Consider the following 72,089-nt stretch of genomic DNA (forward strand, 5'->3'; position numbering starts at 1 on the left):
GTACTAGCCTGCAAAGCTTTGCTGCTGAGGCAGCTGATGAGAAACCACCTGAATTTGAAAAAGACAAAATGAAAGAGGCACATGACAATGATGTGTGTAATGTCTGTGTGTGAGATAGAGGGGGCGGGAAATGGCTTCAAGAAAACACATTAGCTTTGCCCCCTTTGAGCTGGGCCCAATCACTTATGTGGGCATCAAAGATACGTCTGGCTCTTGAGCCTCAGCAGGGAGCCAGCACTTGACTCTTGTTAGTGGCTATTCTGGAAAACTACACTTACTCCCAAGTCAACCCTGTTTCCTTAATTATTCCTGTCTCCTGGCAGCTCTGTGCATGTGCATACTGGGAACAGGCTCACGCTGTTCTTCTGCCCCGCTGATGCCAGACTCTGGAGACTCCAGAGGCAGCAAAGAACTGCCAGATGGCCTTGGCTCCCTCTCTGCCTCCGACTCTGAGCCATTGTCCGAGCCTTCCCCAGATTCCAGGACTGGCCCACGTTCCTCCCCAACCTCCTCACTGTCCGAATCTGCTGCCAGCTGGCAGGTCACAACACCATCCAGATTTCTCAGTCATGGCACACACACCCCTTTACTTTATATGGGAAGAACACAATGGTTAAATGTATCTCATTCTGTATTGGAGTACGTGATATTTATGCAGGATCTAGAATATCATTAAAGCAAAAATCCAGATGGAGCTTTGAGGTAGATTTTTTAAGAGAAGGAGGATAGATTTGAATGCTAATATTCAATGAAAGCCATGTTAAAATCAAGAACTGGTTTATTTAGAGCATTAGTGCTGTCTTTTTTCTTTCTTTTTTTCCCCCTTTTGCTTCTTAAATGTATTTGGGGCATTTCTTTTACAATTAGAAGTGAAAACAAAGAAATATGTCTTATCAGGACTTTGAACCAATATCTTGCTGCCGCATGGAGGAGATACTTTGATGATACAGTTTTCATTACTAAAAATGCTATAGAATAATAAATTAATTCAGTGTTGTGCACTTATCTATTAGACGCATTACTACAGAAATATAAAAATGTTAATTATTCATTATCATCCCTGTGATTATTTGTTGTGGCTGATAATTACATTGAATGTATTTTATATCAGTAATAACCTTCTGTCTACATTTACGACATATCATATCTGGGGGGCTTGTCAAGCTTTTTCCCCAAAGCCTTTTCTTTATTAAGACACAGACCTCAGGAGTACATAACCTTTATGTTGAAGCCAAAGTTTTTTTTCTTTCTCCTCCTTCATATAAAGAACAAATATTATAGATTAATTAATCCAATGTGATTATAATTTAATCACCCTTTCTTGGTGCGCACAAGGGATTCGTCTGTTATTTGGTGACTTATTCATATTGTCGTGAAGTAGAAATGCAGTCATAAAATATTTGTGCCCTGCTCATTCATGGAAGAGCAAACTGAAGTTCATGGCCCCAGCCAGCTGTAGTCAGAGCCAGCAAGGTAGAAGGTGTGACTCAGAGGAGGGAATACAGATGCATCTTTCAATGCACGTTGGTCCATCACATTCAAAGCAGCCATCGCTCAGCTGCACGAATATAATTTGCAGCCAAATTATACCAAGAAGGGATAAATGTGTCTAAACCTGCCTAGGAACATGTCATGTAATAGATAGGCAAAACATTCTTTTCAAAACCACTAGAGTTCACTGAAAGCCTCAAATGATGAATTTGAAATGATCACTAGCTTGCCAGAGTATATGCTCTGGTTGGGTTCATGTAGCTCACTGAGGCATCGTGTGGTTTGTTTGGGGTTTTGATTTAGTGCGTGGATTGTTTTGATCCATTTTTGAAGTCTTGATTTCACTCTTGTAAGCTTTTAAAAATATTTTTTAAAAATATTGTATTAGTGCCTTCTACAATTTGATTGTTGTTGTTATTATCATAGTTTGCTTTGATAAGCATCGGTTGCCTTGATTATCTGCTAAAGATCAAAACAGTGTGGTGGTAGAAGAAAGAAAGAAAGAAAGAAAGAAAGAAAGAAAGAAAGAAAGAAAGAAAGAAAGGGGAGAGAGGGAGGGAGGGAGGGAGGGAGGTTGAAATAAATGCAAATATTTGCTGGAGACACCAACCATTATCATTTGCTCTGTTGGAACTGCAAATAATATTGTACTATATGGATCATATCATACTCAAGTAACTTATATTTTAATCACATATGATGAAGTGGCTATGTAAGCACATTCATTTTCCTTTCTCATATAAACTTGAGGTCTAAAGTCTGGTATTAAATTCAGGGTGAAATCATATCGGCTGTTTTCTTCTGATACTGTATTGTTAATCCTGCCTTTCATTCAGGAGCCCCAGGTGGCATAGATAGAGCTCATTCTTCTTATTTTTCCTCATCACAACCACCCTGTAAAGTAGGTTGGCTGAGAGGGACCCAGTGAGTTCCTATGGCTGAAGGTAAAGTAAAATGTGAATCCCTTGTCTCCTAGTCCAATACTTGATCCATTACACCACAGGTATAAAACTCGCCGTGTCACATTGCCATCACATGAATATATCATGATGTTTTTCCCCTTCACGGAGCTGGGGTGGGCATGACCTGCATGTGAACGCATCCAGTTTGACAACCCTGCATTACAGCATGTTGGTTCTCATCAGGGGTGGGTTCTAAAATTTTTTACTACCGGTTCTGTGGGCATGGCTTATTTTGTGGGCATGGCTTGATGGTCATGTGACAATTATTTAGGATTTAGCAGAGGTACTGGTCTACCAGGCTTTAACTGCTTGCAGAGCTGTACCGATCTACCCATTTATTTTTGCAGGCACTGGTCTACTCATGTATTTTTTCAGGCACTGGTCTACCCATTTATTTTTGCAGGCACCGGTCTACCCATTTATTTTTGCAGGCATCGGTCTACTCATTTGTTTTCTTTTAACACTGATCAGCTGTAGGGTGGCCCTTTGAAGCCCCTGGGCAAGAGTTTAAACAGTTTTTTTTCCCTTTAGCCATCAGCTGGGACTCAGGAGGCAGCAATAGATTGGGGGTGGGGCCAAATAAAAGGTAAGAATAAAGCGGGGGGTGGGGGGCAGGGGGGCAGAACCGGTTCGGTGATGTCATATTGTCACCACTACCGGCTCGGCGGAACCGGGAGGAACCAGTGGTGGGTTCCTACCGGTTTGGCCCAGTTCCCGCGAGCCGGTAGCGGTGATGATATGACGTCACCGAACTGCTTCTCCCCCCTCGCCCGCACCCCCCCGTGTTATTCTTACCTTTTATTTGGCCCCACTCCCAATCTATTGCTGCCTCCTGAGTCCCAGCTGATGGCTAGAGGGGAAAAAACTGTTTAAACTCTTGCCGGGGGGTTTCAAAGGGCCGCCCTACAGCTGATCAGTGTTAAAAGAAAACAAATGAGTAGACCGGTGTCTGCAAAAATAAATGGGTAGACTCAGTGGTGAACCGGTTGTTAAGTAGTTAAGTAGTTAAACCAGTGGTTCCCAAAATGGGCGGTACCATGCCTTAGGGGGGCGGTAAGAGGCAAGGGGGGCGGCAGGAGGGAACTAGAGGCAAAAGGGGGCGACAGGGGGGCGCTAAGTGGCAAGGAGGGTAGCCCCCACCCTTTGGCCTGTGCCTCATAGCAGTTACCTCCTTGCAAGCAAACAGCAAGAAAAAACAACTCCTTTCAGCTTCAGCATAGGCTAATTAACCCATTGATTAGATCGGCCTCCCAACTCTCAGCTGATTTGCTCTCAGCTGTTTTGCGCAGGGCTCAGCTGCTTGCTGCAAAGAGCTAAATTGCTGGAACAGATTTTTTTTTCTCCTTATGCAAATAAAGCTGAAAACAAAATTGAAAGTAAAGCAGGGTGTTGGCTGTTAACGTTGGAAAATTAGGCAGAGGCAGATTTCTTTTCTTTTTCCTCACCAAAAAAGGTAGGTGCAAACAATGGGAAATTTAGGGCAAAAGAGGAGAGTTCAAGATTTTAAAACACAAAAGAAAAAAAGCTCTATTTAACTAGGGAATTGTAATAATTGAGATACTATTAATTGTATATTGTGTTGAAAGCAGAAATGGTTAAGTTGTGGTTTGGAGGAATATATGGGGGAAATTATTTGGTTTATTATTATTGGTAAATATAATTAATTGATTTGTAAGAAATTGGATTGCATGGAAATAATTGGAATATTCATGTTCATATTGATTAATATACAAAACAGATAGTTATATAACTAATTGATTTATATTAAAATGTTGAATTTGTATTAAACAACTGTAATATTACATAATTAACCAATATGAGGATGGATATAAAAATATATGACAATGGGAAGGGGTATAATATAGAATAGAAGGGAAAAATTGAATTTGATTAAGATTAGAGATGAGGATGAAGGGTAATATTGGTTTTTTAAAAAAAATAGATGAGGAATAAATATGGCAAAAAGGAAATATAGAAATTGTAAATTTAATAGAAATGACTAAACACTGTTTAAATGTGAGAACCGGCCAAATACTCTGTTCAAAGAAAATACATTGTATGTTTGTATGTGTGTTTCTAATTATTGCTATTTATTCATATTTGTTCTCTTTTATTCTTTAAAGTTTAACCATTCATTCTTTATCTTAATATCTTTATATTTGTTTGGGGTTGCCTTTCTTCCCTTTCATCTTTTTTATTGTACAGCAATCTTTCTCCTCAAACCTACCACCGCTCTCTTTTCTTTCCTTCTTACTTTTTCTTCCCCCTTCTTCTTCTCCTCCCTACTTCCTCTTCCTTTTTCCTTCTCCTCCTCTCTTCCTCCCTCTCTTACCTTCACTCCTACTCTAATTTCCCTTCCTTTCTTCCTTCCTTCTCTTCCTTCCCTCTCTCTCCTTCCTTCTTCCCTCTCTCTTCTCCTTCCTTCATCCCTCTCTATTGCTGTATCTTTTGTGCATATGGATTACTCAGAGGGCTAAAAAAGTTATTTTTGACTGGTCCTCACACTTTTGACCAGTCCTCAAACTTACGACTGTCCTCACATTTTACGTTTTTTGCCCTATCTTATCACCATGGTGAAGAGAAGCAGTTGTGAAATGAGTGCCATGGTTGTTAAGAATGCTGCACGGGCATAAATGTGAGGATGGTCATAAGTGTGAGGATCAGTCAAAAGTACGAGGACCTGTCAGAAAGGACTTTTTTCAGCCCTCTGAGTAGTCCCTATACACATAGCCATGTCCACCCGGTCACATGACCAGCTAGCCACACCCACCCAGTCACATGACCTCCAAGACACGCCCACAAAATAAGCCACGCCCACAGAACCGGTAGTAAAAAAATTTAGAACCCACCCCTGGGAGGAACCCACCATTGGTTCTCATAATCTTCTTATCTGTCTTGTGTCTTGCCATGGAACTGAGTTGAGGAAAAATTGCCTAAAGCAATACAGCAGGCAATTATGTCTAATATCATTCTTTCCTTTTCCCTTTCTTACTGATATATGAACAAAACAGAGGCACGCACGGCTACTCTACCTCATTGGGTTTGACATTGGCAATATCAAGGTGAACATACATACAAACGAACAAACCAAACCCTGCTGGGTTTTTATAAGAGATATCCCAAAATCTTCTCATCTTGTTCAAAAATTGCACATCCAAACTTATAATAAGGTTGTAATTACTAGTCACGGAAGCAGACTTTTTCTCTCCAGCACTACAGGTAGTCCTCAACTTAGGACCACAATTGAGCCCAAAATTTACATTGGTGAGAAATTTGTTAAGTGAGTTTTGCCCCATTTTACAACTTTTCTTGCCACCTTTGTTAAACGAATCACTGCAGTTGTAAAATTAGTAACATGGTTATTAAGTGAATCTGATTTCCCCTTTGACTTTGCTTGTCAGAAGTTCACAAAAGGGAACTGCATGACCTCGGGGATGTAAATCACGTGACCATGGGGATGTAAGTGTGAAAAAGGGTCATAAGTCACTTTTTTCAGCACCATTGTAACTTCGAACAGTCACTAAATGAACTGATGTAAGTCGAGGACTATCTGCACTCAGCATTAATGATCATCCCTTCCTGGAGTGTTTCAGAGATGGGAGAAAGTTAGGTCAGGATCTACTGAGAGGATGGAAATTCTCATACTCTTTCTCCACTCTTCTTCCTCTCGCTCTTTGTCAACAATCAATTCTAGTAATGAAAATGAATTGATGAGTTGAGCAAAGGCTCAAAAATACCTTTCCCCCCCATTGTTTCTAGAGCCGTGTTTCTCAGCCCTGATGACTTTAAGATGGGTGAACCTCAATCACATCTTAATCTTCAGAATTCTAGGAGCTGAAGTCTACCCATCTTAAAGCCATCAAAATTGAGAAACGTCTTTTAAAATATGCCTCCATCCTGAGCCAATGTGAAAATGCTAATCAATTTTTGGGTTCCAGTAAAAGAACAAAGTGTCATAATACTCACGTCTTTCTATCTCTGAACCATTTAAATTTTTAAGCAGCCAAATGTCTGTCAAAGTGTGTTATAGACTGCTTTCCATTCCTTTTGTTTTATGTGAGAGAGATAAATTTCTGAACCAGAGACCTTTGGATAAAGTGCAACCTATGAGTGCAAATGAAATTACTATTTGATCTAAAAAAAAAAGAGAGAGAAACATTTGGAAGGCTAACTCTTATGACAACAGTATTTAATTAAATGAAGTTTAATGTTATACAGACTATTTTGTTTGAGGAAGCTAAGCTAATGTTTCATTAATACTTTAGGAAGAAGTCAAAGTTAAATGAGGTTTTAAAATGCAAAGTCTTCCCTCTTCCGTCTCCTGAACCACTGGGACATATCACTCAAGCTCTAAAAAGAAAATGCACTTTAAAAATGTCCCACATAGAAATTGTACAATGTCTCAGTGGAGCCCACTACTGGGATTCCCAATGGAACATGTATGCAGTTTCTACAATAGAAAGAAAGAGTTGGATACAAATTAGAATCTGCATCCCTTAAAATCAATAGGGCAAGTTGGCTATTAGTTAGGTGATGTCCCACCGATTTCAACAGAATGTACGTTCAAATTCTCCAAACTTTTATTTTCCTTGTCAAAATTGCATTGGTGATCAGAAAAGAGTGCTATTATCAATAGGATGGGTGTTTTGCTTACACAAACCTGTGCTGTGTATATTTTATTTCTAAATTTATTACACCTGTAATGGATTAAACAGAATGAACAATTGAAACCTCAGCAAAGGACTAACACTCAAGCAAATATATTAAATCATTTAAAACACAAGATATTTGCACTGCCTTCCTAAGCATATTGATGGCGCTAGTTAATTAGATCTTTCAAACAAAGTTGCTATCTAACAAAACATGATTCTAATCATGCCACCTGTTGCTTATTTGGCTTCTCACCTAAAATGGATTCCTATCTTTCATTGAGAAAGAAAGAGAGCAAAAAAACCCAGCAACCACAAATCACAAATATCTAGCCTTCATTGAGCCAGAGATATGAATCAAAGTATGCCAACAAACCTCTGGATTTATATGTTTTTAATCAATGGGGGAACCTATACCTATGATACAGTTTTAGTACTTTGTCAGCAGTACAGAGACGGTGTGTGGGATTTTAGGAGAGATTTAATCCAGATCCCATCCTGAAATATTCTGTTGAGCATATAAGGAGAATGGGAACAGTTTCTGTATTTCTTTCCACACTAAAAATGATAGCAGATCTCCTCAACCCTCATATCTTTGCACAACAGAAATGCTACCTATATCACTATTGCTTGACACACTCATAGTAACTCCTTAGCAGAGGGATCCTTTTGTAACTTTCATGCTAGTTGTCACTTGAAAGTTCCCTGTACATTTACTGTCCATTATTTAAATATATCCGTTGCAGATGAGTTCTCCAGCAGTTTATGGGTACAAAAATAATACAGTTGAAATATAGCTTGCAGCTACATCACCCTCAAGCTGTGATCCTGTCAACATTGTGTAAATTGAATGGCCTTACATTAATTAATCCAACATCTGGATGGGAATCCACAGGAAACAGAGTGAGAAATATTAACAATGAAGAAAATTATGAAACTGAACTCCTGTGAAATAGAGATCTCTACAAGGTCTTCAATTTTCTTTAAATAAAAAAGTAAAGCAGAAATGATGTCAGCCATGATAGTCTCTCTATCAGAACTACCTACCGGTACTTCTCTACCTGGTCCCTGGCTTAATATCCTTCAGTATGACAACATACATAAGTAATATAGACTCTGTTCATTCTGTCCAGACAAGAATCCCATTGTTAGAGGTTAAGCCCAAGGTATTTTATTGCCCAAGACAGAACAGAAAATAACCACCCTATTCATGCAAGTGCAATTAATTTAATGTTAGCATCTGACATTAGTATATCTCATCACTACACACTTATTTTCCTTCATTTATGGTAATACTGTGACGTGTCTATACTTACAAAATTAGAATCATGGAAGTCATAGTATTCTCTGTGACATTTTATGGAAATAGGGAAAATGGGGGTCCAAATTTGCAAGATGGAAGACAAAAAGTCATGATTTGCACCTATCCCACACAAACATATCAAAGGGGGATGTCAATCACCATGCTACATCCATCATTTTAGACATTTTAATATATACCTCTCCCTCTCCATGAATATTCATGCTTCCTCAAATGAAGTTGTGGATTTCCAATAGGTCCAATTACCCCTCTACTTTTACAGCCAATCTGAAAATGCCATAAGGGTTGTCTATTTCTTATCACTCTTAATATGTTGACATCTCAACTTTCCCCAACAATAAATTTTGTTGTAAGGGATCATGACTTAATGAATGCAGTTGGATTTGCTTTGGGGAAACACGGACATGATTGCATTGGACAAGATGATAAGCGTGAGAGCATGACTAGGGCTTGAACTACCAGACAGAAAATATGGAAGCCGGGGGCAGTCAAAACATTTCCCTTGGCTGCTCAGTTCAGATCGTTTGAAACACGTTTGTAAGCTTTCATAAAAGCCAATTTTTTTTTTTTACTCTGATCATTTCATATCAAAAACTTGTTGGTTCAGAAGACATTTGATATATTCAAAGGGAAGAAGACAGAGGGCACAGATGGCATTCACTACAGAGAATAGAGCAAGCTTTTAAAATAAAATATGCAACAGTAGAAAATAAACTTCTTTACCAGACATAAAGAAGCAAGCATTATCATCATTATAGCTAAAAGAGCAGATTTAGGACATAGACACGTTAGCCTGGTCTGGACTCTTAGAAAATTACTGAGAGGCATGATTAAAGTGGGAATATGTAAAGATTAATTTATATTCTAATTTCCCCACAAGACATTGCAAGCAAATTATCCTCATATTTTGAAAACATGTCTGTTATTTTCTGTTGATGCTGGCCTGCCCAAGCACATGCAATGCATTAAATATGGTCTATGAATGCAGATGTCCATGAATGTACCGTAGATATCCAGGAATGTAGATGTTCATGCATGTACATCAGGGGTGGGTTCTAAATTTTTTTACTACCAGTTCTGTGGGCGTGGCTTATTTTGTGGGTGTGGCTTGATGGTCATGTGACAATTATTTAGGATTTAGCAGAGGTACTGGTCTACCAGGCTGTACCGATCTACCCATTTATTTTTGCAGGCACTGGCCTACTCATGTATTTTTGCAGGCACTGATCTACTCATGTATTTTTGCAGGCACTGATCTACTCATGTATTTTTGCAGGCACTGGTCTACCCATTTATTTTTGCAGGCACCGGTCTACTCATTTGTTTTCTTTTAACACTGATCAGCTGTAGGGCGGCCCTTTGAAGCCCCTGGGCAAGAGTTTAAACAGTTTTTTTCCCTCTAGCCATCAGGTGGGACTCAGGAGGCAGCAATAGATTGGGGGTGGGGCCAAATAAAAGGTAAGAATAACATGGGGGGGCAGGGTGGGGGGCAGGGGGGACAGAACCGGTTCAGTGATATCATATCATCACCACTACCAGCTCTGCAGAACCGGGCGGAACTGGGAGGAACCCACCACTGATGTACATGTTAATGCCTCACTCTATAGTTAATGTAGTCTCTATGGTTCTATTGAAGAGCAACATCGCAAGGAAATGACAAAGGATGCAAATCATTAGCTTAATACTACTTTAGATGTAAATAAACAGCTGCCTACCTGGGTTGCTATTGTTTTTCAGTTCCTATCCCTACTTCTTTGAACTGTTCACTTGAAGGGAAGCACATTTTAATCCCATTCATATGCCAGAAGCCCATGAACAATGTTAAGCACTCTTGAACAATCCATGGTTAAGGTACATTCATACTGTACCATATCGCAAACCATAAAATCACAACAGAGAAACCTTTCATAGAATTAAATGAGTAATGGGCTTCAGACGAAGCTTTCTAAGGAATTTGAACACAATTAACTCATACCTTCTTGACTTGGATACAAGGCAGCAGCTAAAAGACTGAGGGTTGAGCAAAGTGAGCAAAATAACTCACTAGCTTTCTATCTTAAACGAGGACAAGTACAGCCCCATTCTTTTGCAGGCATCTGTACTAACCTGAAGACACTGGGGCGGTGGCTGTTTTAAGAAGCGAATTCACTGAAGCTAATGTGTCCTTTCAAATCAGCAGCACCTTTTCTGCAGGCTTGAATGCAGCCTAAAAAAAAATGGGAGTTGCTTTAATGCATACAGGTCATCTTCAAATTCACTTAGTTACAAGGAAACTTACAACCTGCATCTGAGATTCCAAACATTGTCCGCTAACGGTCACATAACTTTGGGCATTTGGCAACATGGCCATGTTTATGGTCATTTGCAGCAACCCACAATCATATACTGGTAACTCACTTACAAGTGCACCCATAGGAAACTGTTAGTTTATTAAATGAGCACCACATTTACTTAATGACCGCGGCAAAAAAAGGTGTAATATGACCGACCATTTTATGACTCTAATCACTTTTGACTGTAATTACTGTCTTAACTTGAGGATTCCTTGTAGCGGAGAGGTGCTGTCTGACGTAGTTCATTCCTGAAGTAAGAATAGAATAGAATAGAATAGAATAGAATAGAATAGAATAGAATAGAATAGAATAGAATAGAATAGAATAGAATAGGAGTTCTTTATTGGCCAAGTGTGATTGGACACACAAGGAATTTGTCTGGGTGCATACGCTCTCAGTGTACATAAAAGAAAAGATACATTCGTCAAGAATCGTAAGGTACAACACTTAATGATAGTCATAGGGAAACAACTTCCTGAGAGGATGTGGGATGATATAGAATAAAGAATAAAAGAGAAAATTAAAAAAAAGTTGGGTGTGCATGAGCCTGACATGAACCTTGAACCTATATCATTAAAACTGCACTGTCAGGTTTATGAACACAATTCATGAAATATGCTGGCATCAGTGGGCTTATTTCTACACCAGACAGAGCACTCTCTTACAGCAAGAATGTTAAATTGAAAATTACATGAGTGGAACAGTTGAGCCTGATATACAAAAGGAAAACAAATAAAAAGAGGATGAAGTTCTCCCTTGCTGGTGGTCTTCAATTAGAACCCAGATGTCCACATGTTGGAGATCATCTAATTTTGTATTGTCTCCACTAAAAAGAAACTTGGACTGGTTTTATGCAATTCTCATTCCATTGTGGTCTTTTACCCCCCTAAATATTTGTTTTAAGAACTTGTATCTGCATCATGTATTTGAGTTTAAGGTAGGATTTGTCAGGATTACTCATTACTACTCAGGATTTTCACAGGTCTACAACCCAGATATTTACATCTTAATTAGTATTTTCAGTAACTTTAAGCAGCATAATTAAAAACTCTTTGGTAATGCACTATTTATAAAACTTATTTTAAACCGAAGCATGCAAGTGCCAGCTTTGTTTTAAAAACTAATCATTACTTGGCAAATGTCATACCTGTCCGAATGACAACAGTCAAAAGTTTCTTCATTTAAAAGAGGGAAAAGACAATATGTTAATTAATGATGGAAAATAAGTGTTCTGCTGGTTAAGGATGCTGCTAATTTTTTTTAAAAAAATGTGTGTGGCATGTTTCATTTTATCCCTTTATTCAGCTCCCCATATTGCTTAATGTCAACACTTCACACTAAAGGTCTGAAGTTAATTGAATTTCTTAGTCAGAAGTTGTGGCTTGAAGTGAATTCAATAGGGGAGACATTTTTGCATTTCCCACAAATTGGAAATACATCTTCCCCAAAAAGAGGGCAGAAGAGATTGTGGGTTTACATACACTATGTGTATGCTAATTTAAGTATCTGGGTACCCCGTTTAGAAATGATTATTATCATTACAATTGAAATGCAATGCAAGTCATCAAGAGTTGCTAAGGTTTTAACCAAGGAAGCTGTGTGTGCGTGCGTATGGTCAGTCTAAAGCCAAAAGTTGCTAATTCATTAGCAACTTCAAAGCTCCCCCTCTCACAGTTTTCTTTCTCTTTCAATTGCACTCGGACTGTACAAAATTCCAGACAGAAGATGCCTTGAGAGGGAGCATTATTCCTTATCACTTCGAAATTGGATGTATGGCTACTTTAGCTTTCTCCTTTGAGGATGCTCATGCATGTTATCTTTGTTGTAAGAATGGTTGCAGGAATTGAGCATGCCTAGTTTAATGAAAAGAAGGACTAGGGAGTGACATGATAGCAGTGTTCTAAAATCTAAGGGGCCACCACAAAGAAGAGGGAATCTATCTATTCTCCAAGGCACCAGAAGGCAAGACAAGAAGCAATGGATGGAAATTAATCAAGGAAAGAATGAACCTACAAAAATAAGGCAAAATTTCCTGACAGAACAATTAATCAGTTGGAACAGCTTCCCTTCAGGAGTTGTGGATGCTCCAACACTGACTTTTTTAAAAAGAAGAGACTGAACAACCATTTTCTGAAATGATATAGGCAGGGCCGGATTTAGATGAAAAGAGGCCCTAGGCTATTCCACTTATGAGGCCCTTTCACCTATAGTGAAAGTGTAATTTTAATTTTGCTAACAATTTGAATGTAGGCCCCTCTTGATCTTGAGGCCCTAGGCTGAAGCCTAGTTAGCCTATAGGAAAATCCGGCCCTGGATATAGGGTTTCTCCAAGCTCCCTTCCAGTTCTGTTATTTTGTTATTTTAAACAAACCTCTGCAGTTTTTACATCAGCTCTGGGTGTGAAAGAATGCAAAAAAAGACTATTTGTCTTCAGGCAGATTCTGTTGTGATGGTAGTTATAAGGAAATCATATTTAACCTTATCCTTAAAAAACCCTACAAATATAAAACAGTTACTTATGCATTAGTTACAGCTAGACACAAAATCCCCTTAACAACTGGATTCGTATTGGGAAGTGAGTTTAACATATTTGCTATGTAAACCAAAATGCAGTTGCTCTTTTGATATTTATAACTGTTTAGAAGTTTTAAAATATTAATGGAAACCCTCCACAAAATGAGCATATTGATGAAAATACTCTAACCATACTCTACTATGTTTTATAAACTGCATAATTATTTGTAAACCTTTATATCTTAAGAAGTGGGTTATAAGTTAATATATTAAAAGAAATAGGCATCAAGAAGTCTGATGTCTTATGCAGAGTTTTTTCCCCCTAGAAATTGTGCATCTGGTGCTGAAATAAAATAGAATGACCTTAAGATTAAAGAGAGAAAATAAGAGTGAAATCAAACTTGATCGATGCAGCCAAGGAACTATATTAACTCTGTCTAAATTACAGTCCTCACCATGTGGACATTTTTCTTCCTTTTTAAAATGTTTTTTTAAAGAAATAAATAAACCCACATTTTTTAAAAACTCTGAAAAATAATTAGCTCTGTGGGGAAGGACTATATGACCTCGTTGGTTGGTAGATTGCCCAATTGAAATGGTCTCCCAAGGATTGACTCAGAGACCTTTCCTGAAGAAAATGCCTCTTTCTATCAGCACATGCAAAACAGTCTTCTTACCTTCAATATTTTTGAATTTTTTTAAAAAAAATCCATGATTGTTTTGATGAGATTTGGGCAACACCATTGCTTATGCCTCTCAAATTTGGATGACTGACTTGCAATGCCTTTTCGTACAGTAGTAATATTTGCAAGATGCCGGAAATAACATTCATTTCTGGATGAGCTTTCATAAAACTGACAGCACCAGTGTTTGTTTCATCTCAGGCCAAGTGCTTTAGTTGCCACCTCTAGGTCATAAACTTTACCTCTGAAGATGAACCTCACATCCAGTTTTGGTCAGCACACTATAAAAAAAGATGTTGAGACTCTAGAAAGAGTCCAGAGAAGAGCAACCAAGATGATTAGGGACTTCAGGCTAAAACATATGATGAATGGTTGCAGGAACTGGGCATGGCTAGTGAAGAGAAGGACCAGGAAAGACATGATAGCAGCCTTCTAATATTTGAGGGGCTGCCACAGAGAGGAGGGGGTCAAGCTATTTTCCAAGGTAACTGAAGGCCAGACAAGGAATAATGAATGGAAACTGAACAAGGAGGGATTCAACCTGGAAATAAGGAGAAATTTTCTGACGGTGAGAACAATCAATCAATGGAACAGCTTGCCTTCAGAAGTTGTGGGAGTTTCATCACTGAAAGCTTTCAAGAAGAGACTGGACTGCCATTTGTCAGAAATTGTGTAGGGTCTCCTGCTTAGGTGGGGGTTGGACTAGATGACCCTTCCAACTCTGTTAATTTGTAAACCAAGCTTTTCTCCATCTCCAATCTATTTGCAAATGGGAGAACAAGGAGATGTAAAAAAATAGATATAAAGAGATGGTTTGACCGAAAGTGAAACTCTCTCTGGCAATCCAAGATGGCTCTAAAACCTTCCTTCCCAACCAGGTGCATGAATTGGGCTACAGACAAATTGCTTGGGAAATGGGACTGAAATAAGAAAGACATCATGGCAAACAGGCAGATTAATAGAGTTAGAAGGGACTTTGTAGGTCATCTAGTCCAACACAATCATAAATCCACTGCTCACTTGGTATGCAGGTGCGCTTCAAGGTGTTGGTTATCACCTTTAAAGCGCTCCATGGCATAGGACCTAGATATTTTCGAGACCGCCTGCTGCTACCAACGGCCTCCCATCGACTCGTGCGCTCCCACAGAGAGGGCCTCCTCGGGGTGCCATCAGCCAAACAATGTAGGCTGGTGACCCCCAGGGGGAAGGCCTTCTCTGTGGGGGGACCTACCGTCTGGAATCAGCTGCCCCCAGAGATAAGGAGAATCAAAGACCTCAGTGCCTTCCGCCATGCCCTTAAAATCTTCTTTTTTCAGCAAGCCGGGCTGGCTTAACACTTTTAAATGTTTTTAATTGGTTTGTCATTGTTTTTTAATTACGGGGCCAAATTTATATATATCTTTTTAATAGTATTTTAATGTTTGTAGTTTATGTTTTTATTTGGCTGTACACCGCCCTGAGTCCTCAGGGAGAAGGGTGGTATATAAATTTGATATAAAATAAAAAAATAAAATAAATATGAATAGTTCTGTTTTTCATCCTGAAAAGGAAACAAAAATAAGCTTAAGGTGAATCTTCTTACTCTCTGCTGGGATGGACTGTAATAATGAAATATTAACTCATCGGAATGTATGTTATTTAATTGGGTTCACTGTCAACTGCATTAAGACATAGTGGAAAGAATTACTTGGGGAGGAAACATTAGACATGGAAATTAGGATGCTTTCATTTAGGAAGTCTAACATAATATGAATCCCTTCCAATGCTTTCCAAAATAATTTTCTTACCTCAGTACAGGGAAAATATTTTGTTTTCATTACAGTTTATCAATGGCATATATACATATATATGTGTGTGAGTGTGTACGTGTGAGACACACACACCCACACACATTCCTGTTTGCCCTGAATATATTAAAATAATGTAATGTTTTGTAACATCTCGAGATTAAAAAAAGGAAAAGAAGGAAACCAGGAGCACCTTATTAGCTTTCCGTTTCATGTCTCTTATGAAGTTTTGTTTGACAGAGCGTAAGATAGTGGTGAAATCCTACAGTAAAGGTTAAACTCCATTTTATTATGTTTACAGGATTTAAAGGGTAAATCAGGAAGTGCTTATTTAACGTCCAAGTGAAAGTGGTGGATTAGTAACCAGACCGAGACTTAAAAGCGGCCTTAATCCTTAAAAATCTTTGAAGGTGAAAGGTCATTCTTAACACCACAATGAGGGGAGAATAAAGCAGACAGAAGCTTCTGTTTCATCATTGCCCTTCTAATCCACTGAGGAAATGAGGAGATTCTCTCTCAGTTCGGCCCACTGCTGCCAATCGCCAGGCTAAGGAAGCCTTTGCAGAATCAAAAGGAAGCAATTAAAGGAGGTTTATTCTGCAATGTTGAAAAAGACAAGGCGCTTGAGAAAAGGGGAAACTAGGCCCAATGAATATAAAATTAAATGTATTCATTTATTTCTATTCATTCAGTCTAGGCACATGCCGAAGTTGAAAGACAATTCACGTGTCAATTGATTGATTGATTGAGAGGGTAATAATCTTTATTGGGGGATGTTGTTTTTCTCCATTGAAAAACCTAGGGGTAAAAACAGCCCTACAAAATCCATTTTAAGACCAAGATTTCCAAACTAAGTGCGAATTTCTTTATTTGTTTATTTCAATTAAATCCCACAGCATTTATAGATTCATCACCCTTCTTTTTATCTCATAACAACAATCTTATGATGTAGGTTAGGCCAAGAGAAAACAAACAGCCCAATGCCACCCTATAAACTGCACAAAAGAATATAAATGTCAAATGAACTTCAGTTCCAAGCTACCTTCTAGTCTAGCTCTCAAAGGCACTGAGATTTCCTGGAAAACAAAGAAATAAAGCAAAGAGAAGATCCTGACTGGACAATTTTGAATGATTGGGATTTTGTGCCTTCTAAAATCAAATTCTACCTTCAAACTTAGCTGAGCAATCTAAGGAGCCAGAGAGATAGCAATAGCACCTAGATTTATATACTGCTTCATAATGCTTTACAGCTCTCTCTAAACAGTTTATAGAGTCAGCATATTGACCCCAACAATCTGGGTCCTCATTTTACTGAGCTCAGAAGGATGGAAGCAGTGGTGAAATCCACTTATCTTTGCTACCAGTTCGGGAATGGGGGTGTGCGTGCCTCTTTTGTACATGCACAGAGGCTAAAAAACCAGACATAATGACATCCGGGTGGGTGGGCGGAGCCTCCTGCCACCGGCACTACTGGTTCGCGCGAACTGGATAGATGCGGCTGGATTTCACTGCTGGATGGAAGGCTGAGTCAACCTTGAGCCAGTAAGTGCAGTCAGCACAATTAGCCCTTAGTACTGCATTCAAATCACTGCACCAGTGGTGGGTTGCTACCGGTTCTCCCCGGTTCTTGTGAACCGGTAGTGGAAATTTTGAGTAGTTTAGAGAACTGGCCTCAATCTATTCGCTGCCTCCCGAGTCCCAGCTGATCGGCTAGAAGGAAAAAAACTGTTTAAACTTTTGCCATGGTGCTTCAAAGGGCCGCCCTACAACTGATCAGCAGTAAAAGGCAGTGTGGTGGTAGACCAGTGCGCTCCAAAAACAAATAGATAGACCAGAACGCTCCAAAAACAAATGGGTAGACCGGTAAGGCTCTGCACGCAGTTAAAAGCCTGGTAGACCAGTACCTCTGCTAAATCCTAAAGAATTGTCACATGACCATCAAACCACACCCACAAAATAAGCCATGCCCACAGAATCGGTAGTAAAAATTTTTAGAATCCACCCCTGCACTGTACCACCATGACTCTTTGCTGGAGAAGTTTTCACTTAATAAACTTTATCCTGCCATCTGAGCTATTCTTTCTTCTACTTCTTTTGACTCTGATAGGAGAGAATCTATTGTACAAGCTCTTGAGAATCTATTGTATAAGCTCTTGAGTTTGTGCAATTTTTTTAGCTTTGAGGAGTAGGAAGGAACGAATGTGAAAAATCTCATGGATTTTTCACCAGCAATAAACTCCCAATCTGTGAGCAAAAAACAGGAACAACTTGATTAGGAAAATCACAGGAACAGGCTTGGGAACACAAGCCAAAACTTTGTGTATAATGGCACAATCATTAGTATACTCTGTTGCCAAATACCACACACCTATATGGTTAGGAAGTTGTCATATCAAGAGTGATGCTCCCCTTAATGACAAAGTGAGAATAATATCTGGAACCCTTAAATCCACTCTTTTCTCATGGCTTCATGTCCTTTCTAACATTGCCCCTCCTGATCTCAGATGACAACAACAGACAATCCAAGAGTGGAATAAGATAAACATGTCATCAACTCCTAAAGATCTTTCAATACATAAAGTATTAGACTCTCTACCTCTCACTAGGCTGAAGTCTAGGAAACCAATTCGGAATAACATTACCACAGTCTTACCATCTAGATGAAGAATGGCAGTTAAGATGGCCGACTTTCAATAATCAAACACAACCAAACACAGACCACACAAATCCAACAAAACAACTTCCAGGAATGCAGTTGCCTTGGAAAATAATGGAGCCACCTGGATAGAATCAGGACAGGACATGCCAAAAAGGCAAAGCTCTTTAAGTGGAGAATGGCCGAGAGCCCGCAATACCACTGCAGTGCACTGGAACGAACTACAACACGTATAGTAGTTCAAGAATGTCCCCTCAGGAAATTTCAAGGCACCTGGGATGATCTCACCACAGCCATACCAGAAGCATGGTATAGATGGTTTGCTTCCTTAGCTACCAAATCATAATATCTATGCCATTACAAATCTATGGCTCTATGTTATAGTGATAAAATCTGTTAAAGCATATTCTGATGCTTTATTTAAGCTACATTTGTATATCAGTGATTGCAAGACCTCTGTAGATGCCATACCAGTGGTGGGTTTCAAAATTTTTTACTACCGGTTCTGTGGGTGTGGCTTGGTGGGCGTGGCATGGCTCGGTGGGCATGGCAGGGGAAGGATACTGTAAAATCTCCATTCCCTCCCTAATCCAAGGGAAGGTTACTGCAAAATCCCCATTTCCTCCCAATCAGCTGGAACTTGGAAGGCAGAGAATAGATGGGGGTGGGGCCAGTCAGAATTTTTACTACCGGTTCTCCGAACTACTCAAAATGTCCACTACCGGTTCTCCAGAACTGGTCAGAACCTGCTGAAACCCACCTCTGTGCCATACGATATCTGTGGGCATATCTCTCATCTGCCTGCAGAGCATTCAGTGGCTCCTGAGATGCCTCCTAATAGATCACACGACTGCAATCACAGTGTAATATATGAAACATTTTAGAGCCTACTATTTTCTAAATATTCCTACATATTGTGTAGACAAATCTTAACTTTTCTTGAACAATCAATATACCAAGGGAAGCTCTCCCATATTTTAGCTACTGAGGGTTTTTTCTTTCAATATGAACAGCCCTTTCAATATTTATACCAAGCTCACCATTATTAAATCACTGATAAAAAAAAAAAAAGAATACGAAGGGTCTGCTGTAGTTTAATCATATAAACTAGCACAGGCATTTGTCATATAAAATTGCCTCACACAAACGGATGAACTTTGCTTCTTTTAGTCATACAAGGATCAGGTGGGTTTTTTTTTTTTTCCTTGCCTAAGGTGCTTTTGAGTTAGTCAGTTGCTAACTTCTCCAGCTTATTTTTTCTCCCAGAATTTATGGTTAAGTGTTATGTTTAATGTGTAGGGCCACATTATATTATCTACTCTTTTTTAAAAAAAGAGCCTGCAGTGTGCTTTATGCAAACTATGAAATGTGACACACACTTTTGTGGATATGTTTTCAGTGACATTTTTCTTTTCTTTTCAATGAGTCATTTTTTGCATTGATGTCTCAGAGAGTTTAATCCTTTTATTCCTTTGTTTAAATTTCTGCCCTGACATTTCTTCTCCCTCCCATTTTATACAAAATTATAAAACACAAACATTGTAAAATACCCTGAGTCAATCTAATAAAAACAGCAGTATTGCACAGAAAGAAAGAGCAGGAAGAAAATGAAGCAGCTATTTAAAATATAAACAAGATAAAAAGGTAAGCTTGTTTTATGCAATATGAATGTACCACAGCACTCAGGTCAACAGAGTCAAATTTGGCAGAGTCTCACTGAACTTTCCCTCACTCTCATACAGCAAATGGATAATCAAGATATATTTCAATTATATCTGTCCATCAAGAAAATGGAAATTCTTAGAATGAATAGCTCTTTCCTCCAAATTTTCTCTCCATGATTTGAGAAGGAGCTTTGTTAGCATATTTGTGTGGTACTTTGAAAGTGCAGATACCCACCTGTATGGCACTGGATAGAAATTAGAACAGGGGTGAAATGCTCCCGGATCAGACCGGATTGCCCGGTCTGGTAGCGATCTTGGCCATTGGTTCGGCGATCCGGTAGCGATGGCTCAGCGAAGCCATCCAGGTGTCATTTTAACCAGGAAGTAATGTGTTTAACCAGGAAGGTCTGCGCGTGCACATGACATGCGCGTACGCATGAGCAAAGAGAGCGCGTACAGCGCGTGCACTTCCGAAACAGTAAGGAAGATAAGTAGATTTCACCCCTGGATTAGAATACATGAAATGCCCTTCTAACTCTAAAGAGACCTTATCATCCTTCTTCAGTAGGGAAGGAGTGGGAGACAACAATTATCTATGGATAATTTGTGGTTGGAAAGTCAAGTGAATTTTGAAGCTTTTGAAGCTTTTGCTGTTCTGAATGTCTAATTTGTTTGGGACTACTTTCAATTTCAGGTTAAGTGTTTTGGGGAGATCTCCCACCAAGAAGAGCAAAGTGACTGCCTATGCCATGATTTTTTAAAGATTAAATCTACAGTCTCTCTCTCTCTCTCTCTCTGGTGGGATCACCAGCTAGCTTGAAGGGAGGACCAAGAGGGGCCTGAGTTTAGAGTTATTGCATTGTAATAAGAGCACAGTCTAGGTCTCCCCCAGGCTCCTTGAAGCCTTATTTTGCTGATCACAAGGGAATGCAGTCAGCCTCCTCCTCCTCCTCCTCCTCCTCCTCCTCCTCCTCTTCTTCTTCTTCTTCTTCTTCTTCTTCTTCTTCTTCTTCTTCTTCTTCTTCTTCTTCTTCTTCTTCTCCTCCTCCTCCTCCTCCTCCTCCTCCTCCTCCTCCTCCTCCTCCTCCTCCTTAGCTTTGAGTCTGACTATTTCAGGTTCCAAAGATGAGAAACTTAAAGACCTCAGAAATTGACATACCTGAAATTGTTCCTAATCTATTTCCAAATAGGAACACCTGGTGTTCCTACACTGGAATGATAACTTGCAGTCGTGCTCTTATGGAGGAGAAAGCTCAAAAGGAACTATGAGGATGAATTAAAATTATGAAAAATAAGAAACTGTTATTAATCACAGAGCTGGGAACAAAAATAAATCTTACAGTTTTTCTTAAAAGAAAAAAAATACCCATGAGTTTTTAATTGAGTCCATCTTTAAAAAATATTTTCATTAAAGTTATACCATTTGTGCACAACATTATATTCAAAAAGCGTTTTACATCCTGAAAAATGATATATTTTACTCTATTTTCAACCTAGGGTGATTTGCTCTTAAAGATTGATAGCTGTTCTTCACTGATTGCATAAGAATTGAAATAAAATTATCTTCTCACCTGAGGAATTAGAAACTGTGGCAGGAATTACTTGTGCTTGGAAAATATATAACCTGGTTGAACCCTTTTTTCAATGAAATTAATAACTCCCCACAAATTAATTTAAATTCAGCTAAGATAAAAAAACAACAACTTTATTTTGAATCACAAACGTGTACCCTATGGAAACTTAAAAATAGACAATCAACTTGTTATTGCCTCTTTCTGGTGCCCCTATATACCTTGATTACTGAATCCAGCACTCTTATGCTCTTCTAAATGCCCTTTGTTTCAGTGGAACAATTTATTCTCACTATGGTCAATGGTGCACAAAAATATAGATTTTTATATTTCTGATTTAGAGAAATAATAGAGAGCTTCTTCTTCTTTCTATATCAAAGGAACTTCTCCAAGTCAGTGACAAATCCAGAGCAGTAAGATTGCCACAGAATGCCATTAATGATCAAATACGTTTGCTCAAATAATAGATCAGCAATCCATAGCCCCAGAACTCTATTCCAAGGCCCAAACCACCTCACAATTATACTGCCAAAATTTAATGGCAAGACCCTGGATTTCATTGAGGACATTCGCACCAATACATGCAACAAATGGAACTCCCCAAGGATTTGCAAGGCAACCCCCCAATGAAAATATACACCTGACTGCAAGGTAGCGCAGGAATTAGACTTTAAAAATGAATACAGATAGACCTCGAGTTATGACCACAATTGAGCCCCACATTTCTGTTGTTAAGTGAGACATTTGTTAAGTGAGTTTTGCCCCATTTTACGACCTTTCTTGCCACAGTTGTTAACTGAATCACTGCAATGGTTAAGCTAGTAACACAGTTGTAAAGCGAATCTAGCTTCGCCATTGACTTTGCTTGTTGGAAGGTTGCAAAAAGTAATCACATGATCCTAGGACGCTGCAACGGTCATAAGTATGAACCAGTTGCCAAGCATCTGAATTTTGATCCCATGATCATGGGGATGCTGCAAGGTTGTAACTCTGAAAAATGGTCATAAGTCTCTTTTTTCAGTGCCATTGTAACTTTGAACAGCCACTTAATGATCTATGGTAAATTGAGAACTACCTGTATAGTTAAGATATTTGTGTGGAATTGGACCATGCATTAAGCATAAGGATGCCTTCAGGCAATCTTTGTATCCAATCTCCACTTTTCTTTCTCTGTTTGCCTATATTTTACTTCTTTGGAACTTCTTCTTTGCTGCTCAACAAAAGCAGTTAAGCTCTTAAAAGTCAAGATAATCCCCATAGAAAGAAGCCAAGCTTGGTTTATAGCAGTGAATCGACCTATAAAGTAGACTAGCCAAATCAAACATGTAGCTTCAGTAGAGGAAAGTGTAGGTAGTACTTCAGCTATATTCCCCTTAAAATGCCAGAATGATAGCCACCGAATAAATGAATGTGGATCAGCAACAGAACATTCCATCAAGGTGTGTTCTGGTGTTTGGATACATTCTGGTCATCCTGAACTCAAGCTGTGTAAATTGGTTGACACAATTGGGATTGCAACTTCTTTCGGCTACCATTTGAAACAATGATTTTACAATGATCTCTATTTGACGGGAAAGGAGGGCAAGGAAATGTAACACCAGGAAGATTTTTTTAGTACACTAAGGAACAAATCTCCTTCATGGATTACTGCCTTGTCGTGGTGAAGGGGCTTGCAGGAGCTCAATGAAGCTATGAGCTATGCTGTGCAGGGACACCCAAGATGGACAGGTCACAGCAGAGAGTTCTGACAAAACATGATCCACTGGAGAAGGAAACAGCAACCCAGTCCAGGATCTTTGCCATGAAAAACCCATGGACAGTACCGAAAGAAAAAAGATATGACACCGGAAGATGAGCCCCTCAAGTCGGAAAGTGTCCAATATGCTACTGGGGAAGAGCAGAGGGCTAGTACTAGTAGCACCAGAAAGAGTGAAGCGATTGGGCCAAAGCCGAAAGGACAGTCAGCTGTGGATGCATCTGGTGGTGAAAGGAAAGTCCGATGCTGTAAAGTTTTTTCTCCATAGGAATCTGGAATGTAAGATCCATGAATCAAGGCAAGCTGGACGTGGTCAAACAAGAGATGAAAAGACTGAACATCAACATCTTAGGAATCAGTGAACTAAAATGGACAGGAATTGGTGAATTTAATTCAGATGACCATCAGATATACTACTGCAGGCAAGAATCCCTCAAAAGAAGGAGTAGCCTTCATAATCAATAAAAGAGTAGGAAAAGCAATACTGGGATACAATCAGAGGTGAAATGCTACCGGTTTGGACCGGTTCGGGAGGACCGGTAGCAGAGATTGGGGCTAGTTCGCCATACTGGTAGCAACTGCTGGCTGCCCATGCCCCCGAACCAGACTATGGCCCTCAGCCCTGCCATGTTTCCCTGCCTTCCATGTGGCCTTCCTGTGGCCAGCTTGCAAAGACAGGCAAGCGGAAGGCCACGTGGAAGGCAGGCAACATGGCAGGCCTGCGGGGAAAGGAACTAGCAGCTTACTCCCTTCCCAGCAGCCCTGCCATGCTTGCCTGCCTTCCACGCTGCCAAACTCATTGTTCGGAGTGTCAACGATCTAAGTGAATGTCTTCCAACTCTTCAAGATTGACTTGAAGAGTGCTGAGAAGCCGACAGCAAAAGTAGCAGCAGCAGGGCGACAGGGCATGTGTGTGTGTGTGTGTGTGTGTGTGTGTGTGTGTGTGTGTGTGTCCCTCCGTGGTCCTCCTCTCCCAGGTGACAGCTAGGGCTTCGCTGCCTCCTCGTTTTCTCAGAGGGGCAGTGTCTGCCTCCAAGTCCTTGAGGAGGGACACACACACACGCCCCGCCACCACTATTGTTGCTGTCATCTTAAAGTCGATCTTGAAGAGGATTCTGCTAATTACACTTCTCCTTCCCATTCCCCCCTCCCCCTGTTTTTCCATTTCTGTACCTGGATTCTGCTTCTGCAAGAGAAGTTGTAATGTATGGCTGTGAAAGTTGGACCATAAGAAAGGCTGAGCACCAAAGAATTGAGGCCTTTGAACTATGGTGCTGGAGGACACTCCTGCGAGTCCTTTGGACTGCAAGGCGATCAAACCAGTCAGTCCTAGAGGAGATAAACCCTGACTGCTCTTTAGAAGGCCAGATCCTGAAGATGAAACTCAAATAGTTTGGCCACCAAATGAGAAGGAAGGACTCACTGGAGAAGAGCCTAATGCTGGGAAAGATTGAGGTCGAAAGAAGAATGGGACGACAGAGAATGAGGTGGCTTGATGGAGTCACTGAAGCAGTAGGCATGAACTTAAATGGACTCCATAGGATGGTAGAGGACAGGAAGGCCTGGAGGAACGTTGTCCATGGGGTTGCGATGGGTCGGATACAACTTCGCAACTAGCAACAAAAAGGAACAAATAATAAAAAGCTGCCAATATAAAAGGGGAAATATTAATTTACAACAATATATTTTTTTTGCCCTCTTGTTGAAATATATTACCGCCTGGAATTTTTTCTGTGCACAAATGTGTGATTGTTTGTAAAGCCAAGCAATTCCACAGATCCTGGCTCCTAAGCTCTATTTTTCTTATTATCATCCTTACCAGGATATTCAAAAATAAAACAAATGCTCCCAAGACTCCTTGCTTGTGTCAGGTGTAATTGAATTCAAGCAGAGACACCATGATGATTGATTAGTGGTAAGGGGGTTTTCTTTATAATTTCTTTTCTCCTTTAGTAATATGTTATGGACAAATAGCAACATTGAGTAATTTGTTCAGAAAAATAAAACGTGGAGGTTGCAATACATATATTAAAATATTCTGAGTGATGGTTTACGTTTTTTTTTTTTATGAAAACAAAACAAAATAATATACTGCTTGCACCAAACCAAAATGCTGGACTTTGTCCCGAAACCTGTTCTTTCCTTTGAAGAATTCTATGATGGCAAATTAACATTTCCTAAAGAAAGGATCAGGAAAGCCCATGATTTTCTTTTCATCCTGAATATGAGTTGAGTGTTATTTTTGGCAATGCCACATGGACGTATTTGCTGAAAATGACAAGCTCTTTCTGGTGAGCTAGGATAGAATTCAAACATCACCTTAAATGTGTGCAATTCATTGCTGGAGAAAAAAAAGTCTGCCAATATCAGGAGCAGAGAGTTCCTAGGTGTGCCAATTTGGGGGAAAAAATGTATGCACATTTTGTGTCTTTTTTTGGGGGGGTGTCTTTTTCTGAAAAACAATAGGGTGCTTTTCCAAATCTGATTTCTGTGTTGGAGCCCCTCAAAGAAGCAAACAGCAGGCACAGGAAGAAATAATCAAAATTGGAATTCTACACCGGTGAGGGTATTGCCAGAATATGTAGGGATGGGACTGGAGGGGGAGGTGAAAGTTTTATATAATTAAAAATAATTTGAGGGGGGGGCAATAAAAATATTCTACATTTCTAACCATGTGGAAGAGATAGAATTGCATGTCATCTTCATATTAGGGAATAACAAAATAACAGAGATCGACTAGAAGACCTCTAAGGTCCCTTTCAACTGTGTTATTCTATTTAGTGAAAGGAACTTGGAGTTCTTCTAGTCCAACTGCCTGCTCAGACAGGAAGCGCTATACCATTTAAAACAAATGGTTGTCCAATCTCTTCTTTAAAATTTCCAGTGTTGGAGCATTAACAACTTCTGGAGGCAAGTTGTTCCACTGGTTAATTGTTCTAACTCTCAGGAAATTTCTCCTTAGTTCTAGGTTGGTTTTCTCCTTGATTAGTTTCCACCCATTGCTTCTTGTCTTGCCTTCAGCTGCTTTGGAGAATAGGTTGACCCCCTTTTCTTTGTGGCAGCTCCTTAGATATTGGATCACTGCTTTCATATCCCCCATGATCCTTCTTTTCATTCATTTCATTCAGGGACACTGACCCTCCAATACCTCCCTGTTGTGATCACTGTACATCAGTAGCATATATAACTGGTAAACCTGAAGAATAATTGTAGGTCAAATAAACAAGGAATTATTCAGAAAGGATCAGAGCCAAAGTAAAACAGAATGTCTAAGACTCATCCAGTTTACCACGAATGGTGGAACGTAGAACACAGAATATTATGGTTGGAAGGGATCTTGGAGGTCTTCTAGTTCAACTCCCTGCTCAAGCAGGAGATCCTTATCTTCGAGACTGACTTCTACCGCATAGCTCCCAGCGACCGGTAAGATCCCACAGAGTTGGTCTCCGGGTCCTGTCAGCTAAACAATGCCGGCTGACGGGCCCGCGGGGGAGGGCCTTCTCTGTGGCTGCCCCAGCTCTCTGGAACCAGTTACCTCCTGAGATCCGGACCATCCCCACCCTATTGGCCTTCCGAAAAGCAGTGAAGACCTGGCTTTTCCGGCAGGCCTGGGGCCATTGATCTCGCTATTGCAATCTGGCGAGATCTGGCCATGAATGGTGTGAATGGGTTTTAATTGTTTTTAATGTTTTAATTTTTAATGTTTTAATATGGTTTTTAAATGCATTGTAATCCGCCTTGAGTCTTCAGAGAAAGGCAGCATACAAGTTGAACAAATAACAAATAATAAATAATAATAATCCTATTGTTAAGGATATTGTTGTGTTACCAACCAGCAGAGTAAGTGCACAGAGAAAACGGTACTGAGAGCAATGAATACAATACATACAAACTGGTTTAACAAAGCTTTTACTTTGTAGTGAAAAACAATTGCATAGTCTTTTAGTCAACCCAAGTCTTTAGCCATTCAAATCAGTCCGAAGTTACAGAGTTACAGTTATCCTCTTACCATACAGACAGCAGTTGGTAATAAACAGCAATTCAATGCTGGTAACAAATCATGATGGTAGCATATCCATCCACGTCTTCACACACGACAGTAACAGTTCCAACCAACAAGTCAAGCAGCAAGTCAAGCAATGATGAGAGCAGGTCCAACAATGCCTATAGCTTGGCTTCCTTCTTATATACAGTTTACACTAGTAATTATCCACTTAAGATAAGTGAAGTCAGCAGTGCAATGACTCAACAGTACAATTATGATAATTGCAGTCAGCATTCAGTCAGCAGTCATTAGTCATTACAATGACTCAGCAGTACAATTACTCAGCATTACGTTTAAAGTTACAGAATACATTTAAAGTTATAGAACACATATATTGCCTGGACAACTTGTTAGACTTATACCATATCCTAACACCTATCATTCCAGACAAATGGCTGCCCAACCTCTTCTTGAAAACCTCCAGTCATGGAACGCCCACAACTTCTGGAGGTAAATAGTTCCATTGATTATTTGTTCTTACTGTCAAGAAATGTCTCCTTAGTTCTAGGTCGATTGCTCTTTTATGATCTTCCACCCATTACTTCTTGTCCTGCCCTCAGGTGCTGTAGGGAATAGGTTGACCCCCCCCCCCATCTTTTCTCATGCACTGGAAGACTTTATCCCTAGTCCTTCTCTTTACTTGACTAGACATAGTCAAACATTCATTGTAAGGGTTAGCAAATAGCATTGAGAAATCAGATCAAAGGGTCTATACTTGCACACTTCAGTTTCTGTCACAGATCATCTACTATGGCAACACTCAAAGTGTATATCTAATATCTAGATATTAACTGGATTGAAATGAAAGACTATGCCTATACTACATTGTTACATTCCCATAATACTGTTTCATGCCAAGAGCTGTTATCCCCACTCTTAGACAAATATGGTCGCCAATATCACTGATATTTATTTTAGCTTCACCTATTACCTCTGACCAACATGATGCTGACTCAGTAAACCCAGCTAAGTACTGCTTTGTTGTCTGTAGGATCCTATATATCAATACGCAGCTATTAGACATCTTTTTACCCAAACAAGTGGATTGCTTATTTGTAGAGTTTTTTTTAAAAAAAAATAACCAGCATATTAAAAAATGTTTAATGAAATCAAGTTTTGTGGTTTTGTATATTATTGTTCATTTTCATTACTCACCATTGGAAACTGTATGTTTTCATTTTGAATTCATTTGAACCGGTATTATAATAATAATAAAATCAAACCTGAACTGGATTGAATTGATTCTAAGCAAGCCACTTCATCTACAGGTAGTCCTTGACTTATGGCCATTCGTTTAATGACCGTTTGAAGTTTAAAACAAAGTGACTTATGACCGTTTTTCACACAACTTTTAGCATCCCCAAAATTCAGATGCTTGGCTACTGACTCGTATTTATGAGAGTCGCAGCGTCCTGGAGTCCTGTGATCACTTTTTGTGACTTTCTGTCGAGCAAAGCCAATGGGAAAGCCAGTTTCATTTAACAACAGTGTTACTAACAACTGAAATTATTCACTTAACAATTGCGGCAAGAAAGATTATAAAATGGGGCAAAACTCCACTTAATGACTTTCGTCTTGGCAATGGAAATTTGGAGCTCAGTTGTGGTCATAAGTTGAGAACTATCTGCACTCTATTTATAGTACAGTTTTAATTGAATCCCCTATTCTCACGAAGCTCATTTAAGCTTTAGAAAAGAAATTGGGAGGTCAATCACTTCAATTTATAAAAATGTTTTTCCACTTTAGGGCTCTTTACAGTACCTACCCATGATACATTTGATACACTAGAGCAGGGTTGGTGAATTCTGTGGGTTGAAGTCCACAAGTCTTAAAGTTCCCAAGATTGGACACCCCTGCATTAGAAAACCCACGGGAATCTGATGCCATAATAAATTTGCTGCACTGGAGGAAAATGCCTTATTGTTTACTAAGGATTAAAGCCTATCGAATCTAGTGGTATTTAGTTTTGAGTAAGCATGCTTTATACGTGGCTGCACATCATTCTACCATTGCTAGATCCTCCTGCCATTTGTCAAAAAAATTCCCCTGATCCAAGTGGTCAAAATAAATTACTTTGGCAGTTTGTCCCGTGAATTGCTTTGGGATTCAGACCACGATGAAGAAAAAATGCCATCACTGCCTATAGAAATTCAGACAAAGATGCCGCATTTCCCAATTAGTTGTTCGTATAATTACTAGCCCTGTTCAAGTTGTCTACAGGTGAACAGGGGATAGACGACTCTGTTCTATTATTATATGCTCATTTTGCTTTAGTTCCACAAGGATCCATTGATGTTACCACAATTCCTCATTTGTCCAAAGATGCCGGTGTCCCATGGATATGTTGACATATTTAGGAGGTTACTCCTGACCTTATGGTGTGAGTGTTTTTTAAAAGGATATAATTAAACATAGAATTTCTTTCCTAAACCTTTTGCTTAATCAGTATCTGCATGAAGTAAGCATTGATGAAAAGGGCTACTGCCTTTTCAATGTTCCAATATCTCAGGGGCTGCCACAAAGAAGAGGGAGTCAAGCTATTCTCCAAAGCACCTGAGGGCAGGACAGGAAGCAATGGGTGGAAACTAATCAAGGAGAGAAGCAATTTAGAACTAAGAAGAAATTTCCTGACAGTTAGAACAAGTAATCCGTGGAACAACTTGCCTCCAGCAACTTGACGTCATATCGTCACCGCTACCAGCTCGGCAGAACCGGGAGGAACCCACCACTGAATGGAATATATCTTCATATAAGAAGTATGAAAGAAGCATTACTTGGCTTATATTTATTAGTGTTAGACATTTTTAAAGAAAGCCTGCACAACTTGTAATCGTGAAAGGGCCACATTGATCAATCCAAAATAATTGTGAACTGCAAAGGAATATCTGGTACACCAATCAGCTGTCAGGTGGCAGCACTGGAATTGATGGTGATAATGACACCTGGAGGTATTGGCGACAATCAGTAGAATTCTTTTTGGGGCAGTGATGAATTTATATGGTGTTTTTTTTTTAATGCCAGCGGGCTGCACAAGGTTACTTGGTGGATTTCATGTGGCCTTCAGGCCATATGTTGTACAGACCTGCCCTAGTAACCTTCTTTAAAAATCTGCACAAGGTTTGGATCTGTTGAATTCCAGCTTTTCAGAATATGGTGCGCCATGTGTTTTAATAGCTCATTAAAGTCCTTGGTTTCAGAGACGTACGTTTTTTAAAAGCCAGACATTACACTTTTCACACTGGATGTAGTGAATATTCCCACAACAGTGTTGACCCAGACTGTATTTCTGCTAGTAAATCAGCCCATCAAAAATCAGGCACGTAACCTTGCAATACATTATTCTGACACATCATCAGTTCTTCACCTGCTTAGGTTTTTTAGGCACAAAATGCCTTGTTTTATATATGATAACTGGCAAGAAACATAGATCTTTATAAAAACTTGATTGCATTTACAAAAATGTAATGTATACTTATAAAAGTATACAATAGGGAAAGTTGCATGTAGAATTACATATTAAGGAAAGTTGCAAAGTTTATGGATGTGAATTTTTCACTATTTGTTTTTTTAAAATGACAAGAGTGGGGATAACACATGAAAAAACTGCAGCTGTCTTGCCTTAAAACCTGGCAGTAGCACATATGGGAAGCTAATTTGCAAAGCTGTGAAGGAACCCAGAGGTCAGAAAGCCAAGAATGCAAACAATAACCACAAGTTCTGAGTCTTTATGCCAAGCTGGGTTTTGTAAGGCTTTGCCAAGGCTGCCTGAGAGTCCAGATGCAACATTCATGCCAAGAGAGACGCTCGGCAACAGAGTCGAAGTTCAGCAGCACTGAGATTGGTGAATCAAGTACTTAGATGCTACTCTGTGAGCACTTCCTGAAGAGTCATATTCAAAAGTTGTAAGGGAGTCCCCACCACAACTTTTGTGTCAAGAGAATGGTGCTTGTTGCGGCTTCCATTCTCAAGAGCCTCCTCTGTTGAAGGCCTAGGGTTGGCATTAAGAAGATCATTGACCTCAGCTGCTACATCTCTCCTATGATTTCCACAGATTTCTGCTGGGCTCTACTCTCCAATGCATAGCATTTCTTTTAGAGGCAGGGATGCACATTAATACAGACTGGATCATGCCCATTCTGGCCTCTTTATATATGATTATCTATGTTTCAGTGTAAGTACTGTTGTTAACAACAAAGTGCTATGTGAAACATATATGTCAATAAATATTACCATCATTTGTGATTCTGCTTATGAGCTACCAAGGCATCTGGTTAATGCAATGGGAACAAAATTCTGGATACCGCATGCTTTGATTAGAGTAGGGTGATCTCATATATTCTTTGCTACCTCTATTAAAGCACTGACGATGTTACCAAGTTGGGCAATGAAATGTTTGCAAACGAACAACCAAGCTCAGAGAGCACCAAGAACTCCACAGTTATTAAAACCTTGTAATAGTTTTTGGATAGTTCCCATTTTACTAGAAATTAGAATGTTTAAATCTGCATCAAAGTGCTTCTTTTGAATGAAGAATGAGCAACTATCAAGAACAAAGTTCTTTTTTTTTAATCTGCTCCACATCCTAAATGCAGCTAATATGTCAAAGCTGTCACTAGAGCTAATGGCCTGGGATTTTTATTTTGTTCTGCAGACATTTTTGACTATGCTCATAAGTATTAGATGAAGAACAACATTTTTAACTTCTGGTGCAGATACAAATCTACATTTATAACTGCAGTTCTTTGTTCCTTCAACCTGTTTCATGTATTTGTCCAGCCACCTACAAATATTGTTATTTCGATATTCAGTGTACTTTTCTACTGATAGGGAACCCAAGGCAATCAAAATCTTAAAAAATTAAAACTGAATGAAGAAGTCAAAATTAGTATCAATCCAACTTTAAAGGAAGCAGCTCGGGCAGAAGTGCTTTCTGGATGACATAGGGATTTTTGTTACATGCTGTGCTGCCAAAAAGTGCAGACTAAATGGAATACAGAATTAACTAATATGCCATCTTCTATATATTTCTCCAGTCTTCATATGATGCTTTCATTACTTGAAAGGACGCACCAGTTGGATGACTGAGACTCCTTTCAGATAATTTAATGTCTAGGATTGCACTGCTTTTGATTTCAGCAATTGCTTACTGACAGGTCCAAGTACATTGTGTGGGTAAATTCCTGATTCAACCAAATGTAAATACAATTTGGATTAATCTGTTATAAGACTTGCAGTCATTTAGTCTTGAATTTCATCCATCAGTATGTTTCCCATTTTTTGCACTGTTATAATGCTTCAAAGTATGCAACAGACTAGGAGATCTCTTTTTTTAAAAAATAATAATTTGCAGAAACTTTCATAAAAAGCTGGTCATCCTTTTAAATTATTAATGGTGAAAGAGTTAACATTATAATCACCCAACAAAGGCATGGAAAAGGTTTCAGGTCAAATAGGAACATCTAAGGGTGATGGACTCAGAGCCACATCTGTTTTATGGATGTTACATTAGTCTCCAGTATTCTTACGCTAAGCATTTTTTTTCTATTTTCACACACACACACACACAAATAGTTTTCCTTTGTTCTAATTCATTTGAATACATTACCTTCCAAGAATATGCCTTTTTAAAAGGTTCTCCACTTCTAGTTTTGCTTTTTGCATATTTACATTCAGTCTTTGTGTTAATAGTATTCTATCGTGGATTAAATATTATTTATCCTTTTATTTCATGAGTGTTGCTCCCCATCCAAATAGTTTCTTATTCATAGAATCCATTAACAGGGGAATTTGCATATGATATCTAGTAAATCTTATAGCTTTCCCTACTTACAACTTCCCAATAATGTTTTGAGGACCTGGAGAATATAGCCAGGAATTTCTGCAAAACCATATCTCGGTCCCCTTTAAAGACCATCTAAACTGATTCTGTATGAAGCGGCCTGAATGGCATTGGGCTCTTCAAGATTTGCCAATACTCTGGCAGTTACACTTGCTGCCAGTTATATCCTTCTGGGATATAATTCAGGTGTTGCCTATCATCTCTAAACTCCCACATGGTTTATGGCCTGATTACCTTCAAGATCACCTCTCTGAAACATATCTGATAAATACAGAACTTTTGTGAAGTTTTTTAGGAGAAATGAAAACTTGGCTGCAGGAGAAAGGATTTTTGGGGGATATCAACTCTGAGATCTACCCCTATTGGTTTATGCTATTATGGTTTATATTGAATTAATTAATAAAAATAATAATTTTAACTTATTCCTGCTGCTTTAATTCTTGCATAACAGGTGGTGGACAAAAAATGGAGAGACCCAGGTTCTAGTCCGTTGTTGGCCACAAGCCAACAAAAGCTGATTGATGGTCAAGCATTCCCTCTTAGCCCAGTTTATCTTGCAGAATTGTTGTTGTGGAAAAAAATATGAAGAGGGATCACTATGTATGCTGCCTTAAATTCCTGGTCAAAAGGCAAGATGTACATCGATGTATCTTTACACAATGTACATCTTGCCTTTTGACCAGGAATTTAAGGCAGCAGGTCATGGTTGTTGCAAAGGTGCTTTTCCAAAAGGCAATTGGACATTCTTGGTCTTTTTTTTTGTCTTTGAAAAGTTTCACTTCTCATCCAAGTGGCCTCAACAACTCTCAGAAAACTAATGATTGAACTTTAGAATGCTGAGGGTCTAGAAAACTGCAAAGAATATAAATCCTTTTTTCCCCCACAAGTCAATTAGAATTAAAGAAGCTTCTTAGATGAGAACTGAAATGTTTTCAAAGAAAAAGGAAACTAAGAAAGTCCAGTTGCCTTTTGGAAAAGCACCTTTGGAATGGACATGTATTGTACATGTCTATTCTGTATATCTATCAGCTTTTCCTTTGTGTTCACTCTTTTTATTAACATGGTACACAAATTATGTTAACGACACCCCTAAAATATTTGCAAACTATCTGCATTCTTTGCATAACTATGCAATAGCAGATGATGGGAAATACTATTACAAGAAGTTTAGACACTGAAAGAGTTAAAGGAAAACCAGACTTATCAACCCAGGTAAGTGGGCTGAGGCATCAGAAATCTGGAAAAATCTGAGGAACCAATCAGGAAAGGGAATTTGCCCTCTCAGCTGCACCTTTCATAGAGGAAGGAGAGGCTCCATTTTGTTTTTGCCTTTTTTTCCTCCTCCACAGCCAGATGGAGAAATTATCAGGGGTGAAATCCAGTATGTTCTGACAGATTCTGGAGAACCGGTAGCGGAAATTTTGAGCAGTTTGGAGAACCAGCAAATACCACCTCTGGCTGGCCCCAGAGCGGGGTGGGAATGGAGATTTTGCAGTATCCTTCCCCTGCCACGCCCACCAAGCCACGCCCACAGAACTGATATTAAAATATTTGGATTTCACCACTGGAAATTACATTTCAGGGAATGATATAGAGTCCAAGAGGCTAATGGAAGCAGTACAGAATAATTTTTTTTTTGGTCATTGACTATCATCTGAGCAATATTGTACATTGTCAGTGGTTGTTTGTAGAACTCCTGGGTTGAGGAAGTAACTCACCAAAACCCTGAATCTCTGTTGCTTATTCTGTGGAAAGGGATGATCCTTATACCATGTCCTCCCATCTGTGGAATTACTGAAGGAAGGGGAATCAATAATATCAAAACAAATAGTGTTTTTTTCTTTGGTGATGTGGTTGATGGAAGGTTTCTGAAGTTGGCTTTTCCTAGGAGTTGTGTCTTGTGGATGGAGAGGAACCATCAGGGTCAAACCCACCAGGCTCTGTAGACTTGTGTGCCCCATTATTTGCATATACAAGGCCCACAAGCATCTGTGCATATGTATGTGTGCATCCACGAATAATCTACACCAGTGGTTCTCAACCTGTGTCCACAGACCCCGGGGGGGGGAGGGCAAAGTCATCACAGGGGCTCCATGAAGGCTTGAAGAAATGTTATGATTTTAATCTTGAGTTAAGCTTTGGGTCATGCTTCATGGCCACAAAAAGTATTACAAGGGGTTCCATGGTGAAGAAAAGGTTGCGAACCACTGCTCTATACCTATCTAGGTATTTAAATCTAAACAACTGGTCATTTTAATAATTTAGGTCATTCTAGAAACAAACTCAGGTTGTGACTGTCAACAGAGTTGGAACCATATAAGGTTAATTGGAAACAGGAAGGAAGAATAAACCTACTTGAGGAGACTCTGACATTATAAAAGGGCAGAAATAGCAAAATGCAAGAAGCTTCCCCATCACAAATCCCCCCCTCCCAAATGTTCAGGAAGGAGCATGCTACAGAATAGTTGGTGTCAGCTGGAAACACAAAATGGAAAGTAGGCTGTGCCTGTGTTTGTGGTAGAGGTGAAATACAGCAGCATTTTATTGTAGGTCATTCTGGCATTGAATAAATTTCAGCCTTGACATGTCTCAACAGAATTATGTCTTAAGAACTCATTTAGCTGTAAGTAATTTAATAATATAAGGAGAAAGTTATTAATGGCCCTTCTTGTGTAAGCACATTCTGCCAGTTAAAATACAAATTGCAGTATTACCGACATGATACCGTTCACCATTTTCTTTTTCCTTCAAATCTTATGTGACAAAAATAATCTGATTTTGTTCATTGCCAAGTTTGTATGGGAAGAGATGTAAAAATCCAAGAAAGAAAAATAGGATGAAGTGCTTGAAATGATATTATATGTATGTTCTATTTCTTAAAGATATGTAATAAATTATGGGGATTATATTTTTTTAAAAGGTATGCCAAAAATACAAAGTTGTTGACAGTTGGCAGGTTGTGGGATCTCAGACAAAGTGTTTTCATGTGTCTCTCATCGTTCAGTAGTACTTCACACATTGCACAAAGCTATATTTCATTTCCCAAGTTAAAGACTCCTTGATTGTTCTCCAAAACTAGAGTTAGTTCAATGCCAAGAATGTTTTTCATGAACTTTCTAATAAGGAGGTCGACATCTTTCATTCAAGTTGAGACCAAGCAGTCATAATTCCCCACTGTATACTTTTGCTGGAAAGGCTGGAGTTGGGTCAAAACTTCAAGCTGCTTTGGACAAAGCAAATAGGAATAGGAAGTTGAATAATTTCTAATCAGACCATTGGGTCCTCTAACATGGCACTGCTAGAAGCTTGCCCTACCTGGTCCTCACCATGAGTGTATAACTCCCATTATCCCAAGCGAATAGGATAATTAACGGAGCCGTGGTGGCACAGTGGTTAGAATGCAGTATTGCAGTAATTCTGCCAACTGTTAGGAGTTTGATCCTGACCAGCTCAAGGTTGGCTCAGTCTTCCATCGTTCCAAGATCAGTAAAATGATGAGGACCCAGATTGTTGCGGGCAATATGCTAATGCTGTAAACTGCTTAGAGAGTGCAGTAGTGCACTATAAAGCAGCATATAAGTCTAAGTACTATTGCTATTGCTAAGATGGCCATTGGTAACTGCCAAGAACATAATGGAAATTGCAGATATCCTACATATCCATCTGGCAATAGTATGACATGGACCAGTCTATACTGATTAGTAGATCTACAGAGTTTAAGCAAAATGTTTCTCAGCATTAACTAGAGATGCCAGGGACTGAAGCACCATTGAAACGTGCCTCCTTTTTAAATGAAGAAGCAGTAACTCTTGAATTTCTGCTCCTTAGTTGCAGCTGTTTAGGGACATCTATCCTGAGAAAAGGTGGTAATTTTGAGTGTGTGTTCTTTCTTATTTACAGGGGTCTTCCCTGATTCTCATCATGCCTTTAATTTCTGAGCTTCAAACAATTTCCAAAATGAAAGTGCACAAAACATGACATCCTCAGAACATCTGTCATTTATAACTGAGCATTAGATATTATGAGTCGGCAACTAAGTTGCTCAATATAGTTCTTTATTTTCCATCTCCCTTTTTCATTCTGAGAGTTGGGAAGCTTAAAAACAAATGCATCATATTATATAACATGTTGTAATTGCATAATTACCCAAATACTTCATCAATCTTCTGCAACCTAGTGTTTCCAGATCTGTTGGAGCAATTCATAGAATGTCAAGTTAGTATGGCCTTTGGCTATGCTGGCTGGGGATTTTAGGAGCTAAAATCTAACATATCTAAAAGTCATCATTATGGAGGAAGATCTACTATATAGAATGAAAACCAACATTTCACCACCATGCCGGTAAGTTATTTTTTCCCTAAAGATTGATTTGATTGAGCAATACCATAGATTACTTGATGGTCTCTAAATATGTTGTGCCAGAATTACCATCAATGGCTATTGTACTAGGGAATTCTGGGTATTCAAATTCTTATATTTGGCACCCAGACATTTGGGGGAGACTAATGTCGGACATGAATTCTACATGTTTTATTACATCTCTTCCTCCTTTGCCCTTGTGTGTAGTTCATAACAATAGGTAATGCTCATAGGTTATTGATCTCAACAGCTTCACTTCACTAGGTAAAGCCAGAAAAAAAATATGAGGAAACTTGTGGCCAATTAAATTGTCATATACTCTAAGTTATATTTTCTGCCTGCAGACAAGATGCAAAAGAGTTATTCATTCATTTGATCTAGAGTATAGCCCAGTGGTGAAATCCAAATTTTTTTACTAAAAATTTTACTAAAAAGTTCTGTGGGAGTGGCTTGGTGGGCGTGGTGTAGCTTGGTGGGCATGGCAAGGGAAAGATACTGCAAAATCCCCATTCCCTCCCCGCTCCTGAGGGAAGGATATTGCAAAATCTTCATTCCCACCCCGCTCTGGGACCAGCCAGAGGTGGCATTTGCCAGTTCTCCGAACTGCTCAAAATTTCCGCTACCGGTTCTCCAAAACCTGTCAGAGCCTGATGGATTTCACCCCTGGTATAGCCCACTTTTCATTCAGGAAATTAAGGCAGCATAAAAAGCATTCCCTTCCATTTTTCCCTACAAGAAAAATCTGTGAGGATTTATAGAGTTACAAAGAGAAAGATTGACCCCAATACGCTCAATTAATTCTTTGGATGAGGATGGACTAGAATTCGGGCCTCCTGTTACTAGACCAACATCTTAACCACTAAGCCAGCATCTGTGGGTCCTGAGATCTAGTCAAGTGTTGACAAATGATGGAATGTGCAAATGTTCCTCAATCTCCATCTCACTGTATTTCATGTCAGTATCAAAGTTGGAGTTGTAATATTCTGATATCGCTTATACATTGCAGGTGGTTGAATACCTGCCTGCTTCTGCTGTGATACTAGTTTCTAATTGGAATTTGGCAGACAACTGCCATGGGCACCTTTGAAACGCAGTCCTTTATATTGAAATGCACCCTGCCTTGCAAAGCATGTGGCCTAAAGTGGCAAATATATCATGGATCCATGCTGAACTGTTAAGGCAAACTTCAGAGAAGAACAAATTGATTCCTAGTGACATCCTTTAAACAATCTATAATATTGGAGGGAGGAGGACAGAATTCTTCACTTTCATCTTTTTATACATAATCTCCAGGGGGGGGGAATACACAACATTATCTGGGGTTACCATTTTCCCCTTAAGAATGGTTTCATTCCAATGCATATCCCGTAATATTTTGATCTCCAGGCTTCATGAATCAGGTTACATGGGAATTCATTGCATTTGATTTACCAAATCACTTTGAAAAGTCTTTCTTTCCCCCTCTAACTTGCTTGTCTCCAGAGCTCCTTTTTAAAAAGAGATGATTTATAAACTTGGGAGACAGGCAGTTTTTAGATGCAAATTCAGCAGACAGGAGCCCTGTAAAAATGTTACTTTGGTTTAAATAATCAATGAGATTTCCAAAACTTTGAGGCTTTGTTCTTCAGCACAAGCCTTATGACAGAGGAATGTGCGCACTATTCCCAGTCTCAATACCATCCCTTTCAAAATAGCTCCCAGATATTTCCTAAACTGCTCTTTGAACCTAGCAAAACTAAAGGGGTAGTGGCGGGCTTTGTTCTTTTAGAAAAATATCTGTTTCTCCTAACATCTAGAAGCTATGTAGAAGGTAATCATGTTTGTATCTCAGCTCAGGGGTCCCCCAACTCCTTGTCCATGGACAGGTACTGGTTCATGGCCCATTGGAAACTAGGCTGTGCACACAGTGGGAGAGTGTGTGAAGCTCCATTTGCACATGTGCGGGAGCCATGGTGGCACAGTGGTTAGAGTGCAGTACTGCAGGCTACTTCTGCTGCCTGCCGGCTGACTGCAATTTGGCAGTTCGAATCTCACCAGGCTCAAACTTGACTCAGCCTTCCATCCTTCCAAAGTCAGTAAAATGAAGGCCCAGATTGTTGGGGGCAATATGCTGACTCTGTAAACTGCTTAGAGAGGGCTGTAAAAGCACTGTGAAGTGGTATATAAGTCTAAGTGCTGTTGCTATTGCTATTAGATTGCGTAAGCAAAACCATTCCCTGCCACCGTTGCTGCCAGCTGCCACTGCTGCTCCCAGTCAGTGAAACTGGAAAGGTTGGGGACCTGTCCCAGCTCATATCTTTAAGTGGTTGGCTCCTTGTAGTCTTGCTGATCCACTCACATTTATTTCTATATTGAATGGCTGAAGACTTTTCCACGTGCGACCATGCAGTGCTGCTTTTGCATGTCCCCGTAATGGGACAGGAGTTTTTCAATTTAGAGGGATGAAAGGATTGCAGGAGCTATTCCTGGAGCTGCAGGTTTAGGTAGCTTCCCCCTTCCCATTTTTTTCCAGTGTATCCCTCCTGAAATATCCCCTTCTTCTAGCAACAAGAGGCCACAGCCAGGGCCGGATTTAGATGAAAAGAGGCCCTAGGCTATTCCACTTATGAGGCCCTTTCACCTATAGTGAAAGTGTAATTTTAATTTTGCTAACAATTTGAATGTAGGGAATGTAGGCCCCTCTTGATCTTGAGGCCCTAGGCTGAAGCCTAGTTAGCCTATAGGAAAATCCGGCCCTGGCCACAGCATCCATGTTTCTCACTTGAGGGAAGAATGGCTGTGCTGCTACCTCACAGGAAGTAGTCTGCTTTATTCTTTCCTTCCCTATAATGAACTTGTTTAGGAATGAGGAGATAAAGATTAGAAGCATCTTGGTTTTGGTGCTGCCCCATTGCCCCAATTAACTTTTTAAAAATACACAAGGGCTGAATGATAAATAATGCCAACAGTGCTATAAATCACCAACAGATGGTAGTACTAACATATTTTAGAAGCTCTGACATGGTTTCTTTTAGCAACTGTTCTGTCAGTAACTTGCTATGAGTACAGGTCGTATTGCTATTGTTTGGGGAGCACTCATCAGTGCACTTTAAACAATGTGCCATGATTGATTGCTTTATGAAGACTTCCAATTGAAATTCACTGCCAAATGCAGGCTATTTATGGTGTTGTCGATGAGTACTGTGTATCACTGGGCCAAAAAATGCAATGATGATGCCTGAGTAAGAGCTGATTTGAGCGATCAAAAATGAAGTGGATGACCTGTGACAGCAACCAACAAGTTCACATTAGAAAAAGTGATGACTTTAGAAACAATGGTTAGGAGAATTTGGAAGGAAACTTTGCTACAATAGACCCCAGCCTAGTTGAAAATTACAGACCAATCTCTTTATGCTGCGTCACCTGCAAAGTCATGGAATCAATCATTAACCATTCCATTACCCTCCACCTAGAAACAAACAACCTACTCTCTAATAAACAATTTGGTTTCAGAAAAAAATTATCTTGTAATCTACAACTTCTACACTGCAAGAACATATGGACTACAAATCTCGATCAGGGCAAAGCAATTTACATAGACTTCTGTAAAGCCTTTAATTCAGTGGTATATGATGAACTACTTCTAAAACTAAAATCCTATGGCATCTCCAGACCCCTACATAATTGGATAGCTGCGTTCCTGTCAAACAGACAAGTGGTCAAAATAGGGAGCGCCCTATCAAATCCTGCACCTGTTAATAGCGGTGTTCCCCAAGGCAGCATTCTAGGACCAACACTCTTCATACTATACAATTTGACAGAGCTAAGCCTCACACCTCACAAATCACCCAAGAGGTAATTGCAGAGCTGGAGATCACCTCCCTAAGATCCATCCACTCGACGCCATCACCTTCCCCCCACCCCAAAAAAAACCTGAAGAAATATCTTTGTAGGCATCTATTTGACTCAAATAAAGAGGTGAAAATGGCTGTCTGAACCTAGTCATGGACCTGCGATACTTTTAAGAATCATGTCTATCATTGGCTGAAGTAGGTAGCAAATAGTGATTATACTGATAAGTAAACACAGGTTACCTAATTTCAAGGAGTTACTAAAATATTCCTATTCCAGAGATAGAGGTATTACTTTTCTTTCAACTCTACAATAACTTATTTCAAGATATTCCAAATGGTAAGTGGAATAGAGTACAAATTTAATATAGGTGCTATCTCTATATCTGTTACATATAGTACTTTGTATGGTTGTATCTACAGTATACTTGAATATAGAATGTTAGTTCCACATTTGTGTGCTCTGCCTAACCAGCATTGAAGTCCCCCCCCTGATTGTTTTGCCTTTGAGAAATGCAAGATGGAGAGGCTCCCCACCCCACAAAGACTTGGCAGTATCAAAATTATCACAGATATGTGCCAGGGGCAAGGAACTTCATAGCATGATTAATTACGTTTAGTGGTGATAGAAAATTTGAATCATTCCTTGAAAATTTGTATGTAGAATGTAGAAATGCCCATATAGTTGAATTCACATCTGGTGTCATTTTGTGAACTGAGATCATTTGGAGAAGTGTAACACATTTGGAGTTAGTAATGAAATATCACTGGAAACACACGACTTTCAAACTTACAGCCACTTAACAACTTTACTTAAACAGTCAGGGATAAAGATGATTGCAATAGGAAGAAAATAGATATGCTATATTTTTTATCTACTTAGATAGAAAGATAGTATGGTATAGATAGATAATATAGATAGATATAGAGATATAGATAATATAGATAAAAACTCCCTTTTTACAACCCTGTAATCTCTTAATTAGGGATAGGCACAGGGTGACTGGATGGAGCTGAGTGTTTACTGACCGGATGCCCTTCCTGATGCCTATGTCAAATTCACAGCAGATATTTTTCTTTACACCTTAGGAGAGAAACATCTGCTGCTACCTAGGATTGAACTCTCAACTTTCCAAGTGGGAGGCAAGCGTCTTCACCAGTAGGCCATCATGTTGCTTATATAGATGATATAGATACAGGTATAAATATAAATATAGTTACAGAATAAACCAAACACTGATACCTACCGAGGTTGTTGTATAATTGTAAATTGATGGTTCTTTATTCTAATAAAAACCCAACTCTATGTGAATGACAACTCAATGAAGACAAATATCAAGTAATACAGATTTCGCTCTCCCTGAATTAATTAATTAATTAATTAATTTCATCTTTTACAAAAGAGAATAGATTTCTGAGTGTTTTGGCCAAATAACAATTCCTAACATTCATAAATAGAAACATAATTAATGTGACCCAGATTGCATCACCCTGACGTTGCAACACTCCTAATGCAGCCCTGACTGGGTCCTACTGACTTTGTGTTACATCCATGTGGCTGAAGGGAGAAATGAAGAAATGTGCATGCTGATGTGAACATGGGAACAACATGACTTAATATACTTACATCAGATGTTGGGGTAAAGTATACTAGGGAAGCATTTGCATGATATCATATATTTGCTCCCATTTTGGCATCATCACAATATGGTGTAGACAGCACTGAAATCCAACCATGGTTGTCTGATCTTCTGCTGTTTTAAAAGCAGATGATGAGAAGATACCAAAAAGGATATTTTAACAAACATCAGTTCCACTGGCCTTGATTCTCCCGCCCATCAGCCTCCCCATCCCCACCCCCCCAGGCATGGATGCACATACTTTTGAGAAGCAATGAGCACATCTGGCATTTGAGAGCCATGATGGCACTGTGGTTAGAATGCAGTACTGCAGGCTACTTCTGCTGACTGCCAGCTGCCAACAGTTTGGCAGTTCAATTCTCACTGGCTCAAGGTTGACTTAGCTTTCCATCCTTCCGAGGTCAGTAAAATGAAGACTCAGATTGTTGGGGACAATAGGCTGAGCGGGCTGTAAAGCACTGTGAAGTGGTATATAAGTCTAAGTGCTATTGCTATTGCTATTAAGAAGCAAGAAGTGGCTTCATTCCAAAAACAGATGCAGGATTTGAAAAAAAAAATGGAATTAGGGTTAAAAATTTGAAAAAGATGGAATTAGGGTTTAAAATGAAAAACGATGTCATTATGTATATTTAAAATGAAAATTAAATACATTATTACCTATTTAATCAATACTTTTCTCTTTTTATCACACTAAATATTGCAATTTGGTGGCAATAAGATGACTTACATATAAGCAGCTCATACATAAGGGTGTACATTTAACTATATATTTATGATATACAGTTCACCATCAAAGTAGAATTCCATTAGTTCCTGTCACGCTTGAAGAAAAATGTGTATGTTTGTCCTTGCTGGGGATAACCAATAGTAACCAACAGTTTAGTACTGTTTCCAAACTTGGCCATTTGGCCACTTATTTCTAAATCCAGATCATTTATGAAGAAGTTAATGACCACTGACCCACCTCAACCAGATCTTGTGATGGTTGAGCTGAATCCATGAAAACTAAAGCATGGATAATATTATTGCATTACCCAGGATTCACTGACATGTAAGAGACATTAGAAAGTATTTTCACATCATCTTCACTTAACAGATGAGATGTAAACTGAGCTTCTTGGCTAACGGACTTGAGGTTACACCATCTGTCTTTGTATAGAGAGTTCTCAGAAGGATGGTGCTGTGGCTGCACAGCTGTTTCGAGGTTCTTAAATTCTTTTTGCCTCTCAGCACAAAAGGAAGTTGTAATAAAAGAAGTGAAGATGGCCTTTGTGTCTTGGAGATGCAGCTTTTATATGCTGATCATGTGCCTACTCTCATTCTCCACTCATGTCCCTAATTGATCTAGTCTATTAAAGCTGAGTTGGCACTGTAGGCTGGGTGAAAGAGAAACCCAAGGTCAGAAAGCCATGTAAACAGGGATGAAATAATTTACTTGTGACTCCCAATATTGTATTGCTCTGCTCCTAGTTCAACTGAACAATATTTTTGTAATTCTGGTGGAGATGGAGACTTGTCATCAAAAGCCCATTAGACTATTTAGACAAGATGCCCATGTAATCAGCTACAACTCTCCTTGCTCCTGGTGCCTCGTGCCTCTTCTTCACCCGGAGCGATGCATCTGTCCTTCATTAGAACTGATAAATAGGCAGACTAATTTTGTTTTCCTTGGACTAATGAAGAAATAGATTGTGGGTTGTTCACAGCCTTGAAAAAAAAGGAAAACCCAACATTGAGAAAAACGTTCCAACCATGGGATGTTGGCTGTGCTGCCACCGTTCCCTACTCCATTCCCTGCTAGAGAAGATGAAAATATAATATAATATTTTAGAGTAAAATAATGTTATGGAATTTCTTTCTTTCTTACTTTCTTACTTTCTTTCTTTCTTTCTTTCTTTCTTTCTTTCTTTCTTTCTTTCTTTCTTTCTTTCTTTTTTTTACTGCTGCCTTTATTGAAACCTGGGGTGAGATAGTTGATTTACAGATGGATTTTCAATTAGAGACACAGAGAGCGCATTGGATTCCATCCATCTCTCTCTTACTCCAACTCCCCCCCCAATGCTCCCCCCCTCCAGCACAAAGAAGCAAATACTAATATCCCTGGTTCCTTAGTGTTAAGTTCTTGAAACAGCTACCAAAGAAATAACTTTTGTCATCCAAAAAAAGAGCCTACACCAATACAGATTTTTAAAAAAGAGATATTTCTATACAAAAAAGATACAAAGGACTGATATGCTTCCCCCCACCACCCCGATACAAAAAATAGCCACTTAAATCATTTACAATAGATTCATCTATTAACCCATTGCCCAGGGGGAAAGTAAGATCTACAAAAGGATGCAGGGTCAGGACCATCCAGATCTCAGGGAGGTGTGCTCTTCCAGAGGTTAAGCATGGTGACTGAGAAGACATGCTTCCTGGATCCTATAGGATGTTTGTTTAATATTAACAAACTTCAAAGGACCTGGAACATGCCAACACTGACAGGTCTTGAGGGACAGGCAGAAATAGTTGGAGATGGTGGGGGTTCCCTCAAATGATCATAAGAGTCTTTGTAGATGGAAACTAGCAACCTGAATTGCACTTAGTAGCTCTCTGGTAGCTAGTGAAGCTGGCAAAATAGTGGTATTGCATGGTATACACTGAGCATTATGGATCAGCAATAGGTTCAAGGGCAGTCCATATATAGCATATCCAAATGAGAGATGACCATGAGCATGAGTGACCATGAGCAAGGCAGTCCACTCTAGGATGGCTACCTTCTGCTTTTTGAGCAGAGCCCTCAGGATGCATATCAATTCTGTCTGGGGGAGTGCTACACCATCCAGAACCAACAATGCAAGGTTCCCTAATATGTATGGTCCTGAACCACACAGCCACTCAGTCTTGCTATTTTATTTACTAATGTTATCAGGTACAATTATCTTTGGAATTTCACAACTACTGCTCAAACAGCAGCTACGGTCAAGAAGAATTTTGCATAGGCCCATCTTGTGGGGTCAGTAGCATTCACAAAAATAAATCTCTTTGAGTAGAAAAATCTTTCTTTCTTTCTTTTCTTTACTTGCAATGTTTCCTATTCTTTTCTTGAAAAGTATTTGCTATTTAAGCGAAGAAGTGAAATTTATAGTTTCATATATGAGGTAAAAAAAAATCAGGTAGCTTTGCGTTCAGGTCATATGTTGTTAATAAGCCTGAATTTTCCATACAAAAGTAATACAATTAATTGATGGTTTGGAGCCCTTTCTGGATGGATATGTACGTGTATGTGTGTGTGTGTGTGTGTGTGTGTGTGTATTTATGTACACACACACACACTCACAAATCTCTACTTTTAATGTTGTCTTTTTACAATTTAAAATGTTTGTTTTATACTGTATGTATTTTTATCTGATTATTGCACATTGCCTAAAGAAATTTATCACGAGATGAGTGGCTATATAAATCTGATTAATAAATACATAATACTAATTGGTTTAAATCTGAATGAATGCCTTTGGGGCTAATAAGCTATCAAAACCAGTTTTTTAACTGCATGTTTTGTGCAAAATTAATATTTCAAAAATCAATGTTTTGCCATGGATAATTTTTACCATCTGTGATATTCTTATATATCTTTTTAAAAGGTATTTTTAGAAATGTAATTTACTGTTTCAAAAGTTTATACGGGGAAATTCTGTTCCTTATTTTTCACTCAGGAAGCTTCAATTGCAAGTTAGAGAAGAAGGTTTTAATTTTCCAGCTTTAAATTTATATCATAAACTATATTTTTCTTTCTTGGATTAGTGAATGCTCAGTTTTGCCCACTGGAAATTTGCCCTTGTGGGCCATTTTGAAGTTTAACACTGTGTAAATGAGATGGTATCATCTATCTTGGAAAGTATGGAATTATTTTCCATTCTATATTAGCTACTAAGGATGTGTGGCATGGATTAAAATACCAACTCCAGTTTGAGTTATAATTATGATACATTAGCATTATGAGAAATTCAAACCTGAAATTAATAAGAAAACTGTGGGATTAAGAAGAGTGTATGGAATATATATATTATATTAAATGATAGCAAGTCTATAGGATGATGATGATGGTTTTGTTATATCAGAACTTGAAACATATATCCTTTGGCAGTATATCTTCAGTTTAAACACCTTTTTATATCGAGATATGAGATGGCAGCCTTTAGTTTCATAATCTTCTAGAGAAATGAATATATTCATTCCAAAAAAATAATAAGTCTATTATAGTTATTTGTAAATGCTTATTAAAGGTAAATGTTCCCCCACACATGCATGCTAGTCGTTTCCAGCTCTAGGGGGCGGTGCTCATCTCCGTTTCTAAGCTGAAGAGCCAGCGCTGTCCAAAGACGTCTCCGTGGTCATGTGGCCGGCATGACTAAATGCCAAAGGCACACGGAACGCTGTTACCTTCCCACCAAAGATGGTCCCTATTTTTCTACTTGCATTTTTTTTATTGCAAAGGTTTTACAATTACATTTTCACCCTTTTTCCCCCCCCCCTCAACCCACCCCAAACTTCCCAGCCTCCCTAACCCCCCCTAACCCTCCCCTCCCCCCGGACTTCCGCACAATATACTCATATCAGGTAAAAAAAATAAAAAAAACCCTCCTTTATATAAAACTTGTATAAAACTTAACCCCTCCTTCCCCCTCCTTCTACTTGCATTTTTTACGTGCTTTCGAACTGCTAGGTTGGCAGAAGCTGGGACAAGTAACAGGAGCTCACCCCATTACATAGCATTAGGGATTCGAACAGCTGAATTGCTGACCTTCTTAGCCACTGAGCCACCGCATCCCTTAAATGCTTGTAGAACATCATTAATTCACCTCTATGAAAAGGTTTTAGCTCTAATACAGGTGGTCCTCGATTTACAATAGTTCATTTAATGACCATTCAAAGTCAAAATGGCACTGAAAAAAATGACTTATGGCCCTTTTCACACTATTGCAGCATCCTCATGGTCTTGTGATCAAAATTCAGATGCTTGGCAACTGACTCATATTTTATGACAGTTGCAGTGTCCTGCGGTCATGTGATCACCTTTTGCAAACTTCTTATGAACAAAATCAATGGGAAAACCAGATTCACTTAACAACTATGTTAGTAACTTAACTACTGCAGTGATTCACTTAATAACTGTGACAAAAAATGTCATAAAATGGGGCAAATTCACTTAATAAATATTTCATTTAGCAACAGAAATGTTGGGCTCAATTATGATCGTAAATCAAGGACTACCTATGCTTTAATTTAAATTGTCAACACTAAAGGCATGTAATAAGAAATTGAAATATCCGGTATATTGAAAACCAATGGGAGATAATTTGAAACATGTCACATTTTTACCAATTAAATTTATAATTAATCCAACAAAATTATTTCATGTCTATTGAATACCTATGCATCTCTTCAGTATATTTCTGGATTAAGTTTAGTTGTAGAGGTGATGCTTAAAACAAAAAATTGGTTCACATATTAGGCTGATAGTGACTCCTTTTAAAATAAAAGTTATTTCACTAATTTTCTTCTAGAAAACTTGCTAGCTTTTCTATCTATCCATCTTTTTTTGGAGGGGGTAGTTATATCCCAAGGATCTGAGGATGAAAATTGATACTTCTCACTTTTATGACTGAAAAAAGTTGATACACCCTTGAATAGATCTTGATGTTCCATCAATTATCCAGTCACTTGATGAAATGCTTTCAATATTTGAACAAGTAATTTGCCAATTGAAATCCATTTGGGGATCCATTTAGATATCTGGGCAACATGTTCATTTTATTTCTTTAGTTTCCATTTCTTCTTTAGCTAATAAACTGGCAATGATTCTATAAATGGACATGAATTTATATATGTCTAGTTTTAATTAATAGATGAGACTTTGTTGGCTTTTTCTTTTAGTTATTTTCTTAGAATCTTAGAATCAAATAACTCATTTTAGATATTCAACAAGATTCTGTCAAAACTACCAACTTTCCTCTGAATTGTAAAACTGAGAAAAGTATTCATTCCATGGGACACTACTCACAATTGCATTTTGACTTTCCTTGTGTTAATCTTCATTCCTTGCCATCAACATGTAGGTCTAGAGCAGGAGTGTTAAACTCGTGGCCCATGGGCCGGATGCGTCACACACTGGCCACGCCCACCCCTTGTTTAGCGAAGGGGGGGAAAGGTTGTGATATGTCATGTGACGACAATGTGTCATTGTGAGTTTGACACCCCTGGTTTAGAATGTAGAGTGTTTACTTTGAGTGTAAGTTCAACAATTACCTGAAGTTAGCCTCCTGCAACAAAGGATCTTCCATGGAGTAATGAAGACATGCTACTCCTGTTCTTATCTTTACATACTTATTTAGGCCAACAGTCAAGCACAGTGAATTTTCTATGCACAGGAATGCTCAAGTCAGTGGGAGGTGAATGAACCATAAAAAGCAGGCAACTATTTTGCTAGCATCCTAATGTCCTCGGCTCTGCTGGAATGTTGTCTTTTGCCTTCAGGTTGGAACTATCTGAGGTAACAGAGCAAAACCAGAATACAAACAGAACGTTGCATTCTGAAATGAGGATTAATCAAATCCCATTTTTACAAGCATTTGCAATATTCTAAGAGCTTTCAGTGCTGAAACACCTCAAGCATAGGTCAAGTGTGTGAAGACTTTAAGGACCAGTAGCTGTAAATTACAGTGGGAACATGGAAAAGTATGAAACATGAAAATGGTGGATTGCATCTAAAGCATCAGCAAATTGAGATGGACTAGGATTGGACATTTTCATTCAGAAGATAACACTGCTTATTACTCAGTACATGAAAAACTGGGAATGGTATTGCTTTTATATTTAGGAAGGGTAGAACAAGAACAATTCTTGGCTACTTTGCAACCAATGATTGAATAATAACAATTGGACTCTGTGGGCAACACTTTCATAGGCCAATCATCCAAGTTTATGCTCTAGCCATTGATGATGAAGAGGAGACTGATGAACAAAATCTTATATTGCACTTATAATTGAGTGCAATATAAGATGAACAAAATGTGCAAGTATGATATGCTGCTTATGAAGGAAGCCTGGAATGCCTAAATTGGAAATATTAAGGAAAATGCAATTGGAAACACTTTGGTTTAGGAAATCAAATTGAAGCAGGAGACACATTTATCAGTTTCTTATATTCCAATGATTTCTTCATAGCTAACACGGTCTTCAAACAACCAAAACATTACTATATATTTGGACACCATCAGGTGTAGCACAGAAATCAAACTGACTATTTTATTACTAAAAGGAAGTGTGGGAACTCATTTACAGCATCAGATACATGGACAGGTGCTGACTTGGGAACAGATCCGAAATCCCCATGAATGTAAAAATAGATTGGAAGAAGATGAGCATGGTTTGAAAATTGGAGTAAGAAATATCAGTAACCTATGCTATTACTCTAAGGACATTACCCTAATTGCCAAAAATACAAAGGTTCTGAAGCTTTAATAATGAAACTCAAAGGGCATAGTGAAAATATGAGATTAAAATAAACATGTGAAAGAACAAACTAACAACAACAGCTACTACAATCAGCCTTAGAATTGGCAATGAAAATACCAAATTGGTAGAGAGTTTCTGTTTTTTAGGATCCATCATCAACATTAATAGAACAAGCAGTCAAGAAATACTGTACATGGCAGACAAGCACTTGATAGAGCAACCATGATGACCTTAGAAAAGATGTCTAGATCTACAAACCTACAAAGGCCAGAATAGTACAAGCAATCCTATTCTCTGTGGGACTCTATGGGAGTGAACAATTAACCTAGTATTTACTAGGCTCAAATTATCGTAATTTGGGCACATAATTTGAAAATCTAGCTCTCTGGAGAAGGCTTTAATGATGAGAAAGATGAAAGGAAAGAAAAAAAGGAAGACCAGCAGCAAAGTGGATAGGTTCAGTTGCAGTGGTGATGGGTGCACCATTGGAAGACCTGAAGGATGGGATTAGAGACTGATCATTATGGAGAGAATCTATCTGTTTGGTTGTTAGGAGGTGACACCAACTTGCTTAATCAAGTCCTTTCTTAATTATGGTGTCATTCTTACTCTTATTATTGGGGTTTCATCTAAAATCCCTCAAAGTCCCTCTTTCAATACAATTGCGTAGAGTGTGTTTAGATTAATAATCATCACCTTGAATATTGATTTTAAACTAACCTAGAATACTTTGGTTGATCTAAAAAACAAAGCTGGGTTCAATCTAGTTAATATTTGATTGGAAACCACCTTGGAGTATTATTGCACTGATTTAATGGCTCTTAGACTAGCAATACAGAAATTAAAGGCATTCTTTAGAAAAAGCTAAGCTTCTTTTTCATTAAAACTAGCATGACTATGTTTCTTCAACGCTATGTAGAAAGCGTTGTTTTCTACATTAATCATCAAACTAACGTTTAGTTACAAGTGCAGATATTTTGGTCCACACTTGCAACTCATCCACTGTCAAAAGTAAATGAGAAATCCACCACCAAATAAGAGCATACAACCCTACATTTATGGACTATTTGTGTATTTAGTAATTGAGAACCACAATACAAAGTGCAGATCAATTGCCTTTATCCATTTACAAAAGCTCACCTGATTCTCACAGATAAAATTGTTTTTGTTCCCATATTGTTCCAATTTCAGAAAATATATCCATTGTTCATATCTAATCAGTCTATAATTTTGAGGTGTTCACTCCATTTCCTTCTTTATACACTGGAATAATTCAATGCATTGACCAGTCTATGGGAATATTATCATTCTGTATTCTGTATATATATATTTATGAGGGTCTAATAACCAATGTGATCTATTTTAGTAAATGTCTGAGAAGGTAGCAGTCAGTCATGGTTTATCTCTTCTACATAGTCGATCTCAACAGACCATGATTGCACTGAAATCCATATAACATCACACAGGTATAGCAATATTACAATGCAAACTTTGCTCTTATGTACTAACACAAATATGTAAGCTATGGGCTTTGTATCATGATTCATATATTGTCACCAGTTCTATTTTCCCACCAACCTGCAAATTCCCTTAGTCTTCTCCATGCACATATATATTTCTGAAAGAAACTGGGGATTTGTGATTATGAACCTGACATAAGTTTTTATATAAACTTAAAATCTCAGCTTCAACAAGCAAAACTAATAAAGAATAATTTATGAAACAATTAAGTGCCCCACCTGAAAATCATCCTGCACAATGTGCAATGAATATCCAAAATATAAGTCATTTTCTACTGCTATACACATAATTCAGTATCATAGGCACAGCTGAGTTTACAGATAATTTGGGGTATGATGGTTGAGTCTAGACTTCAAGGTAAGCCTGATTGGTTTTGATTTAAACCCAATCTATGAATGCAACCATTCTTAATTGTAAACCATGGCTTGTGACTTAGTCATGTTACGTGAACTAAGTTCACTGTGATTTATTCATTAGCTGTAGTTAAAGAAGCCATGGCTTAGAATGATATATAGACTGTAATTAATTTTGGCTTTTGTTCCTTTTCTTCTGCCCCACCCTTAGCGCTAAAAACTTATGTCCGAAAATTTTTTGTCTGGCACAGGCCTAATGGATTGGAGCAATGTCCTTGTTGCAACTGCAGTCCGAGTACATAAATTTCCAGAGATAACTGCCAACCATTGATTGATAACCCCAACCCTCACCCACTTGGCAGGAAAGAAAGCGCCAGAGAGTCGAAATAAGCAGACATGTGAAACCCGCTGGCGGGCAAACACTTCTTTGGTGGGCCAAAAACAGGAACAAGCGCCTATTGAAATTTTTACAATACCAGCAATAACCTCAAGCTAGAACTAGATGATGCTTGAAAATTGTTGACTGACCAGCAACATTTTGTCTTCTCTCAACAGACAGTGAAAAAATGTGTCCAAATGGCAACTAATGAAATGCAGTGAAGTAGGAAACTTGAAGCAAGCTGATGCTATGCTTTTGAATTTACTCTGCATTGTGGGGAAGGAGGATAAAAAGAGTGAGGGTTCTTGTTACCAAACCAGCCACAAGGTTCATATCCAACTCAGACAATGCATTTAGGCTGCTTCTTCCTAAGTAGCCATATAACATTTGATGAGAATCTTCTATTTGATGCTAATGGAGGAAACAGAAGTTTCCCTCTGTTTCTTTTCAAAGGTTCTCACCCTCTGAGGGAAAAAAATGACAGAGAAGCATGAATTCAAATGAAAAAAAAAATATGTGGGAGGAAAGACCAAAGAACCAAGAGGATTATTAGGGAATGGAGACAACATAGAGAAATCTGATTCATCCAGTACAATAAATTGTGCATCATTTTCTCACTTGGAAGGAGGGAAAAAAGTTTGTGGTTTTTTTTAATTTTATTCTGATGATGTGGAAGCATTTTTTAAAGAAAAAAAATATTTTTGTTTTCAACAAATCATATTGAATTCCAACACGTGTTAACTTTTCATTGAAGATGAAACTGACAACCCATCTGTTTCTGCCATTTCGAAACAATTTAATCTGGCTTTCTAAAAATGCTAAAATGGGGCAATAATCATGTCTCGTCCCACTACTGTTCTGTAGCCACTGGAGAAGAAGCCGGAGATGAATTTTTTCTAGCACATCATCTGCAACGTTTTAAAATAATTATTTGGGGGTTTGGGCTTTTTGAGCCATTTAATTGCATGCCAATTCTTTGTGTTACTTCATTAGTAGACATGATTGGATCCAATAACTTACTCTTTGACAAAACAAAAACCATATTTGCATCACATTTTAGGTGTGAATATATATGCCAATTTTAAAATGAAAAAGACTGAGGGACCCAAACCTATTTTGCAAGGCTGTGATAACTTAGCTCTTCCCCTCAGGGATGTTGTTGGTTGTGGCTTTGTTTGATCTGCTAATGGTGTAAGGGGGAGGGGGGGAGGAGGGCCCAACTCAGTTTCTTTTGAATTGGATACATATAGTTGGCTATGTTTTATTTTTGCTCACCACCCAGAGTTCCCATGATAGATGAGCAGCTTTCTGAATCTGTTAACAAATAAGTAATAATTAAAAACAGTTGCTAGTAAACAGTAAATATATATTTGTATGAATGCATTTAACCAAGCAAGTTAGATATAATGCAACTCACTGCTGCAGCGAAGACCTCTGCCATCTTGTCAAAGGGGAATCTGTAGGCCCAACACTATCTTCACCTCATAACATTGTTTCCTGCTAATGTTTTTGTCTAAGAAGGTGGCTGGAGTGATGGGAGCAGGAGAAAGAGGCCTGTTTGCATAATATTTTCAATAACAAAGAACGCTTTGGATTAATGGTTCTATTTATTTTATTTTATTTATTTGTCAAGGACATATTAGGTAATATATATAAGTATAAGCATGAATTGAATACATAAAATAGATACAAATAGAGGAAACATAAGTACATTCTTTGAAGTAGACAGAAGCAAGAATGTGGATTCTGATAAAAACCAGTTCAAGGCAGCCAGAGGTGAGAACGGCTCAGAAAGTGAACTCTAATAACTCAAAAACTTATTATAATGTCAAAAATGCACCCCTTGACTATTCAATTAGTCATCAAAAAGATCATGCTAAAAATATTCTGGGATAATATGAATTGTTGCATGTATACATGCATGCTCTCTAGATGATTAATGATTCGAATTATGCTAGCCAATGAGAGGACATATTCCACACCCAATACATTTGAACTGGGTTCAATACATTTGAACCCAATACCTTTGAACATTTATAAAGTGATTTCTCCCTTTATTGAGCATCTTTCCACCTTGTACCTGTGAGAGACATTTCCTTTATAAATAAATAAATAAAAAACATTTATCTACTTTCCGACTCAGATGCTATTTTAAGAAGGGGCACACAGGGCTAAGAACTTATCGTGATTTATGCCTAATAGGCTCACTTTCAAAAATAACCCCAACCTCTTTGACTATATTATGATTGTTGTTTCTTTTCTTAAAGACTCTTCTAGTCTCTCTTTTGCCACCACAGGGCATATATTGGAAAGGGCCCTCTATTGAACGTCTCCTCAGATCAAACCAGAATCAACCCATTAGCTGTGTTGGTGCAACACCTTCCATTAATTGATTACGATTCGTTGGATAATAACTCTATTGGATAATAACACAACTGTAAGTTAACTTGGCAACACAACACACTCATGTGTAAGTCAAGGAAACCATAATGTAGCCTAGCATGTTGTGTGAACCTCTTTATTGATTCTTGACTGCCATTGTTCCTGTGGGCTTTCTAGAAAATGCTATATAAATCTTCAGGGTAGATAAAGGACCCCACATTTTGTTTGATTTCCTAACTATCTGGAATCTCTTTCCTATATTTTCCTATAAACCACAACACAGAGCTCCCCATAACACATATTTGTGTTAGTACATGAAAGCAACATGTTATCCAAGATGCACTTTTCCCCATCTTTTTTTTTTAGTTACTTATTTATTCAGAGATACCAGCTATATTCTAAACCAACATGTTTGAATTTGTAGCATGAATGCAGGCCATTTTGGTTAACTCACTAAACTAATGTAGGTAATGCGGGTCCAGCTAGATGATCACTGAAGGGCCCTCTTTATTCATAGTATTGTAAGAAAGAAAATGTGCTTGTTTGAGAGAAGCAAATTTATCCAGTTGAAATAGTACAAAGGCAGACAAATTCCTTTGAAGTAGAAACATTCTATAAGAGGGGCCCCTCGGTTGTCAGAGATAGAGACATTTGGTGATATACAGTTTGAAGGTTAAAGAGACCAAGGATGACCACATGAAGTATCAACATGAGATAAATTGAATCTATGCTTCGGTGATTTACAAGAAGAATTATGACTGTTTGGCAAAGATAATGTAACAAACTTAGTAATTAGAAAAATGTCATTTGATGTAACGAATGTCTGCAATGATAAAACTGCTGAGTTAACAGAATCCTTTGTTTGAAAACGTATAAAACTGTGGTCTCAGAATCATAAGTTTGTTCAAATTCATGTACAAAACTTGCTCTGAACCTATTGCGCAATACACTGTCTCTGACTAACCTAGAAAAGTTGTGTTAGTCTCATCATTCCACAACAAAACCACCCTTTAGTTACCCCTGGGTTAGCATATTATATGAAAGCACTTACTTTCTCCTCTTATGTGGGCTTAATGATAATCTCTCTCTCTCTCTCTCCCTCCCTCTCTCTTCCCACTCCCAGAGCCATGTATATGAGAATACTATGCATTTTTCCCCTGAATGAATTTAAAGAAGCACTATCCATTATGCATATCCACTATTTTGATACGGATATGCATTTTATGAAATTCCACAGTCAGACTTCAGATTCATGTTAAAATTCTGTTTAGTGTCAGTGATAGTCCCCCAACCCAAGCACAAGAGGTCAAAGGAATAAATCAGTACAATAAAACAGCACTACATATTATGCAAGTCTATAATTTATAGATCTGTTTGAAAAGCAGATTGTCTATATTTATGGAGACACTACCCTATATAAGGGAAGATAATGGATCTGAATCCAGGTATCCTGGGTCCCAAAATAACTATCAGACAATAGAGATCTTTCCCCCTCCCCATTTCTTTTCAAAGACATCAGGCATAAAATATTTATAATAAGTTTAGACAGGAAAAATCAATGTCATTTCGAATCAGACCTGATTTTAATATTTTAGCAATCACTCGTGTTCCTTCTCAGCAGCAGGTCATTCTCCTTTGTCTATTGAAAAAGATTTCTAAAAATTAGACATTCCTGGCATCAGAAAGCAGTAGAAAAAGAAAGATCAAATGTAACTTTCTTTAAAAGAAGTAGGTAAACTAGAGACAAAGATCTCTGGATTCTTTGAACAGATTTTGTTTGTTTTTGCTTGTCGTTGCTTTTTACCTTTGTTCCCATGTTGTCATGGCCTTTACATTGCTTCTTCTCCTCAAGAATTCCTCTCCAACTGTTAGTACTAATTGTGTAAGACCAACAGTGAAGGCTTGGTTGCTACGGGAAAGACACACTGAACAGCTTTCTTAGCAAGCTTCTCCAGTGACTCAGCCAAGGAAAGCCTGCTTAACAGAGTTCCTTAGCCACATTTTTGAAACATATTCCTGCAGTGCAGTTGGAAACATATGTTTTTATTAAATTCTTGCTTCAGAAGCAAAGATTGACAGTTAAACCCAAAGCTTTGATACTTATATAAATTACTAAGTGGTTGCACTGGAAAGTACATTTCAATTAATATGTCACATTGCATCAAGGGTGGCTTAACATTTGCTGCTTCCTGGCTGTTTAACAGCTGCATGCAGGTTTTTCCTAAATCTCTTATGGACAATAACATGAGTTCATTGGACTCTTCTCTGAATAGAGTTTACAGTCAGGTTAACTGGAGCTGCCAGGTTGCAATTTGTAGACCTAGTCCTTCCTTCAAATACATACATAATCCATCTATGTTTAAAGCAAGATAACTATGGCCTGTTTCATTCTTTTCTCTCCTCAATCCTTTGCCTGCCTTCTTTTTCACCAACCTGTCTTGCTGTGCAGCACATTTAGAACCCAGTCCATTCCTGAGGTGGCTGGATGCTATCAAAGCTGACACCAGCCAGAACATAGAACAACTCAAATAAATAATACAAGATCAGAAAGTGTAGGGAGACCTGGCCCATGGAATCGCCAAGACTCTATGGTGATTACTGAATGGATATCATCATCATCATCATCATTCCTAAGGGTCAGAGTAAATAAAGGTATAAGGACTTTCCAGATTATGAGCTGGTAACTTTAAAACAAGTTATCCAACAAACTCCAGCTTTGTTTGTTTGCTATATAGCAACATGAACAATGGCCATTATTGGGACACAGGATTCTGAAGTTTTAATCCAAAGAATTTTAATCCTCGTTATGATTATGGTCATAAATTGAGGATTATCTTTTTCTGGTTTGGCATCAATATAGAGGTAGCTCTTAATTCATGAATCCCATGAAATGGTCATATTGTTCACTTTTGCTCTATTCAAAGTGATATTTCCCCATGGAAAATAGGGCTGACGAGAAATACGTTAAAAAATTGTAAATGTCCCCTTTTTTTTTTAGTTGTACTAAAAGGGGGAAAAAAGGGGGTGAAAATGTAATTGTAAAACTTTTGCAATAAAAAAAAATTGTAAATGTGAATATAACAGTAAGATAAGAAATTAAAATAATTTTCTTTCAACTGATATTAGTTTTAACTAAATCACATAATTACTGCAGTAATTAGAACACAAAATAACAATTGTAGGTAATGCAGGAAGTCCTAGAAAGACTGTTACTTAGACCACTCTTCAGTTATTTGTTATGTGGTTTTAATGGTTTTTATTGTTTTCTAATGGACCATAACCTGCCATGAGATCTTCTAGAGAGATTTCATAAGCATTTAAGGAAATTAAGTGAACAAAAGACAAGCTGGAGGACAAGTCCAGGTCTCAGGTCTACCTGCTATCTCCTGTATTTTCTGCAGTTCTACAAAATGAGCATTTTCTATTTTGAGTTTTCCTCAAGAGGAGCCTTAGTTTTCTCCATTTTGCATGCAACAATTATCATCATGAACCCCAACAGCAACTGTGCACACACAGCCTTGTATAAAATTTCAATGGAATGTGTATTTTGTTGGTAAGTGGAGAGGCTGATTCTGCTTTTGTAAAGCAGAAGCCTGCCGCTGCATTTTCTTCCACTGAAGCAAGGAATAGGTTTCCTTGGGGAAGATATGGGGAAATGGAAAGAAGGACTAGGGGAGACATGATAGCAGTATTTTAATATTTGAGGGGCTGCCACAAAGAAGAGGGAGTCAACCTATTTTCCAAAGCACCAGAGGACAGGACAAGAAGTAGACACTAATCAAGAAGAGAAGCAACCTAGAACTAAGGAGAAATTTCCTAACAGTGAGAACAATTAACCAATAGAACAAGTTGCCTCCCAAAGTTGTGGGTTCTGCAACACTGGAGATTTTGAAGAACAGATTGGACAGCCAATGACAGGGTCTCCTGTCTGCCAATGACAGACTGGAAACAGGGTCTCCTATTTGACAGGAAATTGGACTGGAAGACCTCCAAGGTCCCTGTTATGTTAGAATCAGGGGTCGGCAACCTTAAACACTCAAAGAGCCACAAAGGTCCTAACCGGAAGCCCCGCATTCAATTCTGGAGCCGGAAATCCAGTTCCCCCACCATAAAGTCTTCTCCTGCATGGCATCCTTTTTCCTCTACCTGTCCTAACCGAAAGCCCTATCCATTGTGGAGCCGACTGGTGACAGGGAGCAGAGGGACGAAAGAGCCACATGTGGCTCCAGAGCTGCAGGTTGCTGATCCCTGTGTTAGATATTAGCATATTAAAGAAGAATAATCTTGAAGAAGGCAACTGAGGAGGAAACACAGCAAGAATATACCTACTTAGATTTTATGAAGATATAATGATGCACACATGACCAAATAGCACCTATTGTGAACCTTAGGTGCCTCTATTTTGTTCAACAATTTTTCTTCTATATATAAGTTTGCTTGAATTCTTTGTCTGAATTTCTACTCCACCCCTTGAAGTTATGTGATGATCAGAGAGCAAGATCTCTCAGGCAAGACATCCTGTATCTAGAGTCTTCTTTTCAGGTAACTCCTTTTTTAAAAAAATAAGGACAAGATGAACATTGTTTTAGTGTCAGATAAACTATTTTTCATTTGCCCGTGTTTTCCCAGCTTGTTTTATAGCTTTTAAAGCTTTATGATTTTTAAAGCTTTATAGCCTTGCTAGATTTGCAATGGAAGGAGTTTAGAATATTGCAAGGACGTTTACTATTTTATTTTATTTAACCCAAAGGTGCTTTTTCAAGAGGCAACTGGATTTCCTTTGTTTTTCCTTGAAGACATTTCACTTCTCATTCAAGAGGCTTCTTCAGTTCAGTCAGAAACAGCACCTTTGGGACAACCATGACCTGGATGACTGAGAATCTCCATAGACAAGGGAACTCCTGTTGTTTTTCCAATAGGATGCCATCTTAAGAATCTAATACCTTAAAGGTGTCTTATCACTAGAGATTCCACCATCAACATTGCTATCAAAAATACAAGCTTTACAATGTTCGGTGGTGACATGCCAATTGTGGAATATTTTTCCCAGAGATATTCACTCTAATATATTGCCCTTTCCATGCCAACCAAACAGCTTTTGTATTTACCCAAGTATTTTAATATTTACTTCTGCTAACCTGTTTATGGTGCAACTTTAATTTTGTAGCTTGGAACTTATTTAATTGCATAATGCTTTTTAATTGTATCATTATAATACAATAGCCCAGGGATTGAATGATTGAAAGTTGCTATAAAACATAATTTCGATAAGTAGTTTTTATTTAAAAAAAAAAAGCCTTGACCACAAAGTAGCTATTACTTCTTATAGCCCAGGTGTAAAACAAATAAATAACAATCTGATAGCATAGCCCCTTTTTCACTCTGATGAACTGACCTAAAGGAACAAAACGACAGAAAAAGAAATTGACCGCCCCACATCTCAAAGAGTTGGGCTTGTGGAAAGAATGCGGTGCACCCCTCAAGTATTGATTTTTGCTCCTTTTAGGGGGAAACCAGAGAAGATGGGAAATGGATGGATATTGTTGATTAAGAGTAGAAAAAAAATGTGTCAACTTATACTGTTGTCATTCTCACATGCATATGATCCAGTGCAAACCCTGACAGGCAGGAATCACTGGTTAATATATAACTATTGTTGTTTTCACCAGCCTATCTTTCCCAGCAGGTGTCAGGAGATTCCAGATAAAGAAAATTGAATAAATGGTGAATAAAAGTGGTGCAAAGGTCACACAGAATTTGGAATTAGCTTGCTCAGTTGTTTATCTTTGACATGCAACTCCTATTTCCCTGTAGTGTTTCAGAGGGCCTGTTTATATTTGAAGACTGCCATTCTCATATATATATATATATCTCCGATTAAAATAGGTTAATGAAACACATTGCTGCTAATCTAATATGCAGTCAAACTGCCACTATATTTCTGGTTTATTGTTCTGAGATCTAAAAGGGTGCACCAGCTAGACCTTGGAAGTGGCCTTAACTGCAAGTAACTTTTTCAACCAAGACTCACAAAGCATCTTCATTAACAAGATTTATTGAACTGAGCATGATTGGGCTACAGGAATTTCAGCAACTGTGTACAGCAACTCTTACAGAACTAATTTATGTCTTGAAATATCTCAGTCCAGAAATTTTTTCCATTTCTTCTTTAGAGTTGACCTGGGAAGTGGTGAGGAGTAAAATCTTTTTTTTTTTTTTTTGCAAATAATGAAAAACCTTGCAGCTGTCCTTTAACTAAACTGTCTCCTGAACAAACTCTTATATCATAATATAAATGTACAATATCCCTCTTCCCCCATGATAAGCAGAAATTGAGTTGACCATCACAGCTGACTTGATTCTCTGGATGTTGAGAACTTTATTTGGGAATAATAGGACAGAGTAATTGAAAGGGACCTTTGAGGTTACCTAATTCAGCTCTTGCCCAGTAGGTATTCCCAACATCTAGCTCTTATTTATCTACCTCTACCAAACGAGAGCTCACCATCTTCCAAGGCAAGCTGTTCCATTATTCAATAGCTTTCACCATTAGGAATTTTCTCCTCAAGCCCAACTGGTACTTACATGTAATTTAAAGCTGATGTTTCCTCTCCTGTCTCCTAAAACCATATTGAATAATTCTGCTCCATCCTCTATCCTTCAATCTTCCTTTCTTCAGGCTAAATATATCCAGTACCTCCAACTCGTCTTCATTTTCCTTCCAGGCCCCTTATTATTTTGTTTGTTCTTCACCTGGACACATTCCAAATTTGTCAATGTCATTTCCAAAAAAGTGGTGTCCAAAACAGGATGTAGTATTGTAGATGCCACCTGATCAATGCAACATAGAAAGGACCAATGGCCTCTTGGTCTTGACTTACATTTAAACACATGAGCTTGATATTTTTCTTGACCTTGATAACATGAGATGAATTTTTCTTACATGAGTGATTCAGGTTAGGTAGAACTCTAAAAAAAAAAAATCAGAACTTTAATTTCTGTCATTTTTTCCAGCATACAAAGAGCAATGCGAACAGTAATGGAGGCAGAGGGAGCTGGCATGCTTGTCTCCGCGCTTTCTCAGTGTGAGAGGAACATGACAAAGTAGCATGACTTCTACATAACAACATGCTCAGGTTGCTTTTATTGTACTCCAAGGTTCATTATGTAGATTAAGATGCAGTGATAGCAATATGATAGGTGATGCTTTTTTTTCCTGTATAACTGAATTATGTGACAGCAATTAAAGCAGTTCATGAAACTTATCTCAGTACAAGAAACATTTTACTCAGTATTTTGAGTGGTTTCAAATAACCACAGTAGTCAAGGAAGAAAGGAAGGAAGACTAGATAATGCAACTTTGCCTGCTTCAGCAAAGGATGAAGGTAGCAATTCTGAGAACCTTTGGCAGAGGAAAGCAAAGAAAATAACTACACAGCCTATACACGTTGCATAACCTATACAGCAGAGCTACACAACTGCTGATCCCTTTCCACAAACATCCCTTTTTAATTTTCAATGAAGGAGAGGAAATACAATTAGGGAAATCTCCATGTAAACCCTGTAAAATGGTGTGCTAGAGAAATACTGGGATGACCTCTCAAATCCTCCTATATCCAAACATTTACCTTATTCCTATTATTGTGAGATTTAACGTCTATTTTTGCAAGGGAGGACTCTCAGAATATTCTTTGGAATCCCCAATTCCAAAGAAGGCAGAAGAAAACTGAACCACTTAAACAGAACAAAGCTAACACGATGGTACACTAAAGCCTGTTTCTGTATTGACAGGAGCAGCCCAAGTCACATTGAGCATGAATAATTTTGTCAGCAGGTGGCAATTTCATCAAAACTGACAGCAGCTCAATTTCTAGTAGAGTGATAGAAGGATGGATCAACTTAACTCTAGTGTGTGTGTGGGGGGGGTCTGACTGCCCTTTGCAGTTGTATTGGCAACTTTTCTCATTACCATCACTGGAGCAATGAGAAAATATGACTTGGAGCTTTCTACAAGTTTATCATTGGGCCAATAGCTTCCATTTGCATTCCTCCATCATAGGAGGAATGTTGACATAATCTCTCTCAGCATTTTCCACTGAACTAATGTGAATGGTCTGTAATAATATGATGTCTGATACCCATGCATGAAGATGAGCTCTACAATTGCTTGGTTTTAAACTTTTCACTGTAATTTTTTTCACTTCCATAAGTCCCATGTCCTCAGTTCCTAGATTGCTTTAGAGGGATTTCTATGCCCGTATACATAAGCTTACATATCTGTCCTTCTTCTTGACTGGGGAGGGATAGACAACTTCTACTAGGAAAGTTATCTTTTGTCATAGAGATGACCAATTACAGAATGCCCCCTTTCTCCAAAATATTGAACTCATCCTTGTTCTGTGGTTCTTTCTCGTTTATCTGACTTCATTTTTTATGCCTTTGAGCTTATAGGGTTGTTATTTTCTCTGACAGTAATGCTTTCACTGCAATGAGATTATTTTAAAAGCTGTTTTAAAGCTACTGGTGTAGTTTTATGGATTTGTAATTTTCCTGTAAAGTATCCAACATTAGGGGAGAGAGAGAGAGAGAGAGAGAGAGAGAGAGAGAGAGAGAAATAGGCAACCTGCAAAGCACATGGCCTGTCAATGTTATAAAAGCCAAGTATAACTGGTCAATAGCTCAATGGGAAACCATCCAACAGTCTGAGTAGCATTCTGGACTTTAGCTATTTCAGGAAGGCAGGATTTAATATAAAAACTGGGCTTTAAAAGGAAATCCTGCTGACAATTTTGGAACCTGGTGGGTTCCATTAATTCTCTAAAGTGGGCCAACCATAAGGAACAGCTAAATATCATTTAGAGTTCCCATGAGGAGGATATTATAAAACTATGAAATAACAGCTTCTATCTAGGCTTCAAAACGCAAACAAAAGATACATCACAAGGATGTTTTCTTGATTTCCACTGTCCTACAAAAATACTCAGGAGTATAATTAATAACCATTTGTAGATGGATTAGATTATAATCTGTAAACAACAGAGACATAAACAATATTTTTAAATGACTAAATGTAACTTCTTGATTCAAATCTGATGTAATTGCTTCCCATCCCTGGATAGGAATGTGTGTATGTGTACAGACACATATGCATTTACACACTTTAGAAAAAGATAATTTGTTCATCATTTTCCCACTGGTATATTAAACAGTGATATATGAGTGCTATGAAAAATGAAAGTTGGCAGAAGCAGTCAGTGATAAAGACTCTACACAGGAGCTTGGATATTAAATATATTCTTGCTGTATATGCTAAATGCAGATGAGTGCATTTGCTTTAAAAAAAAACCACATACTTGAGAATTTAAAAATGATTTTGGTGTTCAAGACATATATTCACTCCCTGCTATTTTCCTTCTTCATTATTCAAGTGTTTGTGCATCTGGTTAACCTTTTTCCTCCATCATAAAACATATTTCCATTATATAATCATTCTAAGACTACTGGCCAGCGAGATGAGGACAAGGTTGAAAACAACTTTTAAATATGGCATAGGCAACCAGTTTGGTTGGTTCTGAGAGATAGGAATTACAGTATTGTCATCCGCCAGCCTTGATCCATTCTTGCTAAGAATTCTGGGAATTGCAGTCTGATTCTCATGACATCTGGAGAGCATTAGTACAGGGGGTTTGTCATAAGACAATGCAACGTAGCTATTTTATTTTTGAGTCATTTTTACATACTGTTTTTCAATGCACTGTCACACGCCAAGAAGAAAAAGAATATAGCATATTTGACACATACCCTTTAGCAAAAGCTAAGTTGTTTTCTTAAAACTAATCTGGAACATTGTAAGCTAATTCTGAGAAGAAAATGAAAAGTTCTTTCTGCACTAAGAGAGAGGATAAGTGAATATTATATTTCTGTCTCTTTCAGCAGAAAGTTTCTCACCCAGAAGAATTTGACTTGATGGCAAATGAAAGCATTCTCTAACTCAGAACTGGAATCATTGACTCTTTTATTATTATTTTTTCCTGCCAAAATTGTGGACAGAGAAATTAAATGGATGAGTTATCTAAGTTTCTCCAGAGAAAGGAGGACTTCTCTGACCATTTTAAAAGACCAGATTGCCCCATAGAAATGACAGTGGCATTACAATTGAAAAAAGCCCCTTAGATTATCTTTCTTGAGGCTTTAATGGAAGAATGAGAAGTCAGGGTGACTGGAAAATGTTGGAGAGGATTGTAGAGTGTAGTGATATTCACTTACACACCCATATCCAGACACTCTGAATTAAAAACAGGCGAGAATGCCAAAATTCATCCAATGAATTTTTTTTCCTGAAATTCTCCTCTCCTTTGCTTTCAGAGCAATTTTTCTTTCATCGGATTGAATGAGAAAAAATGCAAAAGAAGTTTTGACTTGACATCTTTTTCCCATGGCTCCTATTCAGATATCTGCAATTATTCCCCTAAAAATTGATACTCAAGTAGAGCCAAATATGGCTCGGTGAGCACTGAATTATTAAAAGTTACATTTTTTTTTTTGCAATAACTTAATTTGTATTAATCTTGAGGTTTTAAAGATTAAATATTATGAATGTTTGTTCAGGAGACATATAATGTCATATAAATGAAATCAAGAACATTTGGGACCAGTTTCCCTTGCTCAGGTTTCTTTAAGGACTAGATTTTTTAAAGATGAAATTCCTTAAAAAATCTAGAGTGACTTTGGACCGAGGATCTCCCCAAAATGGAATGTGTTTTTTGGATTATGTCTGATATATCTGAAGGAATTTAGAAGGGCAGGAAAAACCCAAATAAAATAACATTCAACTCTATCTCCCTTTATGTTAAATCTGATGCTTCTTTCCCTGCTTTCTTCTGGCGTGAAACCTCATAAATCATAAGCTCATGTGTTTCTTCTTTCAGCAAAAAGTCCATAAGGGGGTTTATCGGAAATCTTTGTTTTTCATGCTGCAACTGATGTATATACAACTGTTTCAGATTCGGGCTCTGCAAGAGTTCTGTAAAAACACAAGTTGGTTGACTTATCTCTACCTATGAGATCTTCATGTCTATATGTGATAGGTTCATCATCATCATCATCATCATCATCATCATCATCATCATCATCAAAACAGGTCTCCTTCAATTTGAGTTTTTGACTTCTGGTAACCAACCACTAGTGTTGTCTACGGAGCTTTCTTGGCAACAATAAGAAAGTGGCTGGGCTTTATTTCAGGAATTATTTTTCCTCATCTCTATAGTCTAAACCCTGGTGTTTCCTGGTAGTCTCCCACCTTGCCACTAACCAGATCTTGGCATTGTTTAGACTTCAGAGATCAGCCAAGTTTGGCTAACTCAGGGGTCAGCAACCTGTGGCTCTGGAGCCGCATGTGGCTCTTTCACCCCTCTGCTGCGGCTCCCTGTCACTCAAAATATGCATCACAACCGCCAATGTGTGACACCCACCGGCATGCGATTTATTGAGCTTTTCAACCCTCGGTAGGCCAACCATGGATAAATCCAAGAAAAGAAAAGTTTCAGAAGAAAACTTTTAATTCAACTACATATGGTAGTTTTGTGGCCAATCAAGAAATAGTCAGGCACGGGCAAGGTTTTGTGGCTCCCGGTGTTTTCTTTTCTGTGGGAAACGGGTCCAAATGGCTCTTTGAGTGTTTAAGATTGCAGACCCCTGGGCTAACTTCTATCAGCTGATGGGCATAAAGTCATTCCTGTTAGCAAATTTGGGTCCCTGAGCTATCCTTCTAATTTAGAATCAGAATCGGAATAGAATCTGGAAGGGACCTTGGAGGTCTTCTAGCCCAGCCCCCTGCTCTGGCAGGAGACCCTATACCCGTGATGGCGAACCTATGGCACGCAGAGCCATATCGGTGGGCATGCGAGCTCAGCTCCAGTATGCATGTGCGCACTGGCCAACTGATTTTCGGGCCTTCTGGGCCAAACAGACAGTTTCCTGCCTCCGGAGGACCTGGGGTGTGTGTGTGTGAGGAAGGCCTGTTTTTCTCTCTCCCCAGCCCCCCCCCCCCCCCCGGAGGCCCTTCAGAGGCTGGAAACGGCCCGTTTGCTGCCTTCCAGTAGGACTGGAAGGCCTGTTTTTTGTTCTTCCCAGGCTCCAGAGCCTTTCTAGGAGCCTGAGGAGGGCGAAAACAGCCTCCCCCCCCCGAGGCCCTCCGGAGGCCGGAAATGGCCCATTTGCCAACTTCTGGAAAAAAGGCTCTGGAGCCTGGGGAGGGCGAAAAACGGGCCTATCGGGCCCACTGTGCCATCGCGTGCCAAAAGCGGGGGGAGCATGGGGGGGTCATGTACACATGCGCAGGGGCAGGACGCATAGAATTATGGGTGTGGGCACATGCACATGCGACCCCCCTGCGCTCCCCCTGTTTTTGGCACGCGATGGCAAAAAGGTTAGCCATCACTGCCCTATACCATTTCAGACAAGTGACTATCCAGTGTCTTCTTGAAGCACTCACAACGTCTGAAGGCAAGCTGTTCCATTGGTTAACTGTCCTCACTGTTTACTGTCAGATGTTTTCCACATTCCCCCCCCCCCAAAACTGAAACCTTTTGGGGAACACTGAAGTGTTTGGAAAGCTTTTACTGTCAATGCTTTTTTTTTTTCCTAAATGAAAAGAGTTCGAGCAAATTGACCCTTTCCAGAGGTCAATTGTCTGTGCACGTGCATGTGTTTATGCTTTGCATTGTCATGGATGTACAACACAGTTTAAATTTCAGCTTTATAGCTTGCTTTGGGATTACTACGGGAGGAAAAATCTGTTTCTATAAAAAGTATTATAACCTTTATGAGATGACTGTGAGCATTCTGGCTTTGGGATCTGCTTTTTACAAGTTACAGGACAGAAGGGAAGTAACTCTGAAATTGCAGAAAATCCGACACCGGAAATTTTAACTCCAATAAAAAGCCTTAACATCCTATGTAGATTCCATTCCGTGGACTTTAGAAGGAGAGAAAAGACACACTAAACTGTTTTAGATGGTTTGATGTATCAATCTAAAAAGACAATGCTTTCAAGTTATGTTTCCAGAAAGTCCTGGTACTTTTAGTTTCAAAATAACAGCACTGTCTTACTGTTGGTCCCAGATCAAATTCAGTATTGGAGATGAAGGAATTAAAATGATGCATTTGTGAATCGATACACTTTCCATAATTTTCTTACTGAATCTTTGCTCTGGATTAATCTTCTCTCCAGTGCCAAGTTCATCTTGCATGCTGGCAAGCACCACAAAGAGAACACTAAAATACAACCAAAGTTTGCACAGTAGCACTCATAGTTTGGGATCTATCCCTTTTTATGGTGTGGCCTGAGATATGGACCAAAAAATAAATAAATAAATAAATAAATAAATAAATAAATAAATAAATAAATAAACAAACACAAGACCTTGAATCTCTTCTCTGCTTGAACGTGCTTTTTGCCTTCAACCAAATCAAAACGACTTTCAGATAAACGGGTGTGTGCAGGATAATCCTCAAAAAAAATCTGGTAAGAATAACAGAGTTGGAAGAGACTCTGGAGGTCTTCTAGTCCAACCCCCTGCTCAGGCAGAAGACCCTATACCCTTTCAGACAAATGGTTGTCCTATCTCTTCTTAAAACCCTCCACAATTTGGAGCACCCACAACTTCTGGAGGCAAGCTGTTCCACTGATGAATTGTTCTAACTGTCAGGAAATGTCTTCTTAGTTCTAGGTTGGTTCTCTCCTTGATTAGTTTCTGTCCATCAAAGATCAGTACACTTTTTCAACCAGTAGGGATTATGAACATGTGCCGCTGAAGAAGGAGGCATGTTTTTTCCTCAAAAGGATGGATGATGCATTTGGGACATGACTCTTCTCAGTTGCTTGCTGAGCAGGTCTATATATCTATATCTATATCATCTATATCTATATCTATATCTATATATCTATATCTATATATCTATATCTATATTTATATCTATATCTCTATCTCTATCTCTATCTATATAAATCTAAATCTATAATAATAATAATAATAATAATAATAATAATAATAATAATAATAATAATAATAATAGTAATTGCCGGACTTGAACATTTTGACTCTACAAAAAACCACCTTACTCGGAACAGCTTACATCCTCCGACGATACCTTAACAGTTCCTAGGTCCTTGGTTAGGACTCGAGCTGCTGAGCTATTAACCAGCCTCAAAGGCTGTGAATCTCACTAAAGATTAACCAATAATAATAATAATAATAATAATAATAATAATAATAATAATAATAACAACAACAACAACAACAACAACAACAACAACAACAACTTTATTGTCATTGTACATGTATACACAGTATACCAATACAACGAAATTCACTTAACACCCAAAGACCAGGTCCAACACACATAACAATCCCCAAACACACTCCCACCCACCACAATTCCCCACCCCTAAACCACCCAAACATCCACACAACAGACCAAGTAATTCTGTCCAACAGCTCACTGATGGTGGCCCTTTAGTTCATTGTTGAGTGCAATTATAGCTTTGGGATAAAAACTATTCAGAAAATGTTTGGTCCGAGTTTTAATTGTTCTGTATCTTCTGCCAGAAGACAACTGTCCAAAAAGATTGTATATATCTATCTCTATCTTTATCTTTATCTCTATCTCTCTATATCTATATCTACCTATATCTATATCTATCTATCTATATCTCTACCTATACCTATTCCTATACCTATACCTATATCTATATCTATATCTATATCATCTATCTAAATAAATAAATAAATTCTCTTCTCACTCAGGTTTCTGAGCTTGCACAAAAGGCCAAGATCCCAGCAAATATGGCAGTGCCTACATTCAATGAAGGATCTGGCTGCACAACTCCAGGTTCTGCTTTTACCTGATGTCTTAAAACTGACACTTCATTATGCTCAATTGGAGCATTAAGCAATTCTGTAGACCAAAAAAATATATTTCATTGTAGTGGAAGACAAGCCTGGGCACTATGTAATTAAACAAGCTAAAACATATGTTTGAATGTCCACATAGCAGGGAAATCTGCTGTTTTGGAAGAATATTTTACAATATATTTTATTTTATCTAGGTGGAAAGTGCTTGTACCTGATCTTGACTGACATCTCCTGTCTATCAACCTACTTGCTCCTGATATTTTAAAGTAAGAATGCCACTGACTTCAATATTTTGCTTTTGGGGAATTCCCCCCCTCCCCCATCTTCTTTTCTTTAAGAAAAGAAAGCAACCAACCAACCTTTCTTCTCTATGGCAGCAAGTATCTGCAAGGAAATCTTGGATTTTTTTTACCTTTTTGAAATTTTATAAAAATGTTATAATTTTACAATCTTAAAATTGTTTAATCATAATTTTAATATTGCAATGTCCATTTTGTATCTTGTTTATATATTGATTATATTGTACACTGCTCAAAGCCCAACTCAGTGAGCAATGATGGGATTAGAAATAGGAAATATAAATACATACATACATACATACAATGCTTGATTCAATTTGAAAGAGTGGGGATGCTTATCAGGATTTCCTGTGAATGGAGTCAGAGAACTGGTAGCCTGTTAATCTCTTTGCCTTTCTTCATGCCCAGAAAAACTAGACAGATTAAGCCAAAATGGTTTGTTTTAAGTACCAAATAAATTATGCAACAAATATAAATATTTGTTCTAAGGACCAGGAGATATTTACAATGCGCTAAAGAAATAAGCGCAACAATAAGAACAGCTTTCTTTGCACGCTAATAGATTTTATTCTCTATAGATGAATTCACAGTCAAATCTTAAGACAGCCAGACATATAGAACAAATATTCAAATATGTCAAAATATTTATATGCTGTGCAACTATCTGAAAAGGAGATTCCCCCCCCCAAAAAAATTAGCTGTCCAATTAAGTCTCCCCATCCCAAGAAAAAGTAGAATCAAGTTCAGAGAGACATGGCAGGATGTAGGCATGTGATAATTATTTTTCATAATGAGATCAAACCCATTTTAATATGATCTCTAGTTCTGCTCTTTCTAATCCTAAAGAAGGGCCAGGAAACTGTGGATGACTACTAGAGGCTTCCATAAGCAGGAGCTGAAAGATGGACAGAATATTATGAACGACAGAAGATCATCTTCAAGGAGGCATCTGTCACAGTGGGTAAAATTCCAATCGCCTTAACTCTTAATGTGACAAACCCATTGCTACTTAAAATACAATAATTCAGAACTGAAGAAGCTTCTTGGATGAGAAATGAAACGTCTTCAAGGAAACACAAAGTCCAGTTGCCTTTTGAAGAAGGTACCTTTGGGACAACCATGACCTGGATGACTGAGACAATAATTCACAATTGACAGTGCCTCACTTAAAGGAAGTGTGCTCTATTTGGTTTCCTAACATTGATCTATTTCTTTATTTACATACTCCACAATAGTTTGTACTCATTAGAAAACCAGCTCGTTGGGTAACCTAATCTCTCCCCCCCCCCATTAACTTGAAAGAAAACTCAAGGCCGTTAAAGGATGGGGGGGACGACACCCCCAGGTGGTCTGCTTTTTTCTATCAAAAAGAGAAGGAAGCTTTAATAATGATTGCTGGGATTAGATTTTATAGGCCAGGTTCCTAAAAAATCTCTGTCTTCTTTCCATATGGTTTGTGCTAATCAGAAACAGGAACAAAGCAGAGAAAGACTGCTATTTAGTGAGGTCCTTCATTATGCTCTTTGTTTATCCTTCTCCAACTCATCATAGTGTCCTCCAAAGTTATGCTGGCCAGGGATTATGGGAGTTGAAGTCCAACATATCCCCAGAGTGCCAGATAGCAAAACATTCCTTCAGCT

Source organism: Pantherophis guttatus, chromosome 1 (assembly GCF_059756535.1).
Source record: "Pantherophis guttatus breed Tessera chromosome 1, ASM5975653v1, whole genome shotgun sequence".
Classification (NCBI taxonomy): domain Eukaryota; kingdom Metazoa; phylum Chordata; class Lepidosauria; order Squamata; family Colubridae; genus Pantherophis; species Pantherophis guttatus.